Here is a 72,089-nt window from a genome sequence, read left to right on the forward strand (position 1 = left end):
TAGTCCAATTTTTAAAAAGAAACTTACTATACCAATTTGCAAGCTCAAGGTTTTAGAATAATTTGAAAAGCTTTGAGTTCTACTCATTGCTTATTGTCATTGCTGGCTTAAATTTATTTCCCATCTAGATAGAAATAAAAGGTTAAAAACTTAATTATTTTGCATTGTATTTCATTATTTTCTTTCGTTAGTGGTAATGAAATGAAACATATGTCTGAAGTTCGCAGAAAGACTCCTTGGTAATGACTTTCTTTAGGCATCATTGAGTTTTCTTATTTAATCAATAATTGTATTATTTTATGCAGTGCTTTCCAAAGCACTCCCTTCTGTGGGTTTACATATACATGGGTACACAACCTGTCTGCTGTTTTAAAACATTAGTTCCTGTCAAAACTATTTATGTAATTTTTAAATATTATAAATCCCCATGCTTATTTCCTATTGGCATGCTGTCTTTATTATATTATGGAATATTATTATTTAGACCTGAAGTTTTGACAAATGACGCCAACAAATCTATTGATTCATTCCATTACATTATAGGAAAAGTCCCTGTTGGCAGCAATGCCGCTGAGCTTCAAAACAGTGGCCTTGTCAGGTAATACAAGCCGTGGTATTTTCTTTGCCTCTTTTGACACATGGTGTAGGATAGTATGCAAATCGGTACAATTCTACAGGGCTGGAGGACAAAAGCAAAAATCAAGATTAAGCAGGGACATGTCCCAACGTGTATTGCTAACACCCACCTAAAGGTAATACAAGACATTAACGGATTATGTGAAATCTCCACTTGCAAAATTTTCAAAAAATTTAAGGGAAAATGCGCTTTCAGTTTCTCTGACTTTTGTCAGAAACTTTTTACCTAAGTAAAGTTGCTCTTTTACTTCTTGAAATGTTTCCTGTATTTATGCTGAGTGAGTTTGACTAGTTTGCCAGCAGCTCCATCTACCTCCTGAAGCAACATGTGAAGATGTTTCTTGCTTTTATAAGAATAGATGCTTATATACAAAGGTATGCTTTCTCTCTGTGATAATCCCTCATCTCTCATACCACTTGTAAATGCATACACACACACATATATTTTTTCAAACAAACAAAATCTTTTAGAGTTTTGCAGGCTCATAAAAACCTCTGCTGTTATGAATCATCTTATATTTGAAATAATTTTAAACCTATTTTTCAATTCAGTTCTTCTCCTATGGTTCTTATGCCAAGGTGACTTCAAGAGTAATATCTATACGGCTAATCAAGTTCTGAAATAGAGATTGATTGGTGTTTTGGTCCCCACATGTCCACATGGCATTTTTCTTGACAAATCTGCAGAGGCCCTGATAGGATTACAGGTCATGGATAAAGGAAACTAGGTCTGTTGTGGTTGGTGTTTCCGCTTGGGAGAAGAGCCTGAATCCAATAATTTTGTGGGAAAGGAAACAGACATTTGCCATGCCGCCATCATTCCCTGTGTAGGCAATCCTCTTAGCAACTTCAAGTAAGTTTTGTACTCATTTGGCTGATAAATACATTTGAGTTCAAGAGGTTAAGTGACTTGTAAGTGGCTGAGATTAGGATTTTGTTTGTCTGGGCTCTTGTGACTGCTCCCTCTCTTATTTTCTATGGGAGAATAAATGTGATTAATTGGGTAACCCATATGACCGGTCTGTTTGTAGCAACTGGCAGACAAACCATTGAAACATATCTCTTCATATAGGAAAACTAGAGAGGATGGAGATAAAGACATAAAAATAGCATAGTCATTTTAGAAATCTAGATGTAAAAGAGGAATAGACACACGAGGCGAGATGTTTGATTATGATACAGAACAGATTCCTAAAACATTTAAATGTAATTAAAGATATAAAAAGGATAGAACAGAACATAAAAAAGTTATGAATATACAGCACTATAATTAGTTGCTTCTTTTTGAGACACAGCACTAGTTTCAGACTTGTCCATTAAAAAGTAAAAAAGAGAGAAGGTTGGTTATGAAGACAAAGACGATCTAAATGCAGAGCTTGGCAGGTGGTTGCCATTGAGGAAGGATAAACACAGTTAGGATAGCCTTTGAGAAGATCCTACAAGTGATAAAATATTGTCTAGAGTGCTAGGGAACTTTCACAATTTTATTGGCAATTTAATATAATTCAATCGCAGTCTACATCATCAAGACTTAATATATTCAGTTCTATTTTGCAGACAGTAATGAATCTGAAATTTATGTTTGGCAGTACACTCCAGAAAGCAACATTTCCCTTGATGCATCTGCTCTGATAATTTGCTCATTTAACTATACAAATGACACTGCAACTGACATGGAAAGCCAGTTATACAAGATTCCAACACAGTAGAGACCCTGAAAGCTTCTAAGACTTTCTCCCACTTTCAAATGTCACAAAGACAGATTCTTAAGAGTGTTTCTGAAAAAAATAGCATCTTGGAATTGGTCCATCTTCAATTAAATGATGGCAGTGATCATCCCTATGAAGTTTTGAAAGTCACATCTCTTCTTCAAGAAGGCATTTTGTGAAAGGAAACCGGGATCATTGTATATGGTAAAAAAAAAAAAAAAAAAAAACTTAGACTCGTTTTGAGAAAAAAAGAAACACGCAATTTTAAATCTTACAGACACTACTGATTTGAACTTAATGTTGACTGTATTAAATTACAAAATTTAAAATGAGGCTTCTGTTTTTTAATTAATTAATTTATTTATTTATTTTGAGAGGGAATCTCACTGTTACCCAGGCTGGAGTGCAATGGTGCGCTCTCGGCTCTCTGCAATCTCAGCCTCCTGGGTTCAAGCGATTCTCCTGGCTCAGCCTCCCAAGTAGCTGGGACTAAAGGCGCATGCTGCCACACCTGGCTAATTTTTTGTATGTTAGTAGACATGGGGTTTCACCGTGTTGTCCAGGCTGGTCTCAAACTCCTGAGCTCAGGCAGTCTGTCCACCTTGACCTCCTAAAGTGCTGGGATTACAGACATGAACCACCACGCCTGGCCAAAATGTTGCTTATTTTAGCCCCTCTAAATTAAAGTTATAAATATTGTTTTTATTTGTAAATCTAGAAAATCACATAAAATAAGAACGATTCTTTTCAAGGGATCATTTGAACAATATACGTTAAATTCAAATTGAATAGTGTAAATAACAAAGCAGTGATACTATCTATATTATATGTGTGACAGGGGTTTAATACCTACATAATGAGTTGATAGGTGCAGCAAACCACCACAGCACATGATTACCTGTGTGACAAACCTGCACATCATGTATATGTACCCCAGAACTTAAAATAAAAATAAAAATTAAAAAAAAAGACAGAAAGATCATTTACGTAAGTGTGAAAGCAGAGTCCCCCCCCGCCCCCAGCACTACTGACATTTGTCTCTGGATAATTCTTTGTGGTGAGGGCTAACCTGTGCATTGGAGGATGTTGAGAAGGATCCCTGGTCTCTACTACCCAATGGAAGTCAGTGGTAGTCCTCCTCCAGGCGTGACAACCAAAAATGACTCCAGACGTTGTCAAATATCCCCCAGGGAGTGACACTGCCCCAGCTGAGAACCACTACATTAGAATTTTTTCTTGTGATTCTGCCATTAAGAAGATTTTTTCCCCTTTTCTCATATTTTTTATCCTCTAAAATCTTCCTACCCTCACCTCTCAGAAAATGTAAGCTCCATGAGAACCTTGTTCATCTTGTTTAACACATGCAGACCCTAGAAACTTTAATACTTCTTGAGTAAGTGAATACAAATAAAATCAAAATAAATCTGCTCATGCTCTATGTGACTGGATAAAGGATGTGATTAGATTAATAATATATGTAAATCTTTGTGAGTTCTTCAGCTGTGTGTTAAATGGCATTTTATTTACCTTGGATAAGTGAACTTTACAAATAATATCAATTGTTCACACTTGCCCTATCTCCCCTTTGCTTATTGGGTTGCAAATTCAACTAATAGCCATTGCAGGCAAGGTTGTGGAGAAATAAGTAAGAAACGTATTATATACTGTGACTGTTTTGTGGATTATAAACTGGGAAAAACTACAGAAAATCAAGATCCCTTGTCAACTGAAAAGGAAAAACACAATTCACATAAACTGGTTGTTTGGCTTTGATTACTTTTCAATGGGATGTTCCAATAATGGAAAGGATGTGTTCATACTTGTGGGTAAAAACTAATGGTGGACAAGCTCATAGACTTCAAAAGAATGCAAATTAATTGAGGCAGTTTCAGTGCAGGCTACACTGGAAAAATGAAGAAAGAAGCAAAACGAGGTATCTGCTTTTATTAAGGGAGGTGCTAGAGCATGTGAGGATGTGAGTTCTAAGCTTGATCTGAAGCTAGACATGGGCCAAACTCAGCACAGAAGCAAAAATCTCAGCAACACCTGAAATCTAATGTTATTCAAGAAAATGTGGATCCAGGGACTGGCAGAGATAAAAACACCAGGCAACCAGTGACAAAGGTCACAGAAAGAAGGAGTCAGGTACAGAGAAACTCTATCACTGGCGAACAGACATAGGGGTAGCAGGAATTCAGCCTGCTTGGATGCCAGAGCTTAAACCAGCATCCAGATGTGGGAGCTAAGAGTCCAGCAGATTTAGAGAACTAGAAGGGGCTGGTGGTAATGTGTTTCTAGTGTTTTTGGTCCCTGGTTTGAGGGACTTATTTCCTCAGAAGACTCCCCTCAACCGGGCTTCTAGTAGAGTCATCACATGAGAAATTTTTTGGGCTAAAGTTGCTAGCAGGCATGCTCCAGCACCTGCAGGATGGACCACACCCTGTCTATCTCATTGTGGGGTTAGAAGAGGCATGTGCCATCTGCTGCTATTGGGTGACTAACAGAAAACTTGGTCTTGTTGCACAGAAAGCAAGGTAGGGAGAGAAGGAGGTAAGCAGAGAGGGAGAAAAGAAAGGAGGGTGGGTGGGAGAAGATGATGGGTAGTTATATAAAGATATTACATCATTCATGGATTTTATACAATATGCTCAAGTTAAAAGTATACTTTACAAAGTTGCAAGTGCAGAGTGTGTGTAGAGTCCTTTCCTGTAATTGTTCTGTGGATGTCATCATGTTTTGAGATCTTCCCACAATTTTTCAGACAGATTTCCCTAGAACAAAGCATGCCCCCTCCGCCTGTTGCAATCAATACTCTAGTTCCTGGAACAGACAAACTGTGAGAAGCTATAGCTCTTACAGAATGCTGTTTAACAAGAATGATTTCCAGTCTAAATGTGTGAACTTTTGGGGAAGCTTTCTATACATGTAAGCTATTGCCAGTCTTATTTGATGACAAACTGATATGGTTTAGCTGCGTCCCCACACAAAACTTATCTTGTAGTTCCCACAATCCCCACATGTCATGGGAGGGACCTGGTGGGAGGTAACTGAATCATGGGGGCGGGACTTTCCCATACTTTTCTCATAATAGTGAATGAGTCTCATGAGATCTGATGGTTTTATAAAGCACAGTTCCCCTGCACATGCTCTCTTGACTGCCACCATGTAAGACGTGCCTTTGCTCCTCTTTTGTGTTCCACCATGATTGTGAGGCTTCCCCAGCCATGTGGAACTCTGAGTCCATTAAATCTCTTTTTCTTTATAAATCATCCAGTCTAGGGTACGTTTTGATTAGCAGTGTGAGAATGGACTAGTATACAAACATACTCAGGTGTCCTTTGTGGAGAACAATTCTTCCCAAAATCTCCCCTCAAGACAGAACCTTTGTGCCACTCTATTTCATGCTAAACAGTCCAATTGAGAGCTCTGCCTTGCTGTATCTATTTAAGATTCTTACCATTTCTTTTATCCCCCTTTTAAAGTCACTTTCTTCTCCCAGTGCTTTCCTGAAGCTGCTTTCTCTGAGGCTTCTTATGAATTTATGCTGGTTATATCATTCTCACATCTTTGGTATCTCCAAGGAATTGACCATTCTGTTCCCTCCCCTTTGACATCAAATGAGCCCACTCGATTTTCCTGCTACTTCCCTTGTTATTTATCTGACACCATTGGTCTCTTTGTGTTCCATGAGCTCTTACTGTATTTCTGTGATTCCATTGCTGTATGCTCCTCCTGATCAATCCCCTCATCTGGCAGTTGCTTGTCTCATTTCCTTCCCTGCTTGTCTCTTCAGGATTTTGCCTGAGAAAGCTTCCTTGTTACATCCCTTGAACTTGAATCCTTGGGCTGGGGTGAGTTCTGCAAGAACCTGAGACAGACACTCTGTCTCCTTAGACCTCATCATTCCACCCATTATCACATCATTAGTCTCTATCTTTGCATTCACTATCACATCTTTAGGTCTATTTATTTCCTCCTGAACCACTCCCTTCTTCCCCGACCACCACCACCACTCCATTGGACCACCACTCTTCCACTCCCATAGCTCTATTACCTCCAGGACAACACATACCAAATAGTCATCCTCAATGTTAACCTTTCTCCAAAGCTCCCAATTGGATTATTTTCAATGAAATATCTACAATTCCCACATTCAATATACACAAAAGCAAATCCGTCTTCTCTAGGCCACACTGTCTCAAAGACTTGCTGTTGCTAATCATTTTCTTCCTCTTATCTTCTGCAAATAGGGTCAAAGCAGCCCTCTCCACAGTGCTGAGGTTGGAGCTGGGGGTAGAATGGAGACGTTTAATTCTGGTTTGCATTCATGTGATGCCTATACTTAAAGTTAGAGTGTTGCCCATAAGACTGCGATATTGGGGAGCTCTTGCACCCAGACATCTGTCCCCTTCACCGGGCAAGAGCTCCACCCAAATCCAAACCCATATTTGTGGTGTTAGTCAATCCTCTCTGAGCCAAAGCAGCTTGAAAGTCCCAATATTTACCTAATTCCTCTTGCTTTAGGCTTTTCTCCAAAACTACTGGTCTGGCAATTCTTCAGAGTCTTTGCAAACTCTTGAATCTTTTAAATATACTTTAAAATGATATGTTATTTAGATTTTTAAAAATTACTTTCAGTCAGAAAGGGAATTGTTTTGAATGACCCAGCTAGCATTCCTGGAAATTCAATGATTTCTCTTTTCTCCACTGTTACTTCAATTCAGACCCTTCTAATCCCATCAGAGAATGATAAAATCATCTCTAAATATGATTTCTTTCTTAAGTCATTTCTTGTTCCCACTCAGTGAATTCATATTCGTCTTCCTGAAATACAGTTATGACACCTTCCTCCAATACAGTTCTAACACCTTCCTCCTTCCACATTCAGAAATGGTCAATGTTGTTCCACTGCCAAAGGAGTCATTACAAATTCCTTAGGCACAGGAATGCAAGTTTGTTTCCAGGACATGCCCTCATCTAATCTCCCACTTTTCACCACTGTGCATTTAAAAGATGCTTCAAATAAATGAATTCTACATTAGCAAACCTTCTGTTTCTAAATATGTTTGTGCATACACCCCCTTTCTTCCGCACAGAGTGATCTTCTCAGCTTCTTTACAAGGCATCTTATTGCACATAGTGCTTACCCGGCCTCCCATGCAGAGAAGCTTGCCTATTCCCTTGTGTCAAGACTCTTTTACCTTCAATGATACTTGTATTGCTACTTTGTATTCAAGGACTGTGTTTAATATAGCTCATCATTTTGAGTACTGGTATATCACTATTAGGGTACCCTCATCTCACCCAATTACACCTGGTGTAGTGCATATTACATTAGGTAATCCATCCTTACCCTGAAGATTAATCTTTTTTAAATGTACACATGGCTTTTTAGTAATGAGGAAAATTTCAATACAGTTGGTGTCACTCTTACCCAAGTCAACTGGAAAAAGAAGTAACCAAGTCAGCTGTTGAATCATAAGAGGGGTAAGTAAAGAATAAAAGAAAAGTCTGAACAGAAGTAGACTTTTAGAATAAAACTTGGAATAGGTATCACATGATAAGGTAAAGTAAATCCAGGTTTTAGAACTATCTTTCTATGCCTGGGAGAAGGGAAAGAGCCCAGACCCAAACAAGAGAAACTGAGAATGTATGTGTTCAGTGCAAAATTGGCAGTGCTAGGCCTAGAACACAGTTTAGGATTGCAGACTGAGTAGGTTAGATAAAGTTTCTGCTTGTTCATCCATTTTAAGCATCCACAGAACTCTTCTAGGACAATAGGAGGAATCAGCAGACCATAGTTAACAACTGCAAGTCATAAAATCAGAAAGACAAAGAACATATGGCTCAGGGGAAAACAGAAAAACAAACAAAAACCTGTTCCACAGAAGAGCATAATTCCCCATTGATATGGTTTGGCTGTGTCCCCACTCAAATCTCATCTTGAAGTGTAGCTCCCATAATCCCCACATGTTGTGGGAGGTACCTGGTGTGAGGTAAACGAATCATGGGGGTGGGTTTTTCCCATGCTGTTCTCGTGATAGTTAATAAGTCTCACGAGATCCGATGGCTTTATAAAGGGTAGTTCCCCTGCACAGGCTCTCTTGCCTGCCACCAAGAAAGATGTGCCTTTGCTCCTCATTTGCCTTCCACCATGATGGTGAGGCCTCCCCAGCCATGTGGGACTGTAAGTCTATTAAATCTCTTTTTCTTTATAAATTTCCCAGTCTCAGGTATTTCTTCAGAGCAGTGTAAAAATGGACTAATACACCCATAAAACACACTAACTTCTAACCATTGACTTAAAGCTATAGGGAAAGAAAATTTGTAAATGGATCTAGTGAGCAAGAGAAGGCAATGATCATTGATTATAGAATTTTCTTAATTTCTAATTTGGTATCATTAACATGCTCTGAAGGAAGAAAGCTTATTTGTTGTATCTTAATGAAAAGAGTATAATTATCTAAGATTTTCTAAATTTGTGTGTGGCCTTTATCACTCTGTTTTCCCATCAGATCTTAAAAATTTGCACCCAAAACGTCCTCTACATGGCTATTAATTACAGTTGGAATGCCCTCCTGTGTTAGCCTTTCATTCATGTATAGCAAGTGAGTGAATGAATGAATGAATGATTAGTGGAATATTATATGAATTTCTTGTTTGCCTTTCTGCCTCTTCAGATACTACCTTCACTTAGAATAATGTTTAAATTAGAAGTGAAACTAGGATTATTATCTTCCCAGATATAGCATTGCTTTTCAATTTTGTTCATAATTTTCTCCATGAGTTGTTCATTTTAGAAAAACCCTAAACAAATATCAAATTATTAGGCTGGTTATTTATAATGTTGACTAATATTTAAATCCATATTGATAAAGTTTACTTCTGTGTGTACATCTGGCATACGAACTTTGCCTTCATTCTGAGTTGTATGTTTTAGTATTATGCACAGAGTGTAGCAAATTTATTGTAAGATTAGCCCATTCTGTGAGAAACATCTGTCTACATGGAAGTTTAACATTCTTATCAAATGTTTGTCTTCGGATTTTACAAAAGCCTTGGAAACTTTGACAACTTTTCTGTTCCTTGTCATATAAAACTTATCCCTTATCCTCTTCATCTTAGAAATACAGTTCAAATTGGAAATGATAGTTCAAATATCACATTGTGCTTATAATTTTAGATTATATACATGATCTGTGAAGCAATGCTGCACACTTCCCCCAAGTCTGATATCCTTTGGAGAAGCAAAGAAATTCCATAAAGTAAAATTTCCCAAGTCAAATTAATTTTACACAAACACACCAACTCTTTTTCTCAACACAAATAGCTTGAAGGCTTGGAGTGCTACTTCAGCATATTTCTCTTCCTTAGTTACTTATGCTCAGATGTAAGAACTCATGTAAAGAGTTGTGTCAACTCTCTACCTACAAACCGTAGGATGTGTTATGTGTTTGAGAATAAATTGGGCTTAAAAGGTCTTCTACCCTTGCAACTTCCCTTCTCCTCCATTTAGACTTTAGAGTCCATCTTGGGGGAAATGGCACCAGCAAAGCAAGTTTCAACCCCGGTTACTAAGCTGGATGCATGAAAAAACCACAGCCTTCCTTTCATCTTTCATGAAAAGAAAAGAAAACTTAAAGGAGGTAAGCCTTCTGTGCATGAATTTTGAAGCCTCCGTTTGAACGCAAAATGAGATTCCAAGAGAAAGAAAGAACCAAGTCCAGATCCAGGGTCATCTCGTGCATTGCCACATACCTAGAGATCACCACTGAGAAAATGCCCGCCTTCTCTCTTGTGTAGATGTGAATGAAGGAAGCAGAAAGATGTAGAGGGAGTCTTTTCCCAATGCTCATACCTCCTTAAACATGGAGAAGAGTTTTGCTTCTCTTGACAGGAAATAAAAAGGGGAATAAGAAGACATAATTCGGCCACCACTATCAAAGAAACATATGAATAAGGACTCCAACTAATGGATATAGCTTAAGACATGAGTTTCTGAATATAGATGAAATCGATCCTTAAAATGATAAAAACCAACCCAACTTAAGATTAATATGTTTTATAAATTAAATACAGTATATTTCTGTTTGTGTATTTCTGCCAACCTGATCCTCAAAATTTGAAAATATTAACACTATCCACAGTTAATGAAAGTGTGGAGGAAAATATTCTCAGAAAATGCTGACAGATTATATCTTGGTACAGCCTTATTTGAAGGGCAATTGCCTAGAATGTCTCAGAATTTTAATTGCATATGCCTTTGAGCCAGCAATACTACCTGTAGAGGGATATCCCATGGAAATATTTGTAGTGTGCAAAGACAGATGCACAAAGATCAAAGAGAATCTAAGTGACCACATGTAGGAAATGATCATATGAGTTTTAGTGTACTTAGACAAGGGCAATCTATTAAAAATAATGGTTCCCGTGGTGTACTACCTAGTAGTAGGAAAAAACACAAGAGAAAGTTGCAGATGAATACATACCTTACAGAAAGTATGAACCAAATCTATTTTTGTACTAGAAAGAAAAAAGATACACTTTTGCGTCTGTGTACCTACACACAAAGGAATACACACCAAACAAGAACAGTTAATACCCCTAATATGTGAATATGATGGACTGATTTGAAGGTGCTTTTTTGTTTTTTTTAAGCACATATACACTTTGTTTTTCAATATGCATCACCATTTGGCATTAAGACATACACAGAATTTTTAAAATGTGCTGCCAGATGTGAAGTTTCTAAAAACACTCAATCCATGTAGTAGAAAGTAGTTGGGTATTTGCCTGCCACCCATTGAAAATCCAAATCTCAATGGGTGGCTTGACAGCTATATATAGACATATATATACGTGACTCCTGTCTTGCTTAGAAGAAGTAAACCCACCTAAAACCAATCTGCCCCATGTTGTCAGGCTCAAAAGCTTATTCATTCTAAAATAACCCTGAAAAGAAAATACTTCAGCTCAAATCAAAGTTTGGAAATGCTTTGCATGTAGAAAGCAATTGTAAAAATAAGTGACTTTTTCTCCATAAAATTTCAGGAATATAATATTTCTATGAATGTTGCTGCAGATTATCTGGTGTCATGAATGGTATAATAATAAGGCTGCTTATCTGACAAATCTGCCAAATGCAAACAGAGCTTTTAATGAGAGTATTCATCAAGAGTGGGGAAATATGTCAATTCTAAAAATGTCACCATAATCAAAAAACATTAGCAAGTACAAAAACTAAGTATAATATTAAAATGTTAAATATTTTTAATATTTAATGTTAAAATATTAAAATGTAATACCTATGTAGAGTAATTCCAGTCTTTGCATTAACTCCACTTTGTATCATTATATATTCACTTGTTTTCAACATTTTGTTATACACCATAAATAAAAGTTTGTTTCTTTCACTTCTCCATGCCTGTTTTCCCATAAATCACCTTCTACTGATAGTTGTAGATTATTCAGGAAGAACAAGATAATGGAATCTTGTTTTCGAGTGTTTTTCTTTATTCTAAACATTCCATCTGTCTAACTATACTTATGGTATGTAAAACACCTGTTTTTATTTCCAAGGGACTAATCTAGTTCTAAAGTCACAGCTGGTGATAGTCTGAGAGGGTGTTCAGATACTATTTCTCAAGCAGGGCAGATGGCTATCAAAAGAAGCTTTGTACTTTTATTTTTTATTGCCATCAAGAAATTTGGACAAACTCACAGAACTACAACTGGGAATACTTCAATATGAACAGTACAGGACTGCATGTGAGGAATAATCATAGGTATGTGACAGTGGAAGAGATCAAACACTAGATTCCTAATCTCATAAGAAAAATGGCAATAGTGTCAATACTTAGGACTAAATGGTGGATGAGCAATGATTTTCAAGAGCCATACTGAACTAAACAGTTAGATGTAACTAGCTTTGGCCAGGTCTCCTTCAGAACGAGCAACGGCAGAGAACACTCCCTCTAGTCTGAAAATGAAGGTAGGCATGAAACAGGTAAGTTTAGATTGATTAGGTTAGATTAGGTTACTAAACAGGTAAGTTTAGATTGATTAAGTTAGATTAGGTTACTAAGATGACATGTCCAGACCAATAGATGTTTTGGGATCAAAGGTAGGGCTACCAAAAAAAAAAAAAAAGATATTGACAAACTGTTGGAGACAGTGATATGGACAATTCCTTATGTAAAGGGCAAAGTTAACTCTAAAAGTAAGACTTCACCTGTTGTGTAATGGTAAAATCGCCTTGGAAGGTGCAAAAAATTCTGATGACCCACACCATAAATTTGTTAGTAAACCAGATCTTTCAACCTTGGGCAATCTAAAATGCTTCTTCTTTGTCTCTAGGCTGTGTGAGTTTACTGAAACACTCCATACATGTAAAATTAGTAAAACTGATAAAAATGTACAAGAAAGAGAGCTCTAAAAATGAAATGAGAGAGAATAAGAATATAGATAATGAAGAGATACCATGAAATTACAGGTATTAGCACTTTTGACCTCATTAGCCTGAGTGAACCAATCTAATTGAAACAATTGTAACATTACATGTGCTTGTTTTGTCTGCTTTGTATAGCACTTAACGTATGAAGAAAATCAGATCTATCAGACTGTGATTTTAATGAATTGATTAAAATAATTTGATTAGGTGTGTAATCAATGTTTAAATGTCTATGGGAATCTAATTTGTTAAATTGATTAGCTTTTGCTTCATTGGTTACATAAATAAATATGGATATTTAGGAGAATGCTACATAAATAAAAATAAACCAGATCAAAAAGTAAAAATGGTGGTGACCTTAATGCGCATAAACTTTTGGAATATTAAGTAATTTCTTAACACTAAAAAGGGCAGATGCCTCAGTATTTCACATTGTTTATAGCTTGTACAAATTAAACTCTGGAAATACCGGTAAAGGAAGGATGAAACTAAAGATGCAATGCCCTCTGGAATATGGTAAATACATTATATAAATCTGAAGGATATAATCACTAGTTGAAAATATTGTGGGTTTAACATATTTAAATCGAGTGATAGGAAGCAAAGAAGATCACTCCATGGAATTATTTATTAGCTATTAGAATTCATTCTTAAGAGAGATTTTGACACTGAAAGGAAAACTTGCAATATAATTCAGCAATTAAAGGAATAAGTTGAAAGAATTAAAAATCAAATGATAAAATGTAAAATTGGCAAATATATTACATATACTTTATCATACATCTAGATGGGGTATGGGGTCACTTGAGAAAAAACCATTTTGAGGCTTTAAGAGATGGTGAGGATGAGATCAGTGTTTGGTTACAGATATGTCAAGTTTGAAGATGTTTCTGAAACACCCAACTTGAGGTATTTTGTAAGCAGCTGGATAAACCAGTCTGGGGCCATGGTAAGTCTGGACCAGAGCTAGAAGTTGGGAGTCATCGACTGATGGATTGCATTTGATGCCTGCATTACTCAGCTTAGAAGAGTGAGCGGGAAAAGCAGAGGATTCACAAGATCATCTGAAGATCTCTGACCCTGAATGGTTGTGCGGAAGCAAAGGTGACATTAGACATCTAAAAAAGTGCCCAAGGACTTGGGAGGAAAACGCCAGGAGGGTGCCAGTGTTTGGAGATAGCATGCCATTAATACTGTCATGACATGAAGTAAGGTCAAGAATGAAAAATGTCCCCTGCATTTGTCAACTCATACCTCTTTGGTATCTCAGCAAGAGCAATCTTGATGGCATGTTGGGGGCATACCTTACACCAGGATGGAAGAAGTGTTCCTAGGAAATGAGTAAACGGAGGTGGTAGCGGTACGATTCCCGAGAAGTTTGGCTCTGAAGGTGAGTAGCGAAACATGGTGGTGCCTTAAGAAGAAAGTGGGGCCCTGGGAGGCTTTTATTTTTCACATGGTGGATATTGAAGCCTGTTAGTGGTAGAGAGTATGAAGGAGAAAGGGAGAGGTTGATGATGCCACCTATAGATGGTGGAAAGAGCTCCCGGAAAAGGTAAGAGGTGTTGGGCTACAAAGTCAACACACATTTCGGGCTTTGAGAGAGGGAGAGACATTTTCTCCATCTTGTAAAGGGGAAAAAGGGAAGTTGGATATATTGATCATGAGAAGGTGATGGACTCCCCATTAGATGTGTTTCATTTCCTCCATGGTGTGGAAGATGAGGTAATATGTTGACTCTGAAAAGAATGGAGGTACCATGATAGATAACGAGAAGAGAGGAAGAACAAAACTGTTATCCCAGTGGGGAAACTGAAAGATGAATGTACTAGCAAGCACTGGCTACTGGCTCTTTTTAAGTGTTAAAATTAATTCAATAGAATTTGAAAACTAAGATTTTTTCAAAATGTGGGTATAATGAAAATACAACCTATAAATTATTTTATAAAGCCTTAACCCTCAAATTATTAACAAACCTCTAAAGTGATTCTATCATCTGAAGTAGAAAGACAAATATTATCATTACTAATCTTTTGAAAAGGTTACTACTGAATGCTGTATTAGTTATTAATAGTTTTCCTGGAATGGTAATGGAATTTGTATATTCATTTTCTATTAATGGCAATGGTAAAGCAGTGTACTCTAATGAGTTTAGAAATTGCTCACCAACACTACCATTCTACGTACAGAATGTTTCATAGAATTTCATATCAGAAATAAAACTTTTGATTGGGATATTTCCTGGTTTCTCTCCCAAACTCCCACCCCCAATTTCTTCCATTTTCATCAACCTACCTAATCACTACATAACCCAGGCAGCCATAGCACCAGCAGGCATTGTTGCCATCCTAGGCTTCTTCACTCCATAACCTTCCAGCCTCCTGCCTGTCCGGCTCCCACTACCATCATCCTTGTTCTCTGCTTGCAGTTGCAGGCTATTTAAGTGTGGTAGGAGATATATATATATATAAAAATATGGTACTGTTTTCACTACTTGTCAAAATACATAATCTCAGCTAGTTTCTTGCATTTTCTCTGGTAGACCCCCACTTTTTCATAGCTGTTCCAAACTTAGATGATTTGTCTTTTATTCTGAAAGACAACAGACCTGCTCATGTTTCTCTACTCTGTTCCCAAATCCCTTTGTCATAGCCAGCTTCTCTCTCTTCCTAAGATCATGCTTCTCTCGAAGAGTTCTGTTTCAGTCCTCCATCAGTGTTTTTGATCTGCCCTATGCCAACTTTCACCAGAAACTCGCTCAACAAATGGACTGCCTGTGTATTCTCTTCCTGTCTTCCATTCTCTGGCCCTTCTTTATTTGTTGACAAATATGCCTCATTCTTCTTTTTTCCCCATTATCCTGCTGTCCTCAACCCAAACTAATTTCTATTCACACACCCAACTTTCAATTTTACAGAACTCTCTCCATCTTTTTAATATCACACATCTTGGGAAAAGTTGGTTTATAAAATACAGCAATGTTGTCTGTATAATCTGTCACTTATTATACACTTAAAAATAAATTTGTATTCCCATCACCATAGAAACCACCATCTTAGCTTTGCTTCTCAAAACTTAATGTGCATACAAATCACATGGGATTGTAGTTAAAAACGTGGTTTTTGTTTAATAGCTGGGAGATGGAGTCCGAGAGTCTTCATGTCTGATAAGCTCCCAAGGGATGCCCCAGGATTGGTTCACGGACCAGAATTTGAAATGTAAAGAGCCAGTAGATCATCACCCAAAGTCTTGTTAACTTTTTTTTTTTTTTAACAGGCTGTCATTTGAAGATTAAACCTAAAATCATGTCTACCCATTTTTATCTTCTCCCTCTTTAACTCATGGTTATTTGTCTTCCAAGTGCATCTCTCCACACAATCCGTTCTCTTCAGTCATCTCTGTGGTGTCACATCCAATAGATTTTTCATCATCATCTCACTGGTTGCCTCTGCTGAATTCACAGTCTACTCATACAATGAAACGGTACAACTGTGGCTTCTATGGAGGAAGAGATTCCCCTTATAGCATTACTGGGTAGCATTTATGTTGTAGTTTCAAAAAAACCAAGTCATAAAAAGGTTTAAATATTTATCTCTTTCCATGTTGTTTGAGCCACAGGTCAACAAACTGAACACATGATTTAAAACCAAACTGTAAGGATATCCAGCCCCTATGCCCACAGCAGGTCAGGAATGATACATGACTTAATCATGCCCAATCAGAATTCTCTCTTAGACTTTCTTTCAGGCCTATGAAAAAAAAAAAAAAGCATATACTCTGTGGCTGTTAATATGATAGAATGTGAGTTTTGCTCTGAGAACAGCCATCTCACCCACCATCTGTAGAAGGTCTGTTGTGAAAACAGATGACATTTGAATGCCTTCATTTCAGCTGCTGTGCTCAGGTGGCCAGGAGATAGCCCTAGATTGTACAGCTATGTATACTTGTAATTCCTTTCTCTTTCTTTGATCTCTCTGTGGCTTGTGGTAATTTGTGCTGGGCTTCCTTCATATGCAACAAAAAGTTTTGACAATACTCCCTCATAAATAATCTCTTATCTATAGATTTTTATGAAAAAAATAGTTGAGAAAATGACATGTCTACAATAGATAGAAAAATTTGGATATAAACAATCTTAGTAACTGTTTTTAAGTTTTATAAATTACCAATTTAACAATTGGGAAAATAATAAGTTAGCTATGTTTTTATGGGGTTTTATGGTCTGCCAGATGAACTTTAACATCTATTTGTCACATTTTGAAAACTAAGGTTCTGAATGCAATTGACATTTGTAAAATTTGTGGTTTACATATGGGTACTCAACACCAATATACAATGTAATTTTCCCATTCAGCAACATAATATGTCTGGTATCACATAAGCAGATTTAATGTCCAGAGTTTTTGTATGTATCTTGCACATTTTCTGTGCGTTGCCATATTTTTGCTATTGTGATTGCATTTTTCTACTTTTAAAATTTCTGCTGATATAAAGTGTTATTAATTTCAATATATTCTTACAGACATTTGAATGAATCCTTTAACTTCTCATATTACTTTTTCAATTGATTATACTGAAATATTTAGGCATTCAGTTATTTATTTATTCCTCAATTATTGAGGACCAGTGGTGTGTTAGGTCATGTGCATGATGCTAGAGACAATTTACAATTTACAAATATAATTGTTAGGTTTTGAAGGGAAGCTGTGGGTTAAAAAAAAGACACACACACAGAAAGAGGGTGGCTCAACAGCAAATGCAGGCTTTGTGTCCAGTATAAAACCTAAAGAGGTGGGGGACCAGCTTAATGCCAGAGCCCACCGCTGCTTACAGGCTGGGGGTACTTATAGGTATGGGCGGGAGGGGTTTGGGCAGTATGGCTTGCTGCCCCGCGGGATATTGATAAGATGTTCCCACGATGAGGTGGTTCTGGTCCTTGTTCTGGCGGGATGCCATCGTGGTGTTCCTTTTATCTTTGCCCAGCAAGATATGATAGGGACGTTTCTTTAGTTGGGGCTTTGTCTGCCCTGTGATCAGGGCAGGATGTTTCTCATGGCCCGAACCCCTGTGAAATGTTTCACTTTGATCAAGGTCAGCACAATAGCGGGGAGCTTACATAAAGGTGCAGTTTGGACTCACATTCTTGCAAGGTTTGCAAAATTGCGGGGAGCTTACAAAATGGTGCAGTTTCGACCAACAGTAATGATTCCAGTATTTTTTTTTCCATTTTATTAGTTTTTCTTTTTCTTTGTTGCTGCATTTTCTAAGTCTTGCAGAATGGTGTGTGGAATAGCAGAGATGTCAGGCACACGAGCCTTATCCCTGATTTAATGGAAATGCTCCCATGCTTCATGACCCAGAATGAGGCTTGCCATTTGATTGTGTTTTTAAAAGGTATTTTATTGAAACTTCTTTTTATTCTTGAGTATAGCTATTTTATTAATCTATCATGCATACTGAAAGAAGAGCATTTTCAAAAGGATGGTCTGCTTTCACTGAACAAAACCAGAAAAGGGCAGTGTTGTGTCTACAAAAGAACTGTATGGGGATGATGCCAATCTCTCTGATACAACATCTGGAGCATTACAAACAGTCCTCACAACATCAAAAAAGACTTTTAGAATTTATTATTATTTTTATTATTATCTGTGATTTTACATTATTTGTGCCAAAAGCATATTAAACTAATCCAAAAGGAAAGGTTTCTAAAGATCAGTCCAAACAGCACTAGCAACCATCAGACAAAACAAAACTACTGTCAGCTAATATCTGTAACAACGTCTTCAAAACAGCAGCTGGGCCATCATGGCACAATCCTGTAACCCTAGTACTTTGGGAGGCCAAGGTGGGAGGATCCCTTGAATCCCTCCAGGAGTTCAAGGCCAACCTGGAAAACACAGCAACACCCCATCTCTACCAAAAAAAAAAAAAAAAAAAAAATTTTTTTTTTTTTTTTTTTTTTTTTTTTTTTTATTATTTGGGTGTAGTGGCATGCACCTATAATCCCAGCTACTCAGAAGGCTGAGGCAGGATAATCACTTGAGCTCAGGAGTTCAAGCTTACAGTGAGCTATGCATTCACTGCATAGTGCCACTGCACTCCAGCCTCAGTGATAGAGCAAGATCCTGTTTCTAAAACTTAAAAAAAAAAAATAAGAAAAAAGGCAGCTGATTATGATTGAGCAGGCATCATCCATATCAAAGTCATTGAAGATGTGCATTACAATAGCAAAAATACAATAACTTCCCAGCAAATGGCAATAAACCTCTTGAGGAAATAAAGTCATTTTTTGAATTAATGCAAGGATACCACTGGGAGTGAGGATGGCACTGATCCTGCTATGCTTTTTGTGAGGCCATCTTCCCCATTAGTCTATAGCACCATAGACTATTTTATTCTACTTAATTTTGTAATTTAATAAAATCTCCATTTTTAACCTTGCTTATTGACTCATTTACTTGTTACTGCTTTCTCGCCCAGTACAACAAATATTCCCTTAAGTCAGGAACCTGCTTTATTTGTTCACATCTACATATCAAGTATGTAGCACAAATCCTGGCACATAGTAAATTCTCAATAAATATGTATGGAATAGACCAGAGAGCAATGATTAAATATCTTCTTTCTGACCCTTCTAATACATAGAAATACTTTGCAAATCACTGATATTTTGAAATGTACATTAAAACTACATTGGTACCCTCTCAATCTTCCCAGTTATAGTCAATAATTTAATTACACCATTTAAGATGACATGGAGGCTAACCAGTAAATTGTAGCCACTAAGCAAATGTGATAAATCAATATGGAACATGGATTGAAGAAAGATCTTTATGCAAAGTATTTTACAATGTTGATTGCATATTCTAACTCCATATGCATTCTTTTTTTAACAGTAAGTTAATTATATTTCACTGACAGAGATAGTGAAGGTATTGCAAAACACAAAAATATAATATAGTGTATACTGTTGTTATATAAAATAACAACAAATGAAAATGAAATCAATTGCACTTTTTCATGCTAGTAGCCTGGTGTACTAAATTGTTCAAGGACAATCTAGCCAACTGTTTTTATGTTTATTGTTGCAAGGTGACAATGACCTATGTTAGATACAAAGTATTTGCATACTTACAGGTATATTTACTTTATCTTATTGTCCACAATGTGGCTTTTTGGTTTATATAACTAGTTGATTAAAGAATTTCGTCATGGAATGACTATCACCATTTAAGTAGCTTTATATAGATGAAATACATAAACGAAGGAATTTTTATCCACAGCACTCATAGAAAATAATCATGCTTTTGAGTAGAAATAATTTCTAGAGATATTCTGTAGCCATAAATTTAAATAAAACATATCTAAGACTTAAGAGGAGAAAGAAAAGGAAATTATTTAAAATAAAGTACTAATTATTTTCGGATGTCATATTTTTTGTAAAGTCTTTTAAACACAAGTTGAGAATTTCAGTGTCTGTGTTTGTTCTAAGTTGGCATTAGAATGTTTTCAAATTGCAGATTGTTATCCATTAGTGATTGCGAAATTATTTAAGTGTAGCATGACAATTTTTACAAATAAAAATGGAATAAAAACCTCAAAAAACATTACACATAATAAAAGTGTTTCATAAAAATTATTTTTATTTATGTATGTATTTACATATTTATATTTGCATACGTAGACCTATATGCATATGGAAATATATGTGTAAAATATGTGCATATATGTATTGGATTACCTTATAAAACAGGTCAGGCCCGGTGCGGTGGCTCACGCCTGTAATCCCAGCACTTTGGGAGGCCAAGGTGGGCGGATCACTTGAGGTTAGGAGTTTGAGACCAGCCCGGCCAACATGGTGAAACTCTGTCTCTACTAAAAATAAAACAGGTCATATTCAAGAAAGATTGGAAGTCACTGAAGAAAATGTTGTACCAAACATTAGAATACATAGGTGGCTATAACATGCAACCAAAATGTATTCAGTTCTTAGTGTGTGAGGAGGATTTTACAAAGACTGTCAGCTAAAAACAACTTCATGGTGAAATGTAAGGAATGATAGATAATGTGATAAGCCATTTGATCTCCTTCAGCTCCTCCTCTCAGTTTCTGAGCATTAAGGATGTATTTGAAGGCGGACACTCCTACTCTTTTACCCCACACATAAGTTCTAGTTAAGCACCAGGTTTCTAGTTGGGAGACAGATGACAACCTCTCCTGTTTTAAAGACACATATCAAAGCTGCGTATCTGTAAATGACAACCTAATCAAAGCCCCTTTATGTTTCCTTTTAATGCTTACTTTAGGAGGAAAGACCTAGGTACCCTAAAACAAGCACAACTGTACTGTCCTACACAGGGATTTTTTAACATAAGAAAGTAATAAAGAAATAATTGTTAAGTCCTCATCTGCTTTTTCACCAGTTGTTGGGCAGTTATTTATGTACAATTCATCTTTGAACAATATGGGGGTTGGGGTGCTGACTTCCCTGTCCACCACTCCTGTGGTCAAAAATTCACATATAAATTTTGACTCTCCTAAAATGTAACTACTAAGAGCCTACTATTGACTGGAAGCTTTACTAATAATATAAAGAGTCAATTAAGACATGCCTTGTATGTTATATGAATTATACACTGTATTCTCACAATCAAGTAAGCTAGAGAAAAGAAAATATTAAGAAAATCACAAGGAAGATAAAATATATTCACTGTTTACCTAGTGAAAGTGGATCATCATAAGGGTTTTTGGCCTCTTCTTCACACTGACTGGGCTGAGGAGGTGGAGGAAGAGGAGGGGTTGGTCTTGTCTCAGGGGTGGCAGAGGCAGAAGACGTAGAGGAAGGGGAAGGGGAGGCAGGCACACTTGGTGTAATTTTTACTGAAAAAATCCACAAGGACCCTCACAGTTCAAACTCGTTTTGTTCAAGGGTCAAGTGTACATCGACTCTAAGTGGGGTCCTTTAGCAGCAAGTAATAGACCCTGGCTGTGTTAAGTCACACAGAGCAGGTACTGGAAGGATATGATATCAACAATTCCTATTTTTGGCAGCTGGTAGGAGAACAGGCTTCTAAAACTCAGCTATTTGGCATCAGGTTGGCCATCCTAGGTCACTGTGGTTGCCACTGTTTCTAAGGTGACATTGACTTTCCTCAATCATTCTCTGTTCCATAGTGGCTTCCTTTTCAGGCACGGGTCAGGTGATCGGAGTCCATTTTCCAGTGGCATGACCCAAACCTTAGGTCCTCAGGGATGTGTGCCCTTGCTTCTACCATATAAGGTTTCAATGGTTTCCCACTAACTATTTCACTAGTGCTGGTTGTAGGCTGGATAAGTGGAGGGGTTACCCCAGTTTCATGCACATTCTTTCTTATCCGCATCATATGACAGCAAATCCATCTTCCCTTGACAAGTACAATAAGATCATCCATTACCAGGATTCTGTTCAGCCAGCAGAAGGAGCAACTAGAAGTGGCAAAGTAGAACAGATCTTTTCCCTCACTGGGAGTGACTGGCACTAGTAACCCCCTTGGATTTGAAATTGTCAAGAAATAGTTCTGACTGAGGTTGATCAGTAGAGCTAAATTGCCTAGTTCCATGACCTTGCCAGGAACCAAGTTTTGGGGTTGATGTGTCCACAGTGTCGATAAGCCCAGTGATCACTCCTTCGACCATTTTACCTTCTTCCTGGAGTAACTTCAGGATTTGAACGCGTGTCATCCTGAGCCTTTCCTCCAGGGGGTCCTCTTGTGAGTGATGGGTGTCCAGGTGAGTGGTGGGTGAGGGGGTAATAGTGAAGTCCCTGTCTTGGCTAGCAACAGACACCAGCACATCTCGCTGTCGGACAAAAGGAGAAGCAGCCACCATAAACCTTCCTCAAGCTTCCTGGCCCTTTCACATTGCTTGTGTGGCCTGAATTATCTCACGTTTGTTTTCTTGGTTGCTCAGGTGAACTCCGTGAAGAGAGGGATCCACAAAAGTGCCTGGTAGACTCTTTGCATGGCCCAAGTTCAATCTTGCAAGGGACAGTTTATGAATCAGGGACCCACCTGCAGGGTCATGAGCTTGGCCATAGCTGGAAGGTCATGTTGCAAAGCCATTGAACCCATCAAGGGAGGGCTGATATTCTTGGATTGGCTGGAGCTGTGGGACTTTCCAAAAGAGTAGAGTACCCATATGCACTTTAGTAGGTCTGCCCACAAAAGCGGATCTGACTATATAAATGTTAAAGAGCATTTATAAACTCAGTGAAATCGGGCATTACATAAATGCTGTTTCATCTCGGCACAGTTAAAATGCAGCTGCTCTGACATGTCTTAGGTATTGCATATGTACATACATATATATGTGCAAGTATGTTCATAGTCATGTTTTTCACAAATTATCTTATTTCAAGATTAAGTTGGATGTGATATTATGACTTGGACATGACTGTGTACTCACACATGCTTTCTAAAGTATGAATAAAATTAAATCATATTTTTCCCCTTTAAGTCAGTCAAAATGGGGAAATTATACTGAGTTAGGGGATATGTGCAAGGAAAAATAAACATGTGTATTAGCATTAAGTAAGCAGAGCTTTGAGTTGTGCAGTTAGAGAAAAATTGAAGTGCAGAACTAAGCAAATAAATGGTGAATTCTGCTCAAGGAAACTGTCAATTTGCAAATCAGAATCATGATAACTGTCTAAAAATCTGTACACTTTTCACGAACTGCAATAATTGTCTTCCTTCCTACTTTGAGTTATTTAGATAATTACTTCAACTTCTGATTTTATTTTGCTATCATGTAGACAAAATTTAGGCAAGAAAAATCCCAAAACACTGATCTTCCATAGTTAGGCTCCTCAACTGTAAAAGTAATAGACTGGATCCAAAAACTTTTTACAACTAATATTTATAAACACGTTTTTATGTAATTGTATTTCTCTTTTTTAATCCTCTAAAAAATTAAAAGCATGATCACTAATATCTGCGTGTTTTGAGTGCTCATGCTTGTTTAGAATCAAAATTCAATGCCCAGAGTGGTGTGACTGTATCTTTGCAAGCTTCTGGTATACACACCCCACACCTGATACTGAGAACCCAGAATTAACAGGCTTTTTTCTTTCTTTTTTTAATATATGCTTGTTGCTTTAGAGCACTGTTTAACTTCAAAACCAAATCTATTTTCTCTAATTGTCAATGGAAGGAGTGGGTTACCATAGTTACAAAGTAAAGCGTGCTATTGAAAAGAAGAAAAGGAAGACTAATGACATTTTTAATGACAGATTCCAAGATATAAGGAAATTGCCCCCACAGAGAATTGGGAATGTATCAAGCCGCCAATCACAGTAATTATCCTGCAAATATATCAGTATCTGGGTCAGAAAGTCCTTTCAGATTTTCTACATGCCAGTTCTACAATGCCTCAAAATTTTGATCCCACAAGTAAGGCAGATCCTGTTGTGAATGGCTGTTTTCAATGAGTATGGCTGCATGAGCACACACTCCAGCAAAGATAAGCAGAGCGTGCTTGGGAGCGTGCTCACAGGAGAATTGGTGCAGAGTGCCTAGTGTGTAGTTTCATTACATCGCTGTATTTCTCTCATGCAGGAAAGTTGCTGCAGACTGATATGTCAATGATCTTACAACATTTTTAAAGTACCATCACCTGGGTGATAAATTAATCTTTACAACAAATCCCCATGACACAAGTTTACCTATAACAAACCTGCACCCATACCCCTGAACTTAAAATAAAAGTTAAAAAGAAAAGTACCATCCACCCACAGGGTCAAATACATATATAGTCAATACCAGATACTTCAAAAAAGTATACAATGAGATTTGGTTTTGTAGCTTAAATTTCTTCAATTTAAGGGTACATCAATAAGGAATTTATTGAAATACAGTGTATCATACAAACAGAATATTCACACAAAATGATCAAAGGAAGGGGTAAGGATAAAAGTATTAAAACTGAAAATTTACCTAGTGAATAAGTGGACATAACAATTGAGAATCTATCCACTTCATGTCACTTACGGAAACAACACATTAAGATTAAACCTCATGTTAGCTAGAGTAGGAGAAATTACATACTACAGGGACCATCATTATTCTAGAGTGGGTCTGTGCAGAACTCCTCAAAAAGAGGCCATCTTTGGTGTTTATGTGTTAAAAAATTGTGTATTTTGCCTTCTGAGAACCATAAAATTGACTCAAAAATAGTTTCAAAGGGTAAAAGGAAAAATGCATGACAACTGAAAACATGGAATTAAATTGGTTTGTCTCTAACTGCCTCGTAGTAATCAAGGGTTCATACTTGGCAAAATCTCATAAAAACAGATTTAGGATTTAAGACAGTGTGAGTAAATTAGTACAAGCCCATACACAAGTCCTCAACATGATGGACAACTACTCAGAAAGTAAAAGACCTGGGATCAGTATATAATTTAAAAATGAGAAGTGAATGATTATTCTAGATTTAATTCTTATTTACTAGGCTACCTGGTTCTTTGTGTTTAGTAGTATTTTATCTATTTAAGTTCCCACAATAGATATATCCAATATATAGAACAATAGCTAAATACTCAGAGAGGTATGGCCTTGGAGAGAGAGAGAGAGAATGAATGACAACCAGCCTGATAATCTCCTCAACTGGGGGGTGGGGTTTAGGGGAGGAAGATGAGAGGGGATAAGCCTCTTCAAAATCTCCTGGGTTTCTGGATATCTGCCCTTAACTGCACTGGGAGCAACTGCACACACCTGTGGAAAGCAAACTGCTATGGTTTGGCTGTGTCCCCACCCAAATCTCATGTTGAAGTGTAGCTCCCACAATTCCCACATGTTGTGGGAGGGACCCAGTGAGAGGTAATTAAATCATGGAGGCACGTCTTTCTCATGCTATTTTCATGATAGTGAATAAGTCTCAAGAGATCTGGTGGTTTTATAAAGGGGAGTTTCCCTGCACAAGTTTTCTTCTCTTGTCTGCTGCCATGTAAGACATGCCTTTCACCTTCCACCATGATTGTGAGGCCTCCCCAGTCATGTGGAACTGTGAGTCCATTAATCCTCTTTCTTTTGTAAATTGCCCAGTCTCAGGTATGTCGTTCTCAGCAGTGTGAAAATGGACTAATACACAAACCTTTGTTCCTCCAGTCCTGATCAAAGGTCTTTAACCGTGAGTCGCCTATTTCTCAAATCCTTCCTCTCCTACCCTGTGGCCTGGGTCAGCCTGAGAGCCTACTTCCTTCAGTTCCAGAGCTACAGGGATACAGCTAAGTCATGGAAACACCCATGCTTCATGTCAAGATCATGCCACACATTCTCCATGGCACTTAAGTGGTGGCCCTCCATTTTCCATGTTCCTCAATTTACCCAAAGAGCCTATCCTCCTCCATTTTTTAAAGGACATGACAATTCACCAAAAATGATTCCTTATCACCTAAGTGTATCCTTCTTAATGACATTGTCAAATTCTAATAAAGTGCCTCTTACATCCTTGCACTAGGTAATAATTCAAATATTAAAAATAAACACAAATATTACAAGGAGTAATAATACAATTGAGAGTCTTGATAGATTTTCTAAAAAGGATTTGATTAGAAACTTCCATCAAAAACTGTCTGAAACATGTTTTGCATTATAAGCTTTTAAGCATTTCATTCAAACCAATTTTCTTTAAGTAAAAACTTAATAGTGTCATCAAAACCACATTGATACAGAGATTCCATTTTCCTCTTGCTTGGGGGAAAAAGGGCTTGGTTGAGTCTCACCAGGTTTGCCAGGGACAACTAGAATAAAAAGACTGAAATTTAAGCTGTAGGATATTGCAGTACAGGAAAATATACACTATTTTTATAATCTAGGTTTTCTTATCACAGATACAATTAGCAGTAACAAAAAAATCAGTAGGAAAAATTTAAACTTCAGAAGTTACCTCCACTGATACAGTAAAGGAGGGTTTCTCAGCCTTGGTACTGCTGACATTTGGGGCCGCGACGTCTTAATTGTGTGATGGTCATGTGCACTGCAGGATGTTTAACACCATTCCTGGCCTCTACCCACCAGATGCCAGGGGCACAACTGGGACATGATAACCAAAAATGTCTGGGTACGATATCATCCCATGTGGAAAACCATTAGACTAGATTAAGGCAATCAGCATTTTTATGTCAATTATTCATTTGGGTCCCTAAGTTTTTCTCGACTATTTTTATATATTTCATTACTTCCATCTTTCTAAGTCAATAAATGATTTTATTTAAAATTGCTCTGGGCCAGGCATGGTGGCTGAGGCCTGTAATCCCAGCACTTTGAGAGGCCAAGGCAGGCGGATCACTTGAGCCCAGGAGTTTGGGACCAGCCTAGGCAACACAGTGAGACTTTGTCTCTGCAAATAATTTTTTAAAAAGGTAGTCGGGTGTGGTGGCACGTGCCTGCAGTCCCAGGTACTTGGGAGGCTGAGGCGGCAAGATTACCTGGGCCTGCAGTGAGACATGATCTTGCCACTGTACTCCAGCCTAGGGGAAAGAGCAACATCCTGTCTCAAAGAAGAAAAAAATTGCTCTGATATCCTACCAAGTTTATTGATGTGAAAAAGAGTTAATAAGCAGCAAAAACGGGCGGGCATGGTGGATGTCTGTAATCCTTTGGGAGGCCAAGATGGAAGAATCACTTGAGCCAGGGAGTTTGAGACCAGCCTGGGCAACCTGGTGAAACCCTGTCTCTACAAAAGATAAAAAAAATTAGCCCTGCGAGATGGTGCACACCTATAGTCCCAGCTACATGGGAGGCTAAGGTAGGAGGGGTGCTAAAAATAAAATAAAAATAAATAAAAATAAAAGCAGCAAAAGGACTTAATGCTGACAGTCCATAAGAACCCAAGTTCCTATGCCTGATACATGTTGTAAAGTATTAAACAATACACTAAAGAGAAGATGCAACCCCTACCTACAATTATCAATGAGCTTCCAGTGCTTGGGAAACACGTTGAAATCTGTGGAAATTTTTAGTAGATCAGGACTCTTCATATATCACTGAACATGATTACTCACCATGATATCCTGCTTGGCGATAGTAACATACAGATCCAGCTGCCCTTTGTCCTGCGGGGAGATGTCCAGTCGTCCACTGAAGGGGGAGATGGTCACAGTCCGGCCGACGGGCAGGATGGGAAGAGCGTTGGTGAGGCCTCCGTCCACCCACTTCTGTGGAAAGCAACATCTCACGTCAGCACATGTCAACAACACATCCCGCACAAAGAAAAGCAGATTCTAATAATATGTGTGCTTTGGATATGCTTTTAAATTGCTATTTTTGAGGACTAATCCCACTGGGGATCTGTTTTGGGGGTAAAACAAATCTTGGTACACATATCACTTACCAATATAAGAACAACTCTGGACAGAATTTAACTAGATTATTGTCTGTAAGACTTGAATTCTTACTGATTAGAGTGCATGCCTAAGAAGCCACGTGTAATTAGATTGGGGCTCATTATTAAATCAAACTAAAAAGTCAAATTTACTGTGGATGCTGAACAAAACATCCACCACCAGAGGAGGTTCCATTTTTATTATAAGAATTGGAAACTGGCATTTTCTGTGGCAAACCTAAAAAGTAAATACAGCAACTAGAAATGCTTCTAATTCCAAAGTGGTTCCTGTGCTCTTGAAGCAAGGGGCATGTCCTGAAGTCATAAGGAATGGGAGTGCTGCATCAAAGCACACATTCCTCAGTAGGCACTCAGTGCTCTCAAGCCCACCTCAAAGGGGTGTGAGTGATGGAGAAGGCGGAGGACAGAAGCCTTCCAAGGAAGAAAATGAAACAGTCTTGGGGCAATGAGGACGGACAATGAGGTGCTCAAGGTGTGTGCAGCCTCAGCCCCTAGCTCTACAGAAGTGCACGATGAGGAATGGCGACAGAAGAATCACACAGACAATATTCCTTCTGCTGTCTATTCCAAGGCCAAACAGTCTCAATGCAGCCATGATCTGATGTATTCACATGGTCAGCCATAGCAATCAATAAACACAACACACATGGAAATAACGTCCAAATTGTCTAAGTTTATCTGTTATTAAAAATAGCCTTCAGATAATATACAAAAAAACAAAAAGTCTGGTAACACTTGAAAGTCCTGTATGCAGGAACCTTCAGTGAAGTTTGTAAACTGAGTTTTGCTTGAATATGTAAAATGAAATGCAGATAAAACAAATCTTTGCTATTCAACATAAAGATGGCAAGAGGAGGGAGAAAACAGGCCAAAATAAAATGTTCTCAACTCACTTAAAACCATGCATTCATTTTTTTCAATGTGTCTTTTTCATGTCCTTCTTAATTGTGTTTATTTATTTATTTCGTCTTTTTTTTTTTTTTTTTTGACACAGAGTCTCGCTCTGTCGCACAGGCTGAACTGCAGTGGCGCCATCTTGGCTCACTGCAAGCTCCGCCTCCCGGGTTCACGCCATTCTCCTGCCTCAGCCTCCCGAGTAGCTGGGACTACAGTTGCCCATCACCACGCCTGGCTAATTTTTTGTATTTTTAGTAGAGATGGGGTTTCACCGTGTTAGCCAGGGTGGTCTCAGTCTCCTGACCTCGTGATCTGCCCACCTTGGCCTCCCGAAGTGCTGGGATTACAGGCATCAGTCACTGCACCCGGCCAATTGTGTTTATTTCTAAAGCTGGTGACAAAATGAGTGGTATTACATTATTTACAAAGGCTCTAGCCAGCCACGAACTCCTCCAAAGGAAATAAAAGTAAATAAATAAAAGATAAAAACGGGTTGAAAATTCCTTTTGAGAGCATTGCATTTTGGTGGAGAAGAGAGTATAAGTAGATTGGATTAAAATAAAACTGACCTGTATAATTTGCATATTGTCATTATGTTTAAAAGAATATAAAGATTATGATATGTTATGTGTATTACACATACTTATTCATATGTGTATGTGTATATGCATGTATATATGTGTTTGTGTATGTGTATTTATATATGTATGCATAGGTACACATAAAATATAGCTGGTTATATAACTGTATTATCTAAAAGGGAGGTTTGCAAAAAAAGGCTCCAAAATATCTGATTCTGTCCCAGAACTTGCTTTTTTCCCTGATTGCTTTAGGTGTAAATATCAAATTCTGGAATAGGATAATACCCAGAAGGGAAAAGAAAGACAGCTTCCAAAATCATTTCATATTGTCAACAGAAGCTGTCATCAATGATGTAAAAATTCATATAGGTTTCATCAAGAAAAATTAAAGATATGAAACTTTAAGTAACAGCTCTTCTGATTTATTCAACTTAATGAAAAGAAGGGCAATCTGGCTCATTAAATTGGAAAGTGTTCTAATTTACTGTGGGGTTAATGACTGCTGTTTCAGGGAATTGAAAATCCTTTTTCCAAATTTTGTTCACTCTTGTTAGCTTATTCTGATTAGATAAATGACAAGGGAAAATGTATAGCAGCTTATCAAATCACCTGATTAAACTTGCAATGATACCAGCTCCTTCTACAACCCTTGAGATGCTATAGCCCCACTACTCAGATATGCTAAATGCGGTACTTCTTACTCCTGATTTATGCTCTCATGAGCTGTATCACTCAGGACAATCACACATTCATTCGGGCATGCAGATTCCAGCAAAGTTTCTGGAAACAACTGTCACAACAACAAATATTCTTCAACCTCCAAATTAAAAGTAGAAACATTTTATATCTTGTGCTCTACTGATAGTTTAAAATCTTGCATAGTAAACACTTATGTCCATGAATTCTCTGGCTGTTCACAACATATGGCTGTGAGTCATTCCCATCTTCTTGCTTCATAGGCAGCATTCTACATGCTGGTAGCTACTTCCATGAGCTTCTGTGACTCCAAAATTGTCCTTAAGAAAAATAGCTGCTGGTCTAAAGTTTTCCTGTGTGTGTGTCAGTTTTCATCACATAGCACCATCATCCTCAAAGGAAAAGGGAGATCAAGTACATAAAAATTCCAGGGCAAAATAGTTTCAAAATCATACTCGTTACAGGCTGTACAGTGACCACCTCTCGGTCCCACTGCTAGACCTACTATTCTTTTCTCTAATCTTTGGCCATATTCTAAGTGTGTTCCACATTCAAGTCAATGCCTGAGTCCTAAGACATAGAAATAAGCAACTGCTCAATAGAAAAACGAAAACAAAACAAAAAACTCATGCCCAATTGTGGGGCAGACATCTACTGTGATTGTTCTCTGAAAGTTACAGCACTGAAAACTATAATTAGTGGAATCACTTCTAAAGAGATAAGGCTACCTGTTACATCTAAACAGGCTAGAATATTCATCTGGTAGTACTTGTTAAACTTTGCTTTATACATTGATATGTTATGGGTACCTATTGAGAACATGCCTTATGAATTCAAGTAACTGCTATTATATAATGTAGGTGGAAAACTTAAACAAGTACTTGTTGAGTTAATCTCTACTGAAAGGGCCAGTTTATTCATTCAGCAAGTGATCCCTGAGCATCCAGTGTGTGTCTGGACGTGTGGTAGATGCTGGGGATATGTTTGTGATAGAACTTCAATGAAGGGCTCCATTTTCTTAAGGTATATTTCATTCAAAAAACAAGTGAATAAAAAATACTTTTCTGGAAGAATGAATAAGATGTTGCTATCTATAATTATTATAAATACCATGGCACAGGGCCTAATAGTTCAAAAGTGATTTCACATGTATAATTTAATATGCTCTTTACAAGAACCCTATAAGGCAGAAAGGTCATGCTCGTATATTCAGTTACCTCATGTTACAGAAGAAGAAACTGAGGCTTGCAGGTTTCCTTGCTATAGTTCACGGGGTGGCAAAGTACGGCCCACCATCTGCTTCAGTAAATAAAATTTTATTGGCACATGACCAGGACCTTTTGTTGAGATATTGCCTGCGACTGCTTCCCTCTACAACAGCACAGTTGAGTAGGTGTGTTGACGGAGACAATGTTGAAACTATTTACTATCTGATACTTTACAGAGAATAAAACATCTATTGCTACAGAATATACAGGCAATAAGGGATAGAGTTGTCTTTTCACTTCAGGTTTTTTTTCTCACACACTGTAAAATTCAGGGATGCTCTATGGGGCAGGGCAAATTAGAATTGATTTCTGAGGGGTGAGAGAGAAGAAAATGTGCTTTGAACAATAATTTCATATTTGCAAACATATCTGCATTGCTTTCATGAGAGAGCCTACAGATAGCAATGCCCAACAATGCTCTTGATTAGCAATTCCTAAAATAGAAGGGAGAGGGAAAGAGACAAAGGGATACCCACCTCCTTGGATACAGGTGAGAATCTCCCAATTATGGTGGGAAGAAGAGACAGATGAGATTTTTTAATCAAAGAAAGACAAGTAAAAATACAATTCTAAAAGAGAGGTTTAGAAACCTGCCATACTAACCTCTACTAAGGACTGATTCTTGGTGCATTGCTTTCTTGGTTTTTGCATGTGTGAAGGATGATTAAAAGTGATGACTCCAGATATCTACTTTTGAGAAGGCTCTAAAGGGTTATTTAACAGTTGACCATCTATAAATACCATATAGAAAATTTTCCCTAGAGGACTAACATGTTGTTTCAAAAATTAAACAGACAAAGCAAAAAAATCTAAAAAGTCACTGAAGAATAATAGCGTCTATTTCAGAATAACTAGAAATTGATATCCAGGTTTCCATCCAGCCAAATCTAGCTGGTGGCAAGGCCAGCTACCACTGTTTGCTATGACAGTGACAGAGCTGCATTTCTATGTTAAAAGTCTAAGCCATTAGGAAACAGGAGCCTAAGGACCACAGTATCAACCTCATATAAAAGCATAGTTACATGGAGTATTCCACAATTCTGTTTCTGACAGAAGTGTCAAGAATGAAAGAATAAATGACCCATAAGGCCAAATCCGCATGGACTAGGATAATACAATGCTGCATTTTCATGTTCCTGTAATAGTATACACTTAATCTTAGCCAAAAGGCCGAGAAGTGATCTTGTAATACTACAGAGTCAAAATATTACTTGAATTTCAACTCAGATGAAAGGAAACAACGCAAAATCCTACAGCCTTTCTTTTCTTTTCTTTTTTTTCCAGAGTTTCACTCTTGTTGCCCAAGTTGGAGTGCAATGGCGTGATCTCTGCTCACTGCAACCTCTGCCTCCTGTATTCAAGAAATTCTCCTGCTTCAGCCTCCCGAGTAGCTGGGATTACAGGCGTGTGCCACCATGCCCAGCTAATTTTTTGTATTTTTAGTAGAAACAGGGCTTCACCATGTTAGCCAGGCTGGTCTCGAACTCCTGATCTCAGGTGATCCGCCCGCCTCAGCCTCCCAAAGTGCTAGGATTACAAGTGGGAGCCACTGCGCCCAGTCAATCCTAGAGCTTTTCTTCTGATCTGAATCTGCCAGATCTGGAGATGATTTTATTCTGATATTTTAGTCACCCGCCAATGCTAATTCTATCTTTTAAAACAAATCAGTTAAGAATTCCTCTTGAAAATTTTCATTCTTTTTTTTTTTGAGACGGAGTCTCGCTCTGTCGCCCGGGCTGGAGTGCAGTGACCGGATGTCAGCTCACTGCAAGCTCCGCCTCCCGGGTTTACGCTATTCTCCTGCCTGAGTATCTGGGACTACAGGCGCCCGCCACCTCGCCCGGCTAGTTTTTTGTATTTTTTAGTAGAGACGGGGTTTCACCGTGTTAGCCAGGATGGTCTCGATCTCCTGACCTCGTGATCCGCCCGTCTCGGCCTCCCAAAGTGCTGGGATTACAGGCTTGAGCCACCTCGCCCGGCCGAAAATTTTCATTCTTATTCCAAATTGACATGAATCTGTGAAAACATGGCCTTAAATGTGTGAACATTCCTGTGGATTTATTCTACCATTGGAAAGAGTTTATATGTAGTAAAGAAAAATCATTAGTCAAAAATATAGGACTAAACTTCAATTTATTTCCATTCATTCACTGACACATCTATTAATGACTATGTACTATAAGTAAGGTACTAAAATAGTCATAAGATGAAGCCAGAGAAAACTACAGAACTTTTTAAAATAATATTTTTTAAAAAGCAGTTTTTTCTTTTTCTTTCTTTTTTTTTTTTTTTTTTGAAACAGGGTTTTGCTCTGTTGCCCAGGCTGGAGTATGGTGGTGTGATCATAGCTCACTGCAGCCTCAACCTCCTCAGGCTCAGGTGATCCTCCCACCTCAGCTTCCAAAGCAGCTGGGACTATAGGCACATGCCACTATGCCTGGCTAATTTTTGTATTTTTTCGTAGAGACAGGGTTTTACCATGTTTCCCAAGTTAAAAAGAAAAAGTAATTTTCAAAGACATCATTCCACTTTAAACCACTGGTAGAGGGTTTTGAAAGGACTCATACTGGTATTTGCTCTAGTTGAAATTAATCTTATGTATTATTAAGGTATGATTCTTCTAAGCGATTAATAAAGACATTTTAATGCACATATTGGATCCACACATATATCTTAATAAAATCCAGCAATACCTGCAATGTAGAAATGAGAAGGTCTCTGTATTTAACAAAAGTAACAAGTGGAGAGAATAGACTCTGCCCCTGTTTCCCGAGTCCCACTTTGTCTGCCTTTCCTGACTCAATGCCACAAACATAAGTAACACTAAATCCCTTTTTCCCCTTCTGCCACCTCCACTTTCGTCACTTCAGAAAAACAACCAAAGACAACAAATACATCAAAACCTGAGCTCTATGAAAACATGAAAATCTAGAAAATGAGAGGTGCATTCAGCATGACTGAAATGTTTATATAATTTAAATCACATAAAAAGCTTATAGTAACATTAAAACACTGCATTTAAAGCAACCTTCACACTTCCCTGAAAAGGGAAAGCAAAGATTCTAGAAAACAACTCGGCATGGAAACCCTATTAGAATGTGGGAGGTGATCGGGCTTAAGGAGAGTTAGTGTTAAGCTGAGAATGGCACTTCTAAATTGTCGCTTTTTGGTGTTATAAACAATGCGAGGCCGCTGTGGCTCTCTTGTCAATCATGTGCGTGAGGCCCCCTTATTGCAGACTCCATTAAACAACAGAGGAAAATTGAATGCTTTCGGGAGACATAAGGTTCAACTCTACAAGTAATTATGATGTGCCTCCTATGCACAGACACCACATGATCAGCAAGACACTGTCCTGGGACATTGCCCAGGGTCAAAGGGCTTGGGTGGGTCGCTTTCCATCTTCCTCACAGTTCTGGGCCTGTGCGTTCCCTGCTGTTTAACTGTGGCTGTCACTCTATGTTCATGTCCAAAGTACTCAATCAAATCATGGAAAGTTCACTAGAAACTCTGATTCCTCACTCATGCCCTTTTAAACATTGCTAGTCTTCCTGTCACATACCCACAACATGGCAGTGGGGCTGGACAGGAAGAAAATAAGGAATGCATTGTTTGAAAAGAACTAAAGGGCAAAGCAGAGTAAGAGGCACAGCAAAGATAGAAACATTAAGGACTATCTTGGGGAAGTTGCCCCCTTCCAAGCTCAGAGACTTCAGTGAAATAGACTGACGTCTTTACATCTCAATTTCCTCACATGTAAAATTGAAAGTAAGAATCCCTACAGCAGACAGCACTGGATTCTGGTGTATGCAATAATAACAAAAGTTTTAGGCCGGGCACGGTGGCTCACGCCTGCAATCCCAGCACTTTCGGAAGCCGAGGCGGGCGGATCATGAGGTCAGGAGATAGAGACCATCCTGGCTAACACGGTGAAACCCCATCTCTACTAAAAATACAAAAAATTAGCCGGGCATGTTGGCAGGCGCCTGTAGTCCCAGCTACTCAGGAGGCTGAGTAAAGAGAATGGCGTGAACCTGGGAGGTGGAACGTGCAGTGAGCTGAGATTGCACCACTGCACTCCAGCATGAGTGACAGAGCGAGACTCCATCTCAAAAAAAAAAAAAAAAAAAGGTTTTACTTCTTTTTTTCTGGTAACAGGAATATTGAGGGTAGGATAGTAAGGCAGACTCCTCAAATCATTTAGGACCTGGGTATTTCCAGTTCACTGTTTGGCCATCTTCAGGGTGTGATCCTTGACCTCATGATGAACGATAGCTGCTGGAGCTCCAGTAATCGTATCTAAGTTCTGGGCAACAGGAAAAATGGAAAGGTATACAACTTTCCTTGTACTGTAAGTCCCACAGTTATTTGGCTCACATGTCATTGCCCAACAACAAAATAAATGGCCACACCTAACTGCAAGGGAAGCTGGGATATATAACCTAGCTGCACAGCCATAGGTCCAGATATAAATTGGGATTCTGTTACTAAGGAAGAAGAAGAAAGTGTATATTGGAAGAGAACCTGGAGCCTCTACCACCTGCCTCTTCTTCTAAGATGGAAACACACTTAATTCGTAAGTGAGAGACTGGCATAATAGGGACATAGAGGAAAAATATTCTAATTACTAAGTGGCAAAGTAATTTTACTTGTCAATTCGACATTTCGTTAGGTATTTCAAATGACAGCATCCGAATATGTGGAATTTTACCACTCGCTCTCAACCCATTACCTTCTGCTCTATCAAAACATACATTCTCCATATTAACTGAAGCCTATTATGATTTGCACGAGAGAAAAGAAAAATTCCAAAGTTCAGCAAAGCTCAAGGAAAGACACTGATGAGGACCAATGAGATCAGAACAGCGACACTGCCTCGATCCTATTAGCCAAAGGGTTTGTAAAACTCAGTTCTTTTGTTGAGAGACCATCAATTCCTTGAGCACAGGCCTAGTGCTGGGCCCTCGAAGTGAGTGGGTGAATGAATGAATGAATGATGGTTAAAGCACTTTGTATGTACTCTTTTATTAATAAATAAATATATATTACATATATATAAAACAAATGTAGTTTATTCATCCTGAATATATGCCTCATCTGATATATGCTAAATACTTTATTAGATATGTGCTACATACTTTCATTATAAAATATGTATCTCTGATATGTATTAAATATCTACACTATTTGATTATAAAATATGTATCTCTGGCATGTGTTAAATAGGTACTATATTTGATAAAAAAATACATATCTCTGGTACGTGTTAGACAGATATTCTGATTATAAAATACATATCTCTGGTATGTGCTAAACAGATACCCTATTTGATTATAAAATACATATCTCTAGTATGTGTTAGATATCTACTCTATTTAATTATAAAATATATATCTCTGGAATGTGTTAAATAGGTATAATATTTCATTAAAAGATACATATCTCTAGTACGTGTTAGATAACTCTGATTATAAAATACATATCTCTGGTATATGTGCTAAACAGATACTCTATTTGATTAGAAAATATATATCTCTGGTATGTGTTAAATAGCTATTCCATTTGATTATAAGATGCATATTTCTGGTACGTGTTAAATAGATACTGCATTTGATTATAAAATGCATATCTCTGGTATGTGCTAAACAGATACTCTATTTGATTAGAAAATACATATATCTGGTGTCTGTAAAATAGCTATTGTATTAATTATAAAATGCATGTTTCCATCATATGTTAAATAAACACGTTAAACCAAATACTACATTTGGTTATAAAATACATATCTGTGACATGTGTGAAACAGACACCGTATTTGAGAATAAAATGCTCATATTGAACCTGTGTCCACGCGATGGGGGAGCTGCCTCGGAAAGAATGGTGAATACTCAAAGCAAACTCTGTGTAGATCACAGAAGGAAGCTGGGTCACACTCAGCGCAGACTTTAGGTGCATGCCCACGTCTAAATTTCCCTAAAAGAACTGGCATCCTGTCTTAAGTGCCAGCTCCAAGTGAGGAGCACTCTCCTCAAACAAAACGGGTTTTGGCCTTGCAGCGATCAATGTGTCTGGGTAAATAGAGACCCCTGGAAGGGAGTGGGTCGTCCCCCAGCAGAGGGGCTGAGGGCAGGCTGGAAGGAACCCATGCTGCATTGTCTGGGGGAGGACAAGGTGTGGAGCCCCGAAGCCTTTTCTCACCCTGATGGTGGTACAACTCTGCTTAGAAGGGGCTGTGAGTAGGACTTTACTATGTGGGGAAAAAAATCATTCACTGCTAATAACAACAGCAACAACAGAACATATATATATATACACACACACATATATATGATGAAAATAAGAGCATCACAGTCAATCATTCCCATTCATGAGATCTTGATGATAAGTTATCACTGGCCCTGTATTTTTTTTCCTCTTAAAGAGAAACAAAGCTATTTATGAGGAAAAAAACATATAAACTGATTTGAAGCCACTAGAATAATTATAAAATTGGATGTTTCAAAAGAAACATATTAATATGGGGAGGAAGGTAATTCCTCATTTATAACAAGCTTACCTGCCCTTTGTATTCCACTGGCTTCAGTCCTGCATAAATGGGCACAAAACTGCTGGCTAGGAGGACCTAGATGGATAAAATAAAGAAGCAGCTCATGACTACAGGCATGAACATTCAGATAATACAGTTGATGTAGTATTGACAAGCAAAATCTCAATAAATAAGCCCCACAGACTTCAAGTGCAGCACTGCACATAATTACATAAAAGATAACACTTTTAATAACAGAAAAGACTCTAAACAGATAGGTACAAGTTGACACACTCAGAATCAATCAACTTCACCTGGGTAAAAATCAGCATTTTTTTTTTTTTTTTATAGTAGACACACAAGTTATTATAAACCAAAATTTAAGGTAAGTCTAAGTTCCTGACTATGTAAAGGTTACAGAGAAAGTATTTGTAATGTTCTATCATATACTGTAAAAATCATGTTACAGTTGCACTCCTACTTTCTGGAGGAACAAAGCCCTCTGATTATGACAGGAGAGGTTAGTCCACAGCTCAGAGATGTTCTCATTTATGTCACCAGGATTTGTAAAGGGAATGACATAGTTTATGTTCCAATGATGTGGTCAGGATATGTAATGGAACCCTGGCAAGCAGTGACATCAATTATGCTTTATCTCCCATTTAAAAAGTTGAAAAAGATTGTCATTTAGGCAATTACCATTCCATACATCATAAGAAGTTGGGCTCTGATAGCTTTTCTGAAATGTAAATGTTTTATTTTGCTGTGTAGTTTCCAAATCACTAGTGTTCTATTTGAAAACATACAGCATTAGATACTGAATATTTTTTAAGCTATAATCTTTCAACTGATAAGTGAAAGACTCTGGCTGTTTGTTGTCAAAGATTTCATGAGACTTTTTTTTCAACATACATTATTCAGAAATGGATTATGGCTCAAATGCTGACTTGCAGATCATCCATTTACAATTATTTAGAACTCAAAAGGCACTTCCTCTAAAAATCAATGTTATAGGTATGGTTTCTGGGTCAGCTCTCAAAAGCCTATTTATTCTGAACTGCAACTAAATTACAGATTCAGTCAGCAGCATAACAATTTCCATAGGAAAATCCTCTTTTGAGCTGCAACCTGACACAGCTGGAACCCACTCTTGCCATTTTTATTTCTGCACCATGTACAGGGAACTTCCATAGCTTTCTTATGCAGTGGTTCTTCCTTGGACATGTCTCCTGTTTCCTCATTACCAAAAACCCCACTGAAAGGACAGGGACTTGTGTCTCTCCTGGTATGTCCAGCTCTTGGCAGAGCTCATACTCAACAAACATCTGTTGGGTATTTCTCTCCCTTCTCTGTGATGTGAATGGACCCAACACTCCTCCACCTACCTCAACAGTGGGACTAAAGAAGGTTGCCCAGTGCTGTTGGTGGCATGCTGGTTGCAAAGGCACAGGCCTAGTTGTAACAGCTCCTACAGCAACAGGCTCCTGACAAATGCCCAAAGAAGCTTCTGGGGCCTCAGGTTTCAGCAGTGGCAAATTCAAGGATAACAGCACAACACTGGAGTCCAGGGACTCCAGCAGGAAAGAAGGTAAGAAATAGCCAGGTATGAAAGGGTTCTGCTGCACCATGCTGGCACTAGGTGCCAGAACCAGCTATATAATTTCTGGGTCCTGTCCAAAATAAAATAAATGCAGGGCCCCTTGTTCATAAAGTATGGAGAATACTGAGATGTTGGCAGCAGAGCATTAAACCAACGGTGAGGCCCTTTGGATGGTGGAGCCACGTGCAAATGCACAGGCCATACACTCATGAAGTAGACTTTGCCTCAAATATACTGTCTAATTTAATTATTTCTTGGCCCTGTCTCAAAAAGATAAAGTTGCTCAAAGATTTCTCTGCTAATACATGGTTGAGACTGCCCCCGGAACCAATTTATTTTAATATAAAATGTATATTTTTACCAGAGCCAACATAAACATGTCAGATTTCTCACAATGAGTCTTTTTTTCATCTTTTGGTCAATTTTATACACATCTATCTCAATCGCTTGTTTATTGAAATAATGAAAGCACGCTAGTTTGCAGCACTGTTTCTCAAAGGAAAGCAGGCACTTCTATTTATGTTTTATGTGCTTGTTTATTTATTTATTACAAGGCATAATAATAACCTCACACAAGGTCTGTCAACCTTCTACAAAATGTCATTGCAGACATGCCCGCACCACGACATTCTTCTCAAAATCTCAACTTTAAATGGCCCACATAATGCAATACTGTGACATTACAGCAATCATGTCTCTTTCACAAAGAGGCAAAGCAGGAGTGAGTAGCACCTTGGGTGATTTGGTGAAGATCACTTAATAAATCAATAGGAGAGAGAGGACAGAAAGCAGGCACCTTCAACTCCAACCCTCTCAGCCCACTGGTAGCAATGACATCATTGGCTTCAGAGAAAGGTTGTTTACGGTTAAGGTAACTGCATTCACCCTAACTAAACTCAGGCTTATCAGCAATTGGCTACACTTTTAAAAAAATAATCACAGACCCTACGTATGTTTTGCAAGCACAATGTAGCTATTTAATGAAGTTATTCAGCAAGTGCAACACCACAAAGCAATAACTAGAGCAATTTGTGGATAGCACACATATTGTGAAATTACAGTACTTAGAGGTCTTTAAAGAACCAAAAACACTCCATAAATATAATGATTTATTTCATTATTCTGCAGAGAGACACGTGAACTGCAAAAAAATCACTAACCTTAGAATTATGGTTTGTTTTCTTTTTCTTTTCCCCCGTGTCAAAGTAAAATGTAGAGTTCACAAGTTAATGCTTGGAACTATTTTGAGATATTTTGATGAAAAATGCTATCCAATTACTTTCCTACAGATAATAACAGTAAGAATCCTCCTGAATGATATGAAAAGTGCAGTGAACTGGAAAATACTTGTCACTCCTCCAAATCAATGTATTTGTTTTTGTCATAGCTGACTCTCCCTTTATATGGACTGATGATTTGTATATCAAACCAAGTTTAGTGGGGAAATTAGCTTTAGATAGTTAAGAGCTAAGTAGCTTTTCTTATTTGTAGTCAGCTTACTGCAATTTTATTGCAGGCAAACAGGATTTCCTAAGAAAGGAGATAAAGACTGACATTCTAAGGTCATATAATAAAATATTATGCCTAAACATATGCTTTTAGTGTATTTCACCTCACAATATTCCCAGTGAAATTCACCTCGCCAATGAATCTCAACACGTCTACAGCACTTGTTCTCAGCTGGGGGTGATTTTACCCCCTAGGGACATTTATCAATGTGTCTGTCATAACCTGGGGTAGAGGGTGGGGTGGGGGGTGGCGTCCTGCTGCCATCTACTGAACAGAGACCAGGGATGCTGCTCAAATTCCTACAAAGGATAGACAGCTGTCACAAGAAATAACTATCTGGGGAATAATCTGGGTCCCTACTGCCAGGAGTGCAGTGTTTGTGGCTGAGAACGCTGATGTGGAAAGCAGGGGTGTAATTTTCACACCCTATCACTTGGTATAGCACTTTAAATGTTGGACATATGTGAAACCACTGATTTGTGTTTTTACTAAATACACAATGATAAAAATGCGAGCTAGTGTCTTCCTATAGCAACAGTATAAAACACTGTCAGATGCACATTCCCGACACGTTCTGATTGACTCTCTTCATTTTGCATTTTATAGAAAAGAGGTGTTTAGAAAATTATGTGGCCTAGCTTCCTTAGGGATTCAATTCTCAACAAGTTTCATTTACGCCTAAAGTTTACTGTGGACTTTAATGAGAATCTAACTGTTTATACAGAACCTGCTGGTGTAGTTGAAATTCAAAGACAGATTCAAATTTATCTTCCTCAGTTTTTCCAAGATAATGACCAATCTCAAATTCAGTTCTTATTTCACCTTCACAAGGCTAAATGTGAGAGGATCTTGTTAAGAGCATTCTCACACATGTGAAGAAATTCAGGACATCACTGCAATAGAGACAGGGCAGAATTTTCTCAAGACGGCCAGGGACACTACTGTGCAGGAAAGGCTTCCTGGGTACCTCTATCCTACAGCATTCACACATGTCAAAAGACCCTTTTGGAAAACACTTGTGTATCAGTCTTAAACATGAAGAATTCAATGATTCGTACCAATTCAGGGAAGCAGTGGAACTCCACCACGCCACTGCACTGTTAATTTGTTTTTACACATCATTTTAGCTCAGCCATGGAGGTTGCATATGACTTTCTTTTAACCTAGGGACTCACCTCCCTAGTTATGCTTTGCTGAAGGCTAACATTAAAATGTGTTTGGATTTCCTAGTTGTATGCATGCTTCTAAAGAAAAACAGCCCACAACAAAATCTGGAACTCGAAATGAATGAGTTGGTATGCAAAATGCGCACACTTGACACTCAGGGGATACTGTGTAGAGCGGCACACCAGGAAAGGAATCAGGAAGGAATCATGCTAAATAATGAACAGTATGAAGAGATGGATGTCTGGAGAGTGGAGGCACTTGAAGGCGACCATGCACATCTGGTATGTACTTAAGAGTTGATGAAATACTTTCACACATACTTCATTTGACCTTGTTCTGAAGGTATCCATCTTAAAGATGAAGAAACCAAGGCTCTAAGAAGTTGAGACTCGCCAAAGGTCCCAGAGCCCACCAACAACAGGGTTAGGTGGATGTGTACCACCCCTCCATGACTCTTTTCCATCCCCTAAATTATCTGCATTTGCAGGAACTGATCTCATCTTGGTTTTGATCTGCTGGTGACCGACAGACATAAAGGGTCATCCTTGGAGGGAACATTTTTCTGGGTGTGGCACCCAGAAATCAATCTCTCAGATGGGAAATAAAGATATGATTTTGGAGGGGGGCCTCCTGGGGCTCTGGTTAACTCTATAAAGGGGTCTCCCCTCTGCAGGCTGCCTTCAAGCAGTTGAGCAGCAGACATCATCTGTGTTTCCCTTTGTTGGTATAGTCACTATAAGGGAGGAGCGGAATGGTTGACACCAATAAATTCTGAACAAAGGAATGCCTTAAGGCCTGCATCTGTCTTACAATGGTTTATAAAGTAGAAAAGACTGAGTTAAATCCTCATGAACATAAGATTCAAAATTCTGTGGAAATTCAACCCTAAATAAAATGAAGAGTTGGACCACACAGTCTGCAAGGGTTCCAAGAAAACAATCAACTAGCATTGCAGCTATCAAATAAGTGATTTTCCATGCCACTAAAGGTGAAGCTGATTAAGATAAATTAAGTATGAATTATCACACAAAATTATTTATTTTAAAAAAGAAGGCTTATGATGATGAGCTGTAAAATCAAATGCCTAAAGATGGCAAGAACTCAGTAGCAACCATTTCCTGAAGTATTACAGATATCAGTTAGCACATTGTTCATGAAGACAGGTGATAAGTAAGGGGTTAAAGAATAACACTGATAAGAAAAAGTAAGTCCTATTCAGCCTGAAGAAAAGAAAGCTGTGATTGAACATGGCTTTAAAATTTCATGACAGATTCATAGAAGGGCGCTAAGCAGGGGTGTGTATGGGTTATTACGTTATTTGTTCATTATTTATGAAATACTGGCTCCATTCAGCATGCATAAAGGGCTTTACCATTTAAAACACACTTTCACATGCTTTATCTTATTTATTCTGCACAGTAACACTAGTTAGTATTACTGTGCGAATTATTCCATTTCAGAGATGAGAAAACTGAGACTCAAAAATAATCAGTCCAAGAGGACAACGTCAAGAAACGACAGGCCTAGACATGATCACCAGGACACTCATAAAACAAGTAACCATCTTTGAGGAGATTCAAAAAGACCTCAAAATACACACACACACACACACACACTCTCTCTCTCTCTCTCTCTCTCTCACACACACACATTCTAAGCTACAGGTTTCTAGTTGGATTTTCAGGTACGTAGGCATGCTGTCTGTAACAAACAGCATCAGTCAGCTAGTGGATAACGAAAAACTAGGCATTTTCTTAAAAAATTCAACTATTAAGTAGCAAAACAAATGAGTTAATGATAAAAACAGACAGAAAATACAACATGGAGCAAAGTTTAAAGGAGGTGAAAATCATCAGTGTTTAGTATTTCATGCTCTCCCATGCTCTTTTCTCTAACTTGAGTTTTAATCAACCTCTCTCTTTCTCTCTGTCTCCCATCCCCTCCATCTACAGAATATCCAGATACTGGGAAGTAGACTTGTATTAGTTCATTTTCACGCTGCTGATGAAGACATACCCGATACTGGGTAAATTATAAAGAAAAAGAGGTTTAATGGCCTTACAATTCCATGTGGCTGGGGAGGCCTCACAATCATGGTGGAAGGTGAAAGGCATGTCTTACATGGCAGCAGGCAGGAGAGAGAATGAGAGAGAAGCAAAAGCAGAAACCCCTTATTAAACCATCAGATGTCGTGAGACTTACTCACTACCAGGAGAACAGTATGGGATGGGGAAAACCACCCCCATAATTCAATTATCTCCCACTGGGTCCCTCCCACAATACATATGAATTATGGGAACTACAATTCAAGGTGAGATTTGGGTGGGGACAGAGACAAACCATATCAAGACCCCAGGCCGTGTGTTCAGAGCCAGGTGTACCAAGCCCTGGGAGACCTGCAGCTACCCATCATCGAGCTGCTTCAACGCATGGCTTCAAAGCCTCTTGTCTCCACGTAAAGGGAGTGGGGTGACCTTCAGGCAGCCTCCCCAACCCCAACCAAAAAGGTCAGAAGCACCATCCTCCCATGGCACCGCCTCAGACAACATTCTCCCACCATCCTCTTCTTTCACCAGAACATATATACTTGATCATGTCCCTACCTGGCAGGGGGGTTACTTTACTTCCTCTTCACACTTATTCCTTTGCTACATCATCCCTAGTCTTCCCGCACTCTCACTCTTTTCTGCTAAATTCTTCCTGAGTATTCCAGGCATAGGTTTCACAGTTTAACAGTCACCATCTGCTATCAAGGAACTATTCATCCTTCCTTCTTTTTAATTCTGAAAAAGGTTAAAACATCCTCCTAAACACGTAGAATGTTTCTTGTAGAACCCAGAAAAAATGTCAATTATTCGATATTCTCCTTACAAGTATTACACATTTGTGTCAACAATTTCTCTTCTGTTCAATGAACTTAAGTAATTACACGAATTCTCTGAATAGTTATTATCCAAAACAAAGGAACTAGAAAAACATCATGTTTTCTTAACAGCAACAGTTTGCTATTGCTGTTATAACAAATTACTACAAATGTAACTGCTTCAAACAAGACACATGTATTGTCATACAGTCTGAGGGTCCAAAGTCTGGTATGGGTCTCACTGGGAAAATCCAGGTGTCAGCAGGACTATGTCTCTTTCTGGAGGCTCTGGTGGAGAATGTGTCTCCTTGCTCGTTCAGGTGTTAGGAGAATTCAGTTCCACAGGTTACAGGGCAGATGCCCCCTTTTCTTTGCTGGCTGACAGTGGGGAGCTGCTTTCCTAGAAGTCTCTGTGCTCCCCTGGCCTGTGGCTCTTACATCTCCAAACCAGCCATGGTACACAGAATCCAGGAAACATGTCCATTTTTCAAGATTCCGGTACTTAGTTTGGGTCCACTTGGATAATATGGGATCATCCTTCTATCTCAGACCTTAAACTTAATTACATCTACAGAATCCCTTTTGACAGGTAAGGTTACATCTGGACAGGTTCTGGGGATTAGGGTAAGGGCAGCTTTGGGCGTCATTCTTCTGTCTGCCACATAAAAGAGATGGATAGGGAGGATGAGCATTTTATCCAGCGTGGAGTAGAGTTAGGTAAGAATGCTAGACGCATGGACCACAGTCACAGCTGGGCCCCAGCCAGCTATGTGATTTTGCCCGGGTCATGGAGTACGGAGGGCCCAGCTTCTTTCTTTTCTTTTGTTTTAAATCAAGCCAGTGTAACAGATACAACCTTGGTTCATATCCATTCATTTCACACATATTACAGAGTGCCTACACAATGGCTGGCAGGGTGGCAGGTACTGGGCTGTAGCAGTGAGCAAACCAGAGGAAGCCCTGCCTCTTGGAGCTTACATTCTGGTGAAGGAGGATGGACAATAAAAGCTAAACAGGACAGCAGTAAAGAGGTAGCATGCTAAAGAGTGATATGTAAATCAGGAGGGATGTAGGGAGATCAGGGGCTGAGAGTTCTGTCATTGTAGACAGAGAAGCCAGGGATGGACTCCATGAGAAAGAGAGAGCTGGGGGCAGAATCCCTCTCATTTTATGTCACAAGAGCACATAGTCTGTTCCTAGATAAACACGAAGATGCATGTCTGCCCACCGCAAGCCTTATCTGTCTGTATTGGACATTGATGACTTAGGACCACTTAGAATAGGTTGCCCAGCTCTTCCCTTACACTGTCAAATCTACATAATATTGTAATGAGATTACAGAATAATGTCTTCTTATAAGATAGAAAGACTCTTAACTTGTAAGTGACAGACTGACATAATAGGGATATTGAGGAAAAATATTCTAACCTATTAAGTGGCCAAGTAATTTTACTTGTCAATTCAACATTTCATTCAGTATTTCAAATGACAGCATCCAAATATATGGAATTTTACCACTTACTCTCAACCCATTACCTTCCACTGTATGAAAATATACATTCTCCCTATTACCTGAGGCTTGTTATGATTTGCACTAGAGGGAAAAACAAGAAAAAATTCCAAAAGAAATACACTCTTTCCACCCTACAAATATTCAGTGTATTACCACAGCAGGCACATTGGTATTTGGAAATTAATCAGCTGAAGTATTTCCCAGACATAATGAATTCTGAACCAACCAACTTTCAAATGTGTTTGGACAGAAAGACATCAGAACAAAATGGAAGAAACAAAATGGAATATTAGATTGAAAAGTTAAGAGACCTGGGTACCAGAATTGGCTCCCACTGCCACGTAGGATAATCTTGGGTACATTGGTACAAACATCACATAAAATCTTTTCATTCACTTCTCTATTAAAAACATAAAAGGGATCAGGTGCGGTGGCTCATGCCTGTAATTCTAGCACTTTGGGGGGCCCCGGCGGGCAGATCATTTGAGGTCAGTAGTTCAAGACTGGCCTGGCCAACACGGTGAAACCCTGTCTCTACTAAAAATACAAAAAGTAGGTGGACGTGGTGGTACATGCCTGTAATCCCAGCTACTCAGGAGGCTGAGGCAGGAGAATTGCTTGAACCTAGGAGACAGAGGTTGCAATGAGCCAAGATTGCACCACTGCACTCCAGCATGGGCAACAGAGCGAGACTCCATCTCAAAACAAAAACAAAAACATAAAAGGGTCACAATAACACCTATCCTACCTGATTTACAGAAGGACTTGAAGGACTGAATAAGAGAGTACATGTTAAAAACCCTACATACACTCCAAAGTATTAGCCACATAGATTTCGGGAATTATTATTGCTACTAAATTGCATCAGCGACTTGCTTCACATAATCAATGTGAGATCTGAACATTGCAGGAAGACACTGAACAAGTACAGGGAGCTTTTGGATCACAGTGCATCATGAGGCGGCCTCAGGAGGGATCCTGGTGAATACTTTCATCAAACACGTAATTTACTGAGCACTCAACCATCTATCGGGCCTGATAAGAGACACAGGATCTAAAGACCATGGTAATACTCATTACTTTTATATAAAGTATTGAAATCAGCACTTGCTGATTTCTTCAAATAGGAAACATGGCTTTATTACCTTAATGAGGTCCTTCCTGGAGGAAAAAGTGGAGACTAAGTGATTTTCTCTGGTTCTGGTGTTGGTGATGGATACATGCAGTCGGTTCTGGGCCAGCTCGTGAGCATTGGGAGGAAGAATCGACTCCATTCCACTTCTAAAGAAAAAGCAATCTGCATCATTCACCTTTAATTATTGAACGCCCTGTAAATATTTTACAAGAGAGAATGCTGAGCTTGCCACTGTTTGTACAGAGAGTCGTCAACATTCTGTCTCCATGTACTTTTGGGCAAAATGTATTCTGTGTACCTTAGTTGGGCCATGAAGTCATAACCAGGTGTTACTGCCCCAAAAGACTGCCTTCTGATTTCTTCGGCAAACTTGTAGGTAAATTGGTTACATTCCTAAAAAAAAGAAAATTAAGAAGTGACCCTATGTATCATTATTAAAGGTGTGCAAATTCCCCACCTGGCCGGGGCCTCACCCACCACTCTCAGGCCCTTTGCAAGGTATACACTCTCAAAATCCTAATCTTTTTTGTTTTATCCTTTGTAAAGCAGCTTAAATGGCATTTGCCCCATCTGAAAAATCCTTGAAGGCTCAATCTGAATTTTAATTGAGCACATTCTTCAAAAGGTTTCCTCAGCGCAATTAACCTTCTCTCCCACACCTATTTTGTGGTCTCAGCAGCAGTTTGATTTTTTTTTTTTTTTTTTATACTTTAAGTTCTAGGGTACATGTGCATAGCGTGCAGGTTTGTTACATATGTATACTTGTGCCATGTTGGTGTGCTGCACCCATCAACTCGTCAGCACCCATCAATTCATCATTTATATCAGGTATAACTCCCAATGCAATCCCTCCCCCCTCCCCCCTCCCCATGATAGGCCCCAGTGTGTGATGTTCCCCTTCCCAAGTCCAAGTGATCTCATTGTTCAGTTCCCACCTATGAGTGAGAACATGCGGTGTTTGGTTTTCTTCAGCAGCAGTTTGATTACAACCCTGCAACAAAGCTGATTACAAATGACAGCACCAGTGACAGAAATAGGAGTGGTGACGTCTATGGTTTGCACAGACTGAACCAGTCTTCGGAGATTCATCTTGGGCACTGGTATTTTATAAAGTCTTTCAGTGATGCTCTGTCTACCCTGGACTGGGATCCACAGAGGTGACACTGTCAGTTCATCTTCACATCACCCTGCAAGGTGGGTATAACCATCCCACTTGACAGATAAGAAAACGGAGGATTGGAGAGTTCAAGTACCTATCCCAATATCTCACTAAAAATGAGTCTCAGAGCCAGGATTTACATCCAAGTCTCTTTTGTATTAAATAATGAATTAATTTGGCAACCAACTGGACACCACATACTTGGCTAGGCACTGGGACTTGGACAGGACAAGATACAAAGAAACTGTCCTCATGAGATTCATAAGTGCCTCCAAGAGCAGGTGACAGAGGGCTATGAGAGCCCCCATGAGGGTGTGTTTGGCTCTCATTTAGTGCAAAAAATAAGTAATAACAGGTAAACTAATTTGAGAATATGAGGACATCAAGTCTCAAATTCAGGTAAATTATTCAATGTCTTAACATCGCAGAATTTCAGTTAAGTGGCTAGATTATTGCAGTGGTCTCTCCTCTCCCCACAAAGATATCCACATTCTAGTCCCTGGAACCTGTGACTAGGAGACCTTTGTTAAAAGGGACTTTGTAGAGCCAATTAAGGACCTTGAGATGAGGAGATAATCCTGGATGACATGGGTAGGACCAGTGTCATCGAAAGGGTTCTTGTAAGGGAAGGAGGGAGGTAGGAGAGGTAGAGTTGGAGAGATTTGAAGATGCTGTGCTTATGGCTTTAGAAATCAAGGAAGGGGTCAGGAGCCAAGGAGTCTGGGCACCCTCCAGAAACTGGAAAAGGTAAGGAAATGGATTCTCCCCTGGAGCCTCTGGAGAGAGTGAGCAAGGACATTTTGATTTTAGCTCAGTGAGACCCTTTTAGACTTAAGACCTCCAGAGTTGGAAGATGATAAACACATGCTGTTTTAAGCCACTAAGTTGAAGGTCCTTTGCAAAGCAGCATCAGGAAATGAATATGGTGTGTGTCAACCTCCAACCTCGTGGGTTGCCAAAGGTTTCCCTCCAATTTGACACCCAGGCTGGGACTTAAACATAAACAGGAGTTGGGCAGGGGATGAAGGTGAAAGCAGAGGATAGTAAAAACAACAGCAAGAACAACTCTGAGACAGGCACAGGGCTGAAATGCATCCCTATGGCGAGCCATAAGTAGGGCTAAGTCACATGGGGCCTTGTGATACAAGCTGAGAAACGTGGGTCACATTATCCTAAGTCAACAGACAGCCTCTGCCCCGGGGGTAATGAGGTGATCAGATATACCTTTGGGTGACATCACTCTAAGTGCTATGAGGTAGGTGGATTGTAGGGAGCTTGAACGGATATAGGCTGCAGGAAGCTCCTGGGTGAGAAATGGGGGTAGCCCCACCAAATGTATGTTCATTCTACTGAGCTAGACTACCCATCTAGCCTATTTCTTTGTACTAATTTTGGTTATATTCAATACTCTCCATAGCACGGACCAGACTGTAAACTTATTAAAGATGGGCCTATTCATCTTTGAGTTCCCCACTGAGTCTAGCACCATGGCTTCCTCACAAATTGTGAGGGCAGAGGAAAGACTTGCAGCATTGAGCTCTTCCACATCAACGTCTAAATTTGCCTACCACTTAAAACATGCCCTGTATCAGGTGCTCCTCTTAATTATTCATGCATAAGCTCAGAACAAGATTAATTACACACGTATTTGTCACAACAGTAAAAAGCTTGAGGAACTTACATCATCAGCAAGAACCAAGCAAACACGAATCTGAGTAGGTAGAAACATTTGCTAAAAAACACTCAAGGCTATCCTACAGGTGGATTATTTCAGATGCTAAATATAAAGGAACTAAAATAACCTTAAGTCAAAGGGTTACTTTGGCTGAAAAATTATTTTGAAGAAGAACAAATGAGGATGCCCTAAGGAAACTAAGAAAATTATTTTCTACCTTCCCATGGGAGCACCAGATAAAGACATCTTTTCATCATACCAGCACTATCAGACAACACAACGCAGTCTCTCATTTAGTGCAAAAAATAAATAACAACAGGTAAACTAATCTGAGAAGATGATGGCATCAACTCTCCAATTCAGGTAAATCATTCAATGTCTTAACATGGCAGAATTTCAGTTAAGTATAAGTGGCCGTACTATTGCAGTATTTCCAAATCAGGTTAATTCTAAATCATATAATACATTTTTTAATTTGCTGAGAATTGGAAACCAAGTCTACATAACTCCAAAGCTTAGGATTTGCCACAGCTCAAGAAAAGACTGCAGTAAAAAGGAAGAAGCAACACCCTGAGAGTCCTCTGCTTCAAAAATGAAACACAGTTATGGGAAGGAGGTAGCTTGTAATTCAAAGCATATGAATCTGCTAGTTTGGGGGGAATTTTCCCACCTCATTTATACCTTGTGTGGCTTACGGTTCTCATCCTGTTTAATCTCTGCAGTTTTTAAATCAGTTTTCTAGTTCCCTGTAAATCAACCATATAAAGACAGGAAGATACGTGGGTTTCTGAATGATTGGCCTCAAATCTAGCTTCCCTTTGATAAGCAGCTCACAAAAGATCTGAAATGAGATTCTGATGATTAAAATTGCATAGTTTTAGAATTTTAAACGTGACTGAAATTCATTCTTGGGCATGAGGGTGTTAAATTATTATTTCATTATTGTTCAAAGCTGCTAAAATATGTAATGATTAACAAATATAATATCCTCCAACTACAGAATCCAGCTCTCACAGTCAGCAAATGATTGATCACTGTCTGGATAGCAGAAAACAGATTTTTAAAACATAGATTGCATTAAATAAAATACTGAATGAAGACTTATTTGTATTACTTCTGGATAAATTGCTTGGAACTCACAGCTTCCTCTTACTGTGAGAATTAAAAAAGAATTAAATTCCTATACCATTCCACTTAATAGAAACTGCATGGCCACATTTTAATTTATATATCTATTTCTATGTAGCAATGAGTAGAGACTTGTTGCCCACACGTTCAAGGCCTTGAAAACAGGCCCCATGCTCTTCTCATCATAGAAAGAAGAAATATCCTTTGCTTGAAAGGAACAGAGCTGGAATCTTAAGGATAAATAAAAACTCAAGAGTAATATGTCATTTTATTTCCTTATTTCGCTATCACCCGAAATAATCTTTCCCACAACCAGAGCACAGATCCCTAATAATTACATCTTAAAAGAAAAGTCCTAATCCTTTCTGTTTCCAAGCAAAGGATTAATTCTCTGCCGTGTTAACTTAGTAGAGTCAATGCTCATGTTTGCCTTTGGGTCTTAATTTCTTGATGAGCAACACAGTCTAAGTTACTACTTAATTACCTCTATTTTTTCTGGTGCAGTTAGCAGAACAGAAGCAACCAAGGATCCCGCAGACGCCCCAGCGAAAGCTTTGACATCCTTCAGAAGTTTTTTGCCATGTCTGCAAAGTGCAGATGCTGCCCCCAAGTGGTAAATGCCCAGAAATCCACACGCTGCAAATGACAGGTTGATGTGCTTCATTCTAGCTGCAGCACTGGCAATACAAAAAGCAAAAATGCTGTAAGTTGGAATAGTTTATCCCACGTACTGTGTAGTCTTATGTTGATCATCGTTCCAAGGCTTTCTTCTAACATCATTCTCTGTTTTAAGCACAGTGGTTTCAATTAATTCTAATTAAACACAAGAATATTTCAAGGAAATCTTTTCTTTCCCTCCTCACCTTGACCCGTCTTATACATTAAAAACAAACAAACAAACAAAAACCCAACATTCCACATTTATTCGGTACATAGATTATGCAATCTACGATTTAATTACTTGGCAAGAAACAGATGTATACATTCCAATTGGCAAGGGCATTTGGTGTTTTCTCTTGACCCTTTGAAACGTTTTGCAGGGTGGGGGCGGCACTATCATTATGAAACTGAAAATTATTAGAGACCGTATCAAATTCCAAATGAACAATACATTTGTTCTTGGTAAGTGTATCAGAAAATTTCAAATATAGTTCCCTACTCCCCTTCCCCATTTCTATTATGAGCACCCATATTTTTATGAACGCCAATACAATCACTCAGTAACGCAATAAGCAATCACTCAATAATGCAATACATTTCTTTGCCAAGTATCTCAAGACTAACTGAGGTCATGACTGGCGAAGGCAATTCAAGACTCCATGAAATGTCAGCCACGCCACTTTATACTTGGAACACATCTAAATAGAAAATTATACGTTTTCCTATGCCTCAGTGCGCACTACTTGCCTACGTGAATGAAATTGTGCCTCCACAAGGCTGTCCATTCTGAAGGCCTCAGGGTTTCCTTGGGGGCCCAAGGGCCCCATTCAGGGACCCCAAGATGAGGCACATTGCAGGGCCTCGAATTTAGGGACCTAAGACCGCCTGTTCCTGATGCACCCGGCCAGGTCCTGTGAGGGCAGGAGGCTCGGCCGCCGCAGGCTGCGCTGGCGTCCGCGTAGACTGAATCCCAGTCAATGATCCGGGGGCGAGCCCCAGTTTTGATTCCACTTCTGCAAATGGGGATGGGAAGAGGTTTGGGTGCTCAGCATCCAGGCGGCCAGGCCCGGCCAGCACAGGCACAGTGCCCTCCGGCGGCTTGGAGGCCGGCGGAGCCGGGGTGGTCCCCGCATCAGTCCCGCAGGAGCACACCCTTGCTGGGCCCCAGGGCTCCGTACCAATGCAGCCCCGGGATACTCCCGTGTTGAACGAGTCCCTTTAAGCAGATGGCGGGGCCCGACCGTCATTCAACGCCCTTCCGCCAACAAGGCACAGCTACGCTCTACGCAACCCGGCCCATGAAAGTCCTGCAGCAGGGGTCTGTACCGCCTCCCGCGCAGGCATGTGACGTCATCGCGCCGACGCAGGCGTCCGCTCGGCCCCGCCTGCTCTATTTAAACTTCTGGATTCAAGATGGCCGCTAGACCGGAGAGTGCTCTCGCGCAGGCAAGACTTACTCGTTTAGAGTCATGTTATCTTCGAGTATCTAGAGAGACATTTTAACCCACACCCTAGAGAGGCGTTGTAATCCCTGCGTATCTTTTAACGCTACTTGGCCCTCACCTGCGAACCTACTGTTCTTTAATAATCCTCATTTTCTGTGCCCCGGAAGTGCCTTCTCCTCTTCGCGTCTGTTTTCCGGAAGTGGTTCTTCTCCTTCTCCACCCTTGCGCCCGCTTGGGAGGTCCAGCTGCCCCTAGGGCCGACTCCAGCGGCTATTTGTCGGCTGAACATCCCGCAGTTTTTCAAGGCGTGCCTTTGGTTTTTTTAAGAAGTGCTATCTAAAGGAAAGGCTGGACTGTGGCTCTGGGGAACTTTCATATCCTCAGTTGACCTTAGGCTGTGTGACCTTGAGCAGGTAGCATAACCTGAGTTTCCGGCGTGCCCTATGTGCAGATTAAGATGATAAAATGAGAGGGCTAAATCGGAAAGCTCTTTCCACATAGCGGGCCGTGAGCAGGTGGCCATTTTGTCCTCTGGCACCACTGGCTCAGACTTAAGCAGCTTCACTGACCGCCAAGATTGCATGCCATGCCCACCAAGATTTAAAGGACTCTGATAATTCTTTCTCTCGCCAAACAGTGTTTTCCCTCTCTAATCTTAATAAGCAAGCCTGGAGGAATCTCTGACTTGTGATTGAAGGCTCTCCAGGTCCCCTGGTTTAAGGGCAGAGATTTATTTTCTCTGAGGCTACAAAGGAGCATCTGGGAGATGAGAGAATACTTCTACCTTAGGCAAAACAGAGAGGAGCGGTGGAGCTCTCCAAGTTGCCTCTGGCTTGAACTTTTTCTTTCTCTTTTGGTGTGTCGTCTCTGGCCAACAACACCTGTGAGTCCTTGATTTGGCGATTAGGGAAGATGTTTTTAATTCACATAACTATTCTTTAGAGAAAATTGATCCTGAAAACACCTTATTGCCTGATCATAGAATGACTGCATTACTCAGAATTCTTTACCTCCGCTGGAATTTAGTGAAGGGAAGGCCCAACGTACATTAGGAAAATACAGGCACACTCCAGTCCTTAAACCTTCCACAATCCTCTAACTCTTTAAGGTCGAGTGTGATCCTCCCCAGAACTGCATCTTCCAGGAAGTTCATGAGAAAGGAAGGATCCCAGGTCCCGTCCCTGATCTCCTGAATCGGCATCTGCATTTTAACAGAATCCTGAAGCAGTGGTCTGACTTCTTTGGTTGTGGTATGGTTTGAATGTATACCTCCAAACTTCACATATTGAAATACTAACCCCCAAGGTGATAGTATTAGGAGGTTGGGCCTTTGGGAGTTAATTAAGTCACGAGGGTGTAGCCCTCATGAATGGGATTAGTACTCTTAGAAAAGGGACCCCAGAGAGGTCTCTTTCCACCATGTAAGGATAAAAGTATAAGGAGAAGATGGTAGTCTGCAAACTGGAAAAGGGCCCTCCTCAGAACCTGACCATCTTGGCACCTTGATCTCAGACTTCCATCTTCCAGAACTGTGGGAAGTAAATTTCTTTTATAAACACTCAGTCAATGCTACTTTATTATAGCAGCCTGAATGGATTAAGACAGGTGGTCTGGTTTAAAGTGATGTGTTGGCATCAGAAGTTTAAGGAGAGACTGGATTCACAGAACCAGAATCTGGGATGCTGTTTACAGAGCAAGTATTTCCTGCATTTGGACACTGTAGGCAGGTCGATTCAGGAGACAGACGAAAACTTTATCACCGGGCAGGCTGGATGAACACCACAACTTTGAGATCTTTCACTTAAAGGAAAGATAAGGGCATCCACTATTTCTACACCTGGCTGGCAGAGTGAGAACTCACCAAGGGTAAGTCTCTTTGGAGCAGCAAAATGCTCCATAATTTAACTCTTAAAATTTTAAACTAGTATTTCCTCCTTACTCCCTTCTGTCTCGTATCATATCTCCATGTAACTAGTTAAAAGTTCAGCTCCCAGCTGGGTGAGGTGGCATGTGCCTGTAGTCTCAGCCACTCAGGAAGCTGAGGTGGGAGGATTGCTTGAACCTAGGAGTTCATCTTCAGCCAGGGCAGTGTAGTGAGACATCATCTCTAAAGAAAAAACAAAAGACAAAAAAAGTTCAGCTTTCTAATGTAAGGAAGAATGTCATATTCATTCACATTTGTCTTTGTCATCTCATCACCAAGCCTAGCACTTGGCATATAGTATATGATCAATAAATATTTGTTTTGGATGTTGGATTTATGTAAATTACCATTGTGATCTGAATATATAGTAATGTAATTGCCCTTTAAAACGTTTTTTTTCTGTAATTAATTTGCTTATTTTTGCTCATCTGTTTTCCTTAGTAATTTAGTTTCAAACAGGTTTGTTTATTTAGCCATTTATCATATAATTATTAAGCATCTGTTGTATAGCAAGTGTTACATTGATACAGGTCATACATAGTTGAAAGAATTCAGCCCTTATCAGGGATGCAGAGTCCAGTGGGTAGGAAGACATCTGATGTGTAATTACAGAAGTGTGATGATATGGTATTGCAAAGCCATACACAGATGCCCTGGTTGTGCACACCAGCTACGGAGTAGGAAACCTTTAGCTCCGGGAGGTGCCTGCAGTAGCACCCAGCACAGAAACAAAATGCCCCAGCTTTCCTCTCCAGTGCTCCCTCCCAGGAGGTTTTATTCTGTATCTCATACGGCAGGAGAAATGGACATGGATAAGGAATGCTTGTCCACACTTCTGCTCCAGGGAAAGGACCGTATCTCAGAATCTTTGAGTCTGATCAGTTCTTTCAGTCTACTCTCCTTGTGGTGTTATTTCATTTTCCAGTCTTGGCTTTTTTTTTTTCTTTTCTTTTCTGTTTTTTTTTTTTTTTTTTTTTTGAGACAGAGTTTTGCTCTTGCTGCCCAGGCTAGAGTGCAATGGCACCATCTCGGCTCACCACAACCTTCGCCTTCCGGGTTTAAGTGATTCTCCTGACTCAGTTTCCTGAGTAGCTGGGATTATAGGCATGTGCCACCACGCCCTGCTAATTTTGTATTTTTAGTAGCGACATGTTGGTCAGGCTGGTCTTGAACTCCCGACCTCAGGTGATCTGCCCGCCTCGGTCTCCCAAAGTGCTGGAATTACAGGCGTGAGCCACTGCTCTGGCCGGCATCTTAACACCTTAAAACCTCTTGTCAGTCAACGTTACAAGTGATTTGGTTTTTTTTTTTTTTTTTTTTAAATCTCTCGTCATGTGTATTCAATATGCTTAGTTTATTCTGCCTCCTGCTTGATAACTGCTCTTCTTTGTCACTTCCTCCCCATATCTTGCAAACTGATCCCAATGAACTGTGCAGCTTAGATACATGCACTTTAATTTCAGGGGAGTGTGACCACACTGCTGGAGCACTGCCCTTACCATGGGTGCTTCACAGTAATAACTCAAGATAACATGCCCTCTCTGCCTAGTTTAAGCAATATCTTGTCTTGAGACCACCGTGGATTTCAGAGAAAGGAACTTTTGCAATCTTGGAGTAGAACTCCCCATCCGAAACCATAGAAAGAGGGGCTACTTCTTTCCCATAGATCACCATCTCTAGGAGCCAGCCTGAAAACAGAGGCAGCTTAGCTGGATCCAGAGCTGAGAATGAGGTAGAGAGACACCGAGAGAGAGAGAGAGAGAGAGAGAGAAGAGAGAGAGGAGAGAGAGAGACAGGCACCTAGGTATGGTTGCAACTCTTGAACCTGTGGATGCAAATGTAATATTATACATTGAACTGAAAAATAGAGATGGTAAGGATTTCCTGAGTATTTCTGTTATTGTATTAGAATTCCTTAATTACAGTGCTTGTAACTGGTATTCTAGATAAGTATAAGATACAGCAGGTAAACTTTCAAAGGTTTCATGCATAAACAATGCATTTTATATTCCTGACTCGCTTTCCCCACTGCACCTACCCTTTTATATTTGTTTAGTTAGCATTGAGTTTGTAAAGCTTGCAAATCAAACCATTCTTACTAATATAAGTGCTTTTTACATTTCACATGGCTGTTTTCCGTTAGAAATATGCTATAAAAACTGACTGCTCAAAGGAACACTGGGTAAATTCTTTCTAAATGTAATAATATATTTTCCAAAAATATGAATTATATATATACTATATTGTATATATTACATTATGACATATTTCTGTTATACATGTTTACATATTCATATAAAACAAAATAAGACTTTTCTTTGATAACATTTGTGTTTTAGTCTGTTCAGACTGCTATAACAAAATACCCAGAACTGGGTGGCTTATAAACAATAGAAATGTGTTTCTCACAGTTCTAGAAGATGAACGTTCCAAGATAAGTCACTAGCAGATGGTGTGTGTTGAGTCCCTATTTCCTGGTTCATAGATGACACCTTTTTTCCTGTCCTCACATGGTGGAAGGGGCAAGGGAGCTCTCTGTGGCCACTTTGATAAGGGCACTAAACCCATTCATGAGGCTCCACCCTCAGGACCTCCTCCCCTCCCAAAGACCCCACATCCGAACACCATCACCGTGGGGGATAGGATTCAACAAATACATTTTTGGGATGGGACACAAACATTCAGACCATAGCAATCTGAAAATATAATTCAGAATAGCCATCCTTTAGAAATATAATTTATTTGTGACTCAGTATATCTGATAATATATGATAATCTTTAGGTCTTTCAACATTATGTTGAAACCAAATATCAAACTATTTCTATTAAAGAGTAACATTTTAAAAATGTGACATTTATTTTATAAGCTTCATTTTAATTTAATATCTGAAGGGTTCCAAATGTAATATTATGCATTGAGCTGAAAAACAGAGATAGTAAAGCAGGTGAGCTTTCAGAGTTTTCATACTTAAATGATGTATTTTATAGAAAACAGGTTCAGATCCTTGATAGCCAGGTGGTGAGTATGTGGTAACAAATGTACACATAATCCTAAATATTTTTTAAAATCCCAATCAAAGAAAACTTGTATTCTCTGCTCTGTGTACTTCATTGCAAAGCAACTGTACAGTGGACATGGCTGCTAGGGGTCCACCAATTGTGCAGACATAAATACTCCTTTCTAGCCTTCAAATATTTTTGTTATCATGGAGCTGATTATTAAGGAAATAATATCAATGTCAAATAAGTAATATTGTTGGGTGACAGGTGGACAGCTTCAGTGCCTTATGCTCCATCAAATTCACCAAAATGCTGTGTTTTAATTTGGACTACAAGATCTAGTCATTATTGGTGCTATTATCAAAATAAACACCCTAACTACTAAAACATTTAATTATCTAATCACCTCATTTCAAAGAGACAAAATAAGGATTTTGGTCTATTCTTTGTTAGTAAAATGCCTTGCTTTCCTGAGCATCCACTCCTATTACTAGAATCTTATTATTAATATTTACTACACTTATTGTCTGCCCACTCCTTGCCATTCCTTTATAAACACTGTCTCATATCACTTGTACAATGTTAAAAGATAGAAATATATGGGCCAGGCGTGGTGGCTCATGGTTGTAATCCTAGCACTTTGGGAGGCCAAGGCAGGTGAATCACGTGAGGTTGGGAATTCGAGACCAGCCTGACCAACATGGAGAAACCCCGTCTCTACCAAAAATACAAAATTAGCCGGGCATGGTGGCATGTGTCTGTAATCCCAGCTACTCAGGAGGCTGAGGCAGGAGAATCTCTTGAATCCGGGAGGTGGAGCTTGTGGTGAGCCGAGATGGCACCATTGCTCTCTAGCCTGGGCAACAAGAGTGAAACTCTGTCTCAAAAAAAAGATAGAAATATATAATAGATGACCCCCCAAAAAAGAGAAATATATAATAAAGTTTAAGGTAGCCTTTCTATATCTTTGCAGAGGTTATAAGGCCAGGTTGCCCTGCTCTAAAGCCTGTGCACAAATTAGTGAAATACTAAGCTCTTATTATGTGCCAAGCTTTGTGTTACTCGGCTACTATGAGTCTCAGAATCTTTCTTCCTTTAATTCTTTCTAGGGTCAGAATTTGTGATTGGTATTCATATTTGGATATTTATAATTTGAAAATGGTAAAAGTCTTAATAGATGTTATATATGAGTTTGTTTATAGCATTTAAAGAACTTGTTCATGTCTTGAAAAGTAAAGCAAGCCTAGCAATTAATTAAAACTACCCTTCTCTATTGGTCATTTGCAGCAGTAACTCTTTTTTATGTCTCCTTTTCCTGGAAGCTATGTCATAAAGTAGGTAATTGTAAAACAAACATAATTTCCATTAGGAGCAATGTTATAAAAGGGGATTATGTTATTGGCTAAGGTCTTAACTACAAATAATGTATCTATTCATTTGTCTTCACACCTTTGCTGTCATTAGATAAACTTTTTGTCTAATATATGAAAATAGCTGGGCTAGGCATTAAAAATATATTTTAAAAGAATCTTAAGATAAACTGTTCCTTTAGTTCACTGTATTTTCTTGCTCAAATGTCCTTTCACACTTCTGTGTCCCATTAAGCCCTACTTTTTCTTCAAGGCCTAAATCAAACTCTACTTGTGGAGTTACAACCACCTCTGTTAATCTTTGCCATACCCTCATCTTTGTTACTATGTGTACATTATTGCTGTAGCATCTCTGACCATTTATTTCAGTTATAAATATGCTTGCCACTGCTCTTTAGGTTCAGAGTTCATTTGGAGCAGGGACTATGACTTGTACTTTTTGGCTTTCTCCTGCACACAGAAGTTAGCCAAAGCATAGTAAATGAGTAAATGTTTTTAATAAGAATCTTTAAACTGGGCTGGGCACAGTGGCTCACACCTGTGATCCCAGCACTTCGAGATGCCAAGGTGGGCAGATCACCTGAGGTCAGGAGTTCAAGACCAGTCTGGACAACATGGTGAAACTCCGTCTCTACTTAAAATACAAAAATTAGCCAGGCGTGGTGGCAGTTTCCTGTCATCCCAGCTTCTCGGGAGGCTGAGGCAGGAGAATTGCTAGAATCTGGGAGGTGGAGGTTGCAGTGAGCCGAGATTGCACCGTTGCACTCCAGCCTGGGTGACAGAGTGAGATTCTATCTAAAAAAAAAAAGAAAACAAAAAACTTTAAACTGCATGTTTCAGATATCTAACTAGCTTTAGCAGAGGAAAATATGCTACTTGGAATAATCAAGGAGCTGGAGGTAGTGCTAACTGCAGATATGGCTCGGTCAGTGCTGTTAGGGCCATGTATTAGTCTGTTCTGATGCTGCTATAAAGAAATACCTGCGACTGGGTAATTTATAACGTAACGGAAAGAGGTTTAATTGACTCACAGTTCCACGTGGCTGGGAAGGCCTCAGAAAACTTATAATCATGGCAGAAGGGGAAGCAGGCACCTTCTTCAAAAGGCAGCAGGAGAGAGAGAAGTGAGTGAAGGGGGAAGAGGTCCTTATAAAATCATCAGATCTCATGGGAACTCACTTATTATCATGAGAACAGCATGGGGGAAACTGCCACTATGATCCAATCACCTCCCTTCCTTGACACATGGGGATTATGGGTCCCTCCCTCAACAGGTGGGAATTACAATTTCAGATAAGATTTGAGTGGGAACATAGAGCCAAACCATATCAGGCCACCATTTTTCCACTTCCTCTCTATGTTTCTCTTCTTAGTCTCATTCTTCAGGCAACCCCACATCTTCTTAGCTTATCAGTGGAGAAGTCCTTTTATCATTATCTCCCTCCCAAATTTAGAAAAAGACTCCTGTTGATTCTGTTTTTATTACATGCATGTCCTTGCAATAATCAATGTGAACAGCAAATTATGATACATGACAGTTTGAGCCCATGATGAGATGAGCATGAACTGTGCAGACAGTGGGTAAGTATGAATGGATGCACTGCAAGTCCAGAGACAGTTGGGTGGGGAAGCCCTCCTAGGAAGAGGCCTGGCAGACTCGATCCACCTGCCCACTGCAGTATTTGATAAATATTTGTTGAATTCAATGAAAGCAAAAAGGCAGCTGTAATCTCATAAAATGGGACAATTTGCTTTACTCCTTTTGATACATAAAACTATATAGTACATATCTAATTGGCACACATTCCTTCAAGAATAGGAACACAAGTATGATGTTTATTACAATGAAAAGTTAGTTGCAATATTAGATATATTCAAATTAACAGCATGTTACTTGGCATCAATATTGTCCAGCATTTAATTAACTATAGGGTTACTTGGCTTCTTTGAATTTCATGGGCTATTTTGGATGTGAGAGGGAGCATAAGACTTGCTCACCAAGTCAGTGTAAATGGATGATGTTTCACTGTGATAAATTTCCCCGTATGGAGCTGTGCTACTTAGAGTGGTGGCAAGAATCTTATCTTACACATAGGATGAAAGTAGATGCTAAGTAAATGTTTGTTTTTGACATCAGTGACAATAATGATAATGCTTTTCTGCCAAAAATTTTTAAGGAGTAGGAGGAGATCCCAAGGTTCTCTCCATCATCTCTTACTTTAGAACATAGCATCATAAGGCATTTTGAAAAAGAGAATAGTCACCATTTAGTGGACATCTTTTAAGGTATCATATTTTGTGTTAGAGCCATAAATAAATATGCTATTGACATAAACTTTCAAAAATGTTGTTTACAACAACTTCACTAAATTTCTAACAAAAGTAACATAATATCCCAAACCATACAGATACATTCCCTATTTGGAAGACTACAAAAAGAATAGGTAAAATGGATCAGGCATCTGAGCTAGAAGTTACAGTGAAATTCCGAAAGGGCCCTGGCTGACATGTAGAAGGTGGCTCTAGTTTCAAGCTCTCTTATTATGACTTGAATTCCCAGAAAACCAGCAGAGAAGTGGGGGATAATAGAACCCAATAACATGTGGGATAATATTTGTTGAATTGTATGAATTGATTCTATCATTCCTGGGGAAAAAATTCCCAAGTTCTAATGAACTGTCATCGATTCCTGTAAGCAGCTAAATTTAAAATAATGAAAGCACAGGATTCACCCTCTGTGAAGGAAAGAGATGGCAAGTTCAAAGTCATTCCAACAGTATTAATTACATGGGAAAGCCTATCCCCAGGTATACTCGCCTAAGATGTGTTTTGCATTTTTAAAATTCCCAGATGGAAGCTGGAGAGTCCTATTTATATTGTCCTTTTAAGCACCAAGCTTTCTTTCCTATATTTTATTCTCTCTCCTCATCTTGAGGGAGCATGATCCCACTCTTAAGATGCGTTAGAAATGTCATATTAAGACAGTAAACCTTTCATAATATAAACATTTGAGTAGCCACATAGCACCTTCACATCTCACTTAAAAAGCAACAGTAGAAGCCGGGCACGGTGGCTCACGCCTGTAATCCCAGTACTTTGGAAGGCTGAGGCGGGCAGATCACTTGAGGTCAGGAGTTCAAGAACAGCCTGGCCATCATGGTGAAACCCCATCTCTACTAAAAATACAAAAAAATTAGCTGGGCATAGTGGCAGGTGCCCGTAATCCCAGCTACTTGGGAGGCTGAGGCAGGGGAATCGCTTGAACCCGGGAGGCAGAGGTTGCAGTAAGCCGAGCACTTCATCCCGAGCGACAGAGTGAGACTCCATCTCAAAAACAAAACAAGACAAAAAACAAAAAGCAACTGTAAGAAGCAGAACACATCATAAATATACCATAAGGTTAAGGTTCTTCAAAAGGCTCTTTATCATTCTGGAATTTGGTTTTCCTGTATCTTCATGTATATCTACACCAAACTTTAGAAAATTCACTGCGCACCAAAGATGAGGACATTTTTCTAGTTTTATCAGATAAAATAATTCAGATTCTGTAGGGTATAGAAACATTTATAAGATAATATTTTAAAGAGGAGTGAGCTTCATTTCACCATTCTGTTAACGTAGGCAAAAGTTACATTCACTTCTGTTGGAAAAGAAACTGAGATGACATTTTTGCTTAATTGTTAAAAGAGAAGTACCTTCTGTTAATGCAAACACATTGGTTCAATGGCCCCAATTTTACTTATACTTAACATCCACCCAAACTATATTTTCATTAACTGTTGGTGTGATTGTTGAAACTGCAGGTCATTTTCCATCACTTACATGTTTTCAAATATCTTTTCTTTTTTTACTTTCTATACTCATTTTGTGTTTTACTTTGTATACTAGAATGGCAAATGATCATGCTGTATGCAACACAAAACCTCTCTGTATGTACTTTTAATTTCTATTTTATGTTTTTAGAGGAAAGAGTGTTAAGTTTATGGTTTTTTAAATTTACTTAACACACACTTGCATGGTGTTTACTATGTGTGTCTTCTAACCACCTTACAGATATCAATGCATTTAATCATCTTAATAATGCTGTGAGGTACGTACTGCACTGGCACTAGCATTTTAAGGGTGGCTAAATGATCTACAAAGAGACTAAGTAACCTTCTCAAGATCACACATTTGATCAGTAGCAGAGCCAGGATTAATTTCTTCACCATTTTGCCATGGTGCCTCCCCAGTGCCAAAGTCAAAAGTCACAAAGTAGACCCATATTCACAGGCTGTTTATGGCAGGCATTTTCATAGAGACATTGATAAGTGAATTGAGAAATGAGGCTGTCCAGCTGTACCCCAGCAGCATCTTGAGAGGCTCAACCTCCTCTACCAAACTATTAAATGTTGAGTTACCAAGACTTACACTTGGGGTCTATTTCCTTGTGCCAACTAAGGGACACCATTCCTGCCCAAAGCTTTGGTGCAGTCTCTTGGCCTACGGCCTCCACATCAGGTAGTGTGATAACATGAGGACTCCTAATTTGGACTGCCTACTTATGCGTAGGAACCAACTCAGGATATAACTCAGGGAAAGCCCCTGCCTAGGTGAAGGGGGAAAGCCCATCCTGCCCACTAGCACAGTCGCGGTGTGGGAGAAGGAAAAAGGGGTACCAAGGTAGAAAATTAATGTGCTTCTTCCGCCACCTTCATGGTTCTATGTTGGGAGTGCTCTTGTAGACACACACAGGAAGGTAAAGGGCATGCCTGTTTTCCCATGCATGACCTTGGGGAGCTATAATACTCTGGTACAGTGGTTCTCAATTCTGCTGCTTTTGATGAGTTTAGGATGGAGCTCAGGCATCAATATGATTCTGGTGGTGGGGAGTCGGTGGGGTGGGGGTGGGGGGGTGGAGTTGAGGGGACCTCTAAGGTGAATCTAATGTATAGCTAGAGTTGAGAACCACTATTCTTAGAGAAGTTCTCTGGTTGGTCAACATGGCACCAGGGCTGTAATGCAGGTTTGGGAGAGGGATATGCCTAGATCCTGAGCTAACATAAGCAGCCTGGTGATTAAGGGATCTGGAAGATTCTGCACACCCTGATGAGGAGTGACAGAATGGCTGAGTGAATCCAGGCTGACCTGAGATGGGGATGCAATCCTGGGGATAAAGAGAACGGAGGCAAGACCAGGGCCATGGAGTCCAGCATCAGGAACATAGCTGGTGCCACACGTGCCAGGTGCAGCCTCAGGGAATGCCAGTCCAGGAACCACCCAGACCAACAGAGATAGCACAGAGCCTTCTGGTACTTGATCAGACCTCCCATTTCTTCCCCACAAAGTCCTAGGAACAGTGCTGGGTATATCATTTGCAGGGTCCAGTGCAAAAGGGAAATGAAGAACCTGTGCACAAAAAGCAGGAAAAGAATTGCCATTACTAGGTTTTTCCTTACTTCTGTGGCCTATCTCCCTCAATTTGTTAAAGAGTTTTAAATTTGCTATTTAATGTCTAAGTAAAGAAAAAATTGTAAATAATTAATATGAAACTTCACCACTCATGTTTATATTGCATGATGCCAGTTTTAAAGACAAATACCAGAGCATTTAAGTAGGATGTGAGATTATCACAATCACACAACCCATGTTTTGTAGCCTGCACATGCACATGCTTTTCATTCTTTCCTGAATAGTGAGGATGCTTTGCAAAATTAGCCCAACTTTTCTGATTCCACTTCTTGATATGCAGACATTGCACCAACACTTTCCACCTGCTGAGTGAGGAAGGCCCGAAAGGAAAAGAACATGGGCTTCTCTATCTTTTGCTTTCCTCTGTGTCATCATTTTGAGCTTAAGTGGCTGGCCAATCCAGAAGATGACATGGGTAGGTAGGAAAGGTTTTAACAGGCTTCCTTGGTCACATGTGTTTCTTAGTATACATTTGCTTTTTCTCTGCTTTCGAAGAAAATTCTGGTTCAAATGGGAAAATGTGGCATCCGAGGCTGGCAGCATTTCTTCTAACTCAACCATGAGTATAGCACTGTCCTTTTGTACTTGCTTTGAGACTATGTGATCTCCCATGCATTGTGGGTCTGTTGTTCTTCTGTGCTCATGAAGCATCACAGACCCGACGCAGGCGGCTGAGAACAGCAGATGTGCACATTGCCAGTATCTGCTCTGCTCATGTTTATACATCAGTGTCCCATCAGATGTCCGTTAGAAAACACAAGTTCAAATATAAAATTACTACAGATTTCAAGACGGACACAGTGGAGCATTAATCCAAGTATGGGGTCCTTCTGAGCATGGCATCCTTCTGAGCATGAGCCCTGTCTGACTGTGCCAGCTACCTCCCCATGAATCTGGTCCTGCTCAGGGATGCTTTCCAGTATTCCCAGTTAACATCTCACAGAAAATGGGGAGAGAAGAAACTTTCTGCTCTGCATGAAATGAGACTGTTGTGATTATTAGATACTAGTCATAACATGAAAGAACAAAATAATTAACTCTCGGCTATTTGTTTAAAATTTCTGTTCCTGAGATTCATTTTCTTAGCTTAGACTGCTTTGGTTGCTGAGAGAAAAAGCAGAAATTATATGTGGATAAAGAAAATTACTGTTAGAATATACTTGCTAAAAAAGTAGATTTTAAGTGTTCTTGTCACAAAAAAATGATAAGTATAGAGATAAGACATGTTAATTAAGTTGATGTGGCATTCCACAATGTAAACATATTTCAAAGCATATTATACGTGATAGTTATGTAAAATTTTTCTTTGTCAATTTAAAAAATAATAATACAGAACCCCGGGAAGAGGGGATGTCTAGGGGATTGGCACTAGGAAGTGGAAAGCTACCAGAAACCATGTGTCCTTTTTGTATTTCCACGGTCTTGTGGATTCTCACTTAGCATCTCTTACTTCCATTCCAGGAGATCCACTTTCTCTGCTTCTCAGTGTGCACACCATGACCAAACGTGGCAGCCCTCAGCTCTGGAGTTTACACAACCTCAGCTCAGTCTAACGGCGCAGACAGTGTAGAGTCTCATTTTTCCTAGTCCATATTTCTGGCAGAGAGAATGTGGTTGGACAAATGCCCCTGGTCCTAGCAGTGATGAATGGTGAGGACTGGGGGACCAGGACTTGGAAGCTCATGGGCTGGACAATATTCCTGAAGTTTTCTACTGTACCCTTCATACTTGGTTAAATGTCCTGGTTATAAGTTAACTTTCTAATAGATAAATCATACTTCTAGATCTAGATATCTGGTTTTTCTCTTACTATTGTTTACTTTTTTTTTTTTTTGATAACTGGATCAATATAGAAGATGAGCACAACATTTTATAAATGAAAGATAATGAAAATAATCTGGGAACAGTTGCAGAGCCCAGGCTGTGTGCCAGTATCTTTGCTCATCGTGTTGTATTCATTATGTCAGTGTCCACAATAAGCACCCTGGAGCTGGGTAAAGGCACTCACCCCAAAACTCCAAGGCACTTTCCCAGGGGCATGCACAGGAAGGAAGCAGAGCCAGGAAAGAAATCCAGATTCAAGTTGGTGCTCAGAGCCTGCACTCTTTTTACTAGAAAATAATAAACACGAGCTGGCTTGATTATATACTCTGTTGAGAAACTATCGTCATCATTATAGCCCTCGCTTTCTCCCTGGTGATTCATTGACTGCTGTCAGAGTTCAGAAAACTTCTGATGCTTGATTTTTTCAAGGAACTCAATTAAAAAGATAGTAGCAATTAAGCACAGCAGATTGTCACAAATGTTTGCCCTTAGTTAATGAGTGACTTTCAGAATAGCACTAGTGTGTCCTCCAAGATTACATGCATAATCCCACAAAAATTGATGCCATGTGGGCCTGACCTGCGTGTGAAAGTAGATTTATTGTGTCTTCAAGGTGTTTTTCTATAACTGTTTCCAGTCTGCCCCCTGCTGGCTGATGAGAATTGGATATTGCAAATCACAGACCCAGGCAAGTAAATGCCAGAGAGAGAAGCCACACTTCCCTGGGTTGAAAGAGCCAAGGAGGTCTCAATTTCACAAGGCCTTAGTCCATTCAGAAACCAGCTGACTCTCCCACCATCTGTATTTTACCCTTTCCCAAACCAGCTCCAGGGAGGCGTCAGAAAGTTTTCAGATCAATTTTATCATCTGCTTGCATCTACCTGTGCTGCATGGCGAAGACTGCTTTATGTTACCTGAGTCATGATTGAAATCTCAGTGCAAAATTAAATTGATATTGAAAAGAGAATAACTTAGATTAGTGTTCATCATTTTTGTGTCCCTTGTTTCATGCATCCTTTACCTTGACTCTGCAGAGCTCTTACTGATTTTAAACATAGATGAATTTGATTTTGTCCAGAATTAAAAAATCAGTCATAGAGCATAGCTACTTGTTTGGACTGTTTTTAATTTTAATTTTTATTTAAAATGTTCACTAGATTATCAAATAATCATTACTTTATTAAGACCACTTTATGGATTCATTTTATTTTTTTAGTGAAGCAAACTAAAAGTTAAAAATGAACATAAAACAATTTCTACATTAAGTAGCATAATTATTCATTAGATCTTAAAATTAAAACTACTGCTAATGTAACCTTTAGGATATGAAGATAGGCTTTAGAATTATATTTGTGTGTGGATACACACACTCAATGGGGACTATTTATTTCACAAAATAAATATATGTTATTTCTATTCTTGTTGGAATTTAGTTTTTAAAAAAATTTTTTTTTCTGATTTCCAAAGAAATACATGTTCATCATAGAAAATTTAAACAATACAAACAGGAATTAAAAGACTACCTATATAAAATTATATGTATGATATATTCACACACTAGGTAAAAACATTTTGTAATTTACTTTGTAGAAATTTCTATCTCATATTTTAATATAAAACAGTATATCAGAACCTACCAATATAAGTTATAACCTAATAAAAGAGCTGCCAGTGATTTAAGTTCTTACATAATAAGTTACCTAATATTATGAAATATACATGACTCCTTTTTACATGTTTTGTTTTCAGACATCAATAACCTAGACTCATGAATATCATTTTTGCACATAATAGTTATGGATAGATCAAAGATTATATTAGATGTTGGTGTCTGATTATTTACTAGGCTTTTTCACCTCTGAAATGACTTCTCACCCACTGTTTTTAACAACCATGCTGGTGGAATTTGTGTCCTAATAAATTTATAAATTATGACATACCAGGGGCCTCAATACTAGAAACATTAAATGCATGAATGGCAAGGATGTCTATAAAGTAATAGGATATATTTTTTAACACATCTATCCGTACTCATACTTTCAAGCAAGTGTTTTCATCAACATAGGTTAAGAGCTTACCAGCTGTTTCCATAATTGATGAATGTGTTTCCATGAATGTATGTATTCATCAGTATCAACTGAGAGTGCTCTGTGTGTTGGCATTTTCATAGGCACTGTGGACATAATAATGAATGAATGACACAGGTAGTCTGCAGTCTAAGGAGGGGGAAAGATGATAGCCATTGCAATATAGGAATCTAAGCCATAAGTGAAAGGTGGTACAAGACAATGTGGGATCTTACCCACTCCAGTCCCAGGGGCAGGTCACATGTGAAAACAACATGGTTCCTATGCTCAATCTTGGCCATTGGAATTCCAGGGCATGGCTGAACAGTTGAGAAGGTACCTTAATCAGGATTGTATCATAGTCCCAGAAAAAGGAGAGAGCTCTTTGGAATTGCCTTCAAAGGTTGAGGGTATTTTGTTGAATAGCCTATAGGGAAGTAAGTGATAACATTTGATGTAATTTGTATTCTTTTTCTCTAAGCTAAAGTCTAACATGTAATACCTGCTGCTGGGTCAGTGTAGTATTAGAGTCACATTGACCTTTTAATAGCTCCAGGGTTTAACAGAGGGACAAGCATGCAGTAGATGCTCAATGGATGCTTATCAATAACTGACTACAAGAAAGCTGACCAAATGATTGAAGCACAACTGGAAAATTCTAGTCTAAAACCAGATAGGTGTGAGTGCTGAGAGAGATTTGCTTGTGTAGCTTGCTAATTGATTATATTGCTTCCAGGAACTCTCCTGTAGTAAGAGACTCACTTGAACAAGTGAGGGCAGGTTGCCAATTCGAGTATTGGCAGCCTGAATATGCCTTGACTATTCAAGTTGAGTACTTTGCCGAGTGCTATAAGCATTTGGATTTTAATGTTCTGATACATTTTAAATCAAACAATTAAATATATATATACACACACACACACACATATATAAAGTTCACTTTAAAATTACTCAGTTTGCAAGTATGTTGATAGCTTTACATATGTACACACATTCACAGACTGCAAGTTTAATTGGTGTGACTTCAGATAAGTCAGCATTTGCTTTTCTTGATTCATGCAGATTACCTGGTTCAAATCCAGGTTCCACCATCTATGGCTGTGTTACCTTGGGAAGGTTACTTAACCTCTCTGTGCCTCAGTTTCTTTCTTTTCAAATTTTGTTTTATTTTCAGTTTTTGTGGATACATAGTAGGCATATGTATTTATGGGGTACCTGAGATGTTTTCATACAGGCATGTAATGTGTAATAAGCATACCAGGAAGAATGGGGGTATCCATCCCCTCAAGCACTTATCTATTGAGTTGTAAACAATCCAATTACACTCTTTATTTTAAAATGTATGGTTATTATTGACTGTAGTCACCCTCTTGTGCCATCAAATAGTAGGTCTTATTCATTCTATTGTTTTGTACCCATTAACCATCCTCACCTGTCTCCCACCCCACCCCCACTAACCTTCCCAGCCTCTGGTAACCATCCTTCTACTCTCTATCTCCATGAATTCAATTGCTTTGATTTTTAGATCCACAAATAAGTGAGAACATGTGATGTTTCTGTGCCTGGCTTATTTCACTTAACATAATTATCTCCATTTCCATCCATGTTGTTGCATATAACTGAATCTCATTCTTTTTTATGGCTGAACAGTACTCCATTGTGTATATGTACCACATTTTCTTTATTCATTCATCGGCTGGTGTTGGTGGACACTTAGGTACTTCCAAATGTTAGCTGTTGTAAACAGTGCTGCAACATATGTTGGAGTGCAGATATGTTTTTGATATACTGATTTCCTTTCTTTTGGGCATATACCCAGTAGTGGGATTGCTGGATCATACAGTAGCCCAAATTTTAGTTTTTTTTTAGAAACCTCCAAACTGTTCCTCGTAGTGGTTGTACTAATTTACATTCCTGCCAATAGTGTACAAGGGTTCCCTTTTCTCCACATCCTCACCAGCATTTCTTATTGCCTGTTTTGTGAATATAAGCTATTTTAATTGGTGTGAGATTATATCTAATTTAGTTTTAATTTGCATTTCTCTGATGATCTGTGATGCTGAGCACCTTTTCATATGCCTGTTTGCATTTGTATGTCTTCTTTTGGGGAATGTCTATTCAAATTTTTGGATTTGATTGGATTATTAGATTTTTTTTCTGGAGAGTTATTTGAGCTCCTTATCTATTCTGGTTATTAATCTCTTGTCAGATGGATAGTTTGCAAGTATTTTCTCCCATTCTGTGGGTTGTCTCTTCACTTTGTTGATTGTATCCTTTGCTGTGCAGAAGGTTTTAAACTTGATGTGATCCCATTTGTTCATTTTTGCTTTTTTGCCTCTGCTTTTGGGGTATTCTTCAAAAAATTTTTGCCCAGACCATTGTCCTGGAGATATTCCTCAACGTTTTCTTGTAGTAGTTTCATGATTTGAGGTCTTAGGTTTAAGTGTTTAATCCAT

At 39.0% G+C, this 72,089-nt stretch overlaps 1 protein-coding gene across 2 annotated transcripts; it reads right to left on the reverse strand.

Annotated features, from left to right (window-relative positions):
* Positions 1-26,414: 26,414 nt before the first annotated feature.
* PNPLA4 (patatin-like phospholipase domain containing 4) lies at positions 26,415-53,889 on the reverse strand. 2 transcript variants are annotated; one of them, XM_011957510.1, is made up of 7 exons: positions 53,732-53,889; positions 52,378-52,570; positions 48,230-48,324; positions 47,942-48,077; positions 38,175-38,240; positions 27,836-27,988; positions 26,415-26,572 (listed from the first exon to the last, which is right to left on the reverse strand). In XM_011957510.1, exons 2-7 carry the CDS (start codon positions 52,555-52,557, stop codon positions 26,441-26,443), a joined length of 762 nt encoding a protein of 253 aa, XP_011812900.1. In that variant the 5' UTR covers positions 52,558-52,570; positions 53,732-53,889; the 3' UTR covers positions 26,415-26,440. The 2 variants fall into 2 exon arrangements, with proteins under 2 accessions (XP_011812900.1, XP_011812901.1); XM_011957511.1 differs by lacking the exon at positions 52,378-52,570 and having other exon boundaries at positions 53,732-53,741.
* Positions 53,890-72,089: the final 18,200 nt, after the last annotated feature.

This window comes from Colobus angolensis, unplaced genomic scaffold (assembly GCF_000951035.1).
Source record: "Colobus angolensis palliatus isolate OR3802 unplaced genomic scaffold, Cang.pa_1.0 Scaffold444, whole genome shotgun sequence".
Lineage (NCBI taxonomy): Eukaryota > Metazoa > Chordata > Mammalia > Primates > Cercopithecidae > Colobus > Colobus angolensis.

Coding starts and splice junctions, on each gene's coding strand:
- PNPLA4 (XM_011957510.1), bottom strand. CDS start 52,557: ATGAAGCACATCAACCTGTCATTTGCAGCGTGTGGATTTCTGGGCATT. Junction 48,325..52,377: donor CTGCACCAGAAAAAATAGAG/GTAATTAAGTAG, acceptor TCTTTTTTTTAG/GAATGTAACCAATTTACCTA. Junction 38,241..47,941: donor CCAGGAAGGACCTCATTAAG/GTAATAAAGCCA, acceptor TTATCCATCTAG/GTCCTCCTAGCCAGCAGTTT.